This window comes from Anas platyrhynchos, chromosome 8, assembly GCF_047663525.1.
Source record: "Anas platyrhynchos isolate ZD024472 breed Pekin duck chromosome 8, IASCAAS_PekinDuck_T2T, whole genome shotgun sequence".
Taxonomy (NCBI): Eukaryota; Metazoa; Chordata; class Aves; order Anseriformes; family Anatidae; genus Anas; species Anas platyrhynchos.
This window is the reverse complement of record NC_092594.1, coordinates 24,186,367-24,247,314: the sequence shown is the minus strand read 5'-3', so window position 1 is coordinate 24,247,314 and position 60,948 is coordinate 24,186,367. Positions and strand designations below refer to the sequence as shown.

Genomic DNA, 60,948 nt, shown 5'->3' with positions numbered 1-60,948 from the left:
ACCCTCAGAAGAGGTTGAAATTTTGCAGATCCAGGTGATTTTGTCTTCTGCCCTTTGAGACCATTTCACATTCTCACTGATTGAACCAGGGAAGAAGGAGAGAGGTACATCACCAGGAGGAAAATAAATAAACAAATAAATAAATAAATAAACAAATAAATTATCTTTTCCATTGCATCAAGTTAAGAGACAGGGATAAAATAAGCTTAAGGTTTGTAATGGTTAAAATCAAATGGGCAAACAGAAAGAAAGAAACAAACGAAAACATCACCACCACCACCAAAAAAAAAAACAAAAACAAACAAAAAACAAAAACAAAAAAAAAACCACCCAAGCAGGAACAGAAAGCAAGGCATAAGGAAACCAGAATAACAGAAAGAAAGAATTCATAGAATCAAAGAATCATAGAATATCCTGAGTTGGAAGGGACCCCTAAGGATCATCAAGTCCAACTCCTGGCACCGCACAGGTCTTTTTGGCTTCATTTAGCCAGAAAATGGCTGGCTCCATTTACTATATTGCAATAGACTGTTTTGACAATGGAACAATGGCAGTAAATGTTAACTGCTTACTCCACGATGAAAGAAAATTCTAAAGCTGAAATGCTTTTTTTTTTTTTTTTTTCTCTCATGTCAGATATCAGTTCTATTCTTCTGCAGGTGATAGCAGAATAGAACTGCTAATGGAGTGGCAGGTCCAAGGTATGAAGGTAGTTGTAAGAAGCTACAGGATGGTATTTCTCCACCATGTCCTGCTTCTAAGCAAGTGCGTGGTTTCCTGTCGGAATCTTTCAGAAGATATTGCTTGATGATCAATAATCAAGACAATGCAAGACTACAGTCATGTCATCTTGCATTGATCTTTTTTGGTATTTGGCAGAATGTAGAGGAGTAAGCAAGTGAAAAAGCATTTGAAGATTCTGTCTTCCTTTGAGGACTGTTCCTGCAGTGCAATGATGACTGCTGTTCTGAATAAATGAAAGGAAACAACAGCAAAACTGTATTTCCCTGTAAGGGCTTCAGGAAGCTGTCTTTCTGCCCACTCATTTATGTCAGTGCTGCCAAATACTGTGCAGGCTATAAGAAGGCACATGACTGAACATACTGATTCAAAGATCGAAACCAAAATTCCTTTAAGTGGTATATTCTTTATTGCAGCGCTGGATGCACGGGGGATCTCTCCACCTATCGTGCATACCCAAAGCGGAAAGCAGTCTTGAATTTATGCAATCAATCTATCAATATTCTACAAGCACCTGTACATATTCATTACCTATCCCCGCCTTCCCTCGCTTCTCATGCTAATTAGCCTTTTGGCACCTTGCGCCTGCGTAGAGCCTCCCAAGAATTGTGGACAGGGGTCTTCAGGACGTCAGCAAAGGTCTTTGGGAGGAAGACCCCTGCTCTTCCTCACAGTGTACTTTTCACCTTTGGTCAGGAATCTGCTGAGTTGGCATGTTTCTTAATTGCAAGAGCTAGTTGTTGCTAATTCTTCCATTTGTTGTATCTTTATCATGAATTCCAATGTCCAGTTTCGAGATTTATAGACCTTATATTTGTTTCTCTGTCCGTCTGCCACTTCCTTATCATGAGTTCCAGTGTCTTGTTTCGAAATATACAGTCCTTGTCTGGGGATTGTGCTTGCCTTCCCAATGTCTCCTTAATCAATACCACGGCCATTTCCAACTGTGTGTTCAGCCTATACCTTTTCTACTATTTCTTTTTCTTACTTGCCTTGGACTCAATGAAAGAGCTGAAGGTGTTTACACCTGAATGTTACAGGAACCATTTTCTTCAGGAAGTAAACCAACTCAACTAGACAGTTAAGTTTAGGAAGCAATTTGGGGCAACCTGAAATTTCAAATCTCTAGAAATATCCTGAGTACAGTCAGTTAGACGGACCAGTAAAAAAAATATGGAAAGTTAGGAAGAGATGGGAAAATATGTTAGGGAGCAGGTAGAATAATTTGGCTGTTTTCCCAAGAGTCTGATCCAAGATTTCATAGGTACACCAAATCAGACTTCATCTTTGCAGTCTGGCAGTTAAAGGCTGGGGTGGGTGAAGGCCAGGGGGTAGCTGTGAGTCTGTTGGTGCATTTAGGATTTTGATAAAAGAAAGATGTAAAAAAGACAGCAATTAAGTAAATATATTTTAAAAAAATCATGAAAAATAATGAGAGTATAAAATGAAGTCTGCAAAAGAATGACTGCTGTATTATCCTACCTTACAAGGAAGTGTCATATCATTTCAGCCAAAAAAGAATTTACCTTTTGACTTCGCATTGCGTAATGATCCTGTTCCAAGGTGTGGCTTTTCATTTTTCTTCCTGTCCTCTAGCATGACAATACTCTTTCTATGTTTGTAGTAGGATGTTAAAGAAAAATTATACAATTTTTATCTCATCTGAACTAGAGAAATATAAATTTTCCATTGAAAAAATGACAGAAATCTTTCTTCAGAAAAGTTCAGATTAATACTGTTTGCTTTCTGCTGGACTAACTAAAATGGGCAACTGATCACAGGCCAATAGTGAAAGCTGGGTGGCTAATTAATTTATTCAGTAAAGTATGGCTCTCTTGAAGGTATAGAAAGTATTCTAGCTTGATTAGGCATAGCTGTAGACAACCACATCACTTCTCAAGTGGGAAATGAGACTTTTACATGATTAAGTTTATTTTGTTTAGACCTGCATGGATGATCATAGTAGAAGGAGCTCTGCTGAAGGCCAAATGGGCAGGTGTACCAGGAGACCTGGGTCTTGCCAAATCTTCCTCATCTCACCAGCACTTTGCTTTCAAGCTTCTCTGTGTTTTGCTATTGCTTTTAAACTTTTGCCATATCTACCAAAAGGAATTGTACCCATGTTTACAGATGTTGCAATAAACCAATGTCCGTATTTGCACATAACTAACAATATTTCCTTCTCAACCTTTTCTCTTCAAAACTGCTGGAATTTTTCAGCTCCCTCCCAGTTTACCAGGAAAATGGAAAACCTTTCTTATACCTTTTCAGCCAAAATATTTTTAAACTGAAAAAAAAAACAGCCCAGGCAGGAGAAAGGGATGAGGAGACTGAAACTGTGGAGTCTACTCCTCGGGTGCTCCTTCTTATACAAACACCTTCAACATCAGAGTAACTTTGTAATGCCATTGTACTGTCTTGTGTTTCATAGTAGACAATTCTATTGGCCTTTGGATCTGCACATTATCGAACTAAGCAGGTGTCCTGTAAAAGAGTTTTCATTTCCTCTGTTATTGCAGTAATATTAAAGGAAATGACTGGATTAAGAAAGAAAATATTGCAGCCCAGTATAGTAAATCCATGGATCAAACTGAACACAAAGATCACAGTAAATCTAAGACAAAAAGCTGTCAAAGACTGAGTCATGCACGATTTCCAGTTCTGACTGCATGACATGGCCAAACATACACACTTAAGCCCCTTGACATCTCAGCACATATTAACTGCTGACTTCCCTGTGTCATAACTCCTTAATACTGTAAAAGTCAGTAAGTTTTGCTTTTCTCCATTATTGTGGAGGGGGTGTGTAAAAAGGAGTTGGATGTTACTGTTCCTAAGGCTTCAGTGACCACTAAAAGCAAAGAGAATACAATTTTGGTTTTGCTTAAGTGCCTCCTCAGATCAGAGGTGAAGTGAAGGGTAGCAGTTAGAGAGTATGGCAGACTGAATAAGTGAATAGCAATCAATATAAGTTAGTAATTGGCAAAGTAGAAAGTTGATGAGCGATTAATTATCTAACACGGCTGGTGGCAAAAACAAAAATATCAGAAACAGCAACTAAAAGTTTATGCTAGAATAAGACAGTTAACATATACAATAAAAGCATTACTGGTTTAAAAACTATAAAGGAAATAAAATTTTAGCTAATTACTCTATCCAATGTTTGGGGAAAAAAGTGTTATGATGTCATTTCATACTGTGACAATCAGAAATTATTTGTTGATCCACTAGTAAAACAGATGGAAATAAATTTGCAGGCAGAAGTATTTTTAAATGCATGTGCCTAGATAATTTTTGCACAGTGATTTTAAAGAATTGTATAAGAACTTCAGCAGCAGTTGACTCTCCTGACTATTAAGGACTCTTACAATAACACCAAGAAGAAATAACATTCTTATAAAAGGCAGAGGGGAAGACCTGAAAAAATATTGGAAAACTTACCATCTGTTCCACAAAAATCATTGAAAGACTGATACAGAAATCATTCAGTAATGAATTAAAATATGAAAATATTATCAAACATGACCGCATTTATTCCATTTTTGTTATTTTTATACAGTTAAGACTGTAGGATAGATTAAAAATATAGCTGTATTGTGAAATGTCTGTGACACTGCCTGACAATGCAATTTAAAATATAGCAATGTGCTGGATTAACCAAGCAGCTCATTAACAATTAGGAACTACTTAGCAGATGACTCAAAAAGTACCTGGTAGAAAATCATCACCTCACAGACATTTCTCAAATCATTGCAAATCAGTTATACATGACAGTATTAAATATTTTACCAAGGAATTGGAGTATAATTTAAGGTCACTTCTGCAGAAGTTTCTTAGAATATGAAGTGGGAAATGTCAAGGAGTGTTAGAATAGCCCCATGGAGTAATCTGGCTTGCTTGATCAAATTTTCCTTCTCCAGAAAAACACATTTTAATCCAAATGTCATGATTATTCACCTAAAGAAAAAGAATGCCAGTCATTTAAAAGGGAAGATATTACATGATAAGTAGTATCTACAAAGTTTATCAGCACTTTTAATCTCTCAGTCATCTGATTTTTTTTCAGTTCCATATTACATAATTATTGCACTACTATAAATATTTTTTTTCATTAAATTCCAAAGAGCTTTGTTTGTACAATTATTTCTGCTTACTCAGAAAAGGACCCTGACTAATTTTGACATAAAGTAAATAAAATAACAGGCTATCTGAAAAGGCATAAGGAAGTAAAATTTATTTTTTAGGTGGCACTAAGATGGAAGCATTTCTTCCTGAAATTAACGTGTAACTGAAGCTTAACCAATCACTTCTCACTGTACTCATGTAGATCAAAGTCTTCCTGCAAAATGTTACGCCTCTCTTGACATCAAAGGGGATTGTATAAATAAGGCTGACAACCTGTTCCTTTTCTAATACTAAGTGTGGAGACAGGAGAAATAATGGGGGTGTTTAGGAGTTTAATATTTTTGTTGTCTTTTCACCTTCTGTATGTGGTAAATGGTTCCATGGTGTGGTTAAATCAGACTGGCTATGAGGATTTGGTTGTTGCAATTAATCCCAGTGTGCCAGAAGATGCCAACATCATCCTGAACACAAAGGTAAGAACATCTCAATTTCCATACATTGATTGATGTAGTTGAGAAATCTTGACTTTTTCTGCTTGTAAAGTAACATGAGTCCCATTCATACAAACAGGACTTTTTCTTTGGCTTTGAATTAATCATGGATGAATCCCATAGTTAGTAAATCAGTCATTTCTAATTTGTCTTGCCATCTATTGCTGTTATAAAGAGCAGTAATTATCTAAAACAGTGCTGTAATAGCCCTGTTTGGAGCCAGCATGAAATTCCTTTAAGTAGCTTTTTTAATAGCTTTTAAATTGTCTTTATCTAAAGAATGTTCTATGAATGAGTTGATTATTCCTTGATTATACTATTAGGTGTCATTAGCTGGCATGCCTCCTGATGTTCCTTCAAAAAAATGTAAAGGATAAAGGAAGGGAAAAAAAAAAAAAGAGAGAGAGAGAGAGAGAGAGAGAGAGAAAGCTTAGGTTTAGTAGCATTTCTGGGCTTAACTTTCATTACAATCCATTTAGATGCCTTAATAGGTCAATTCTGCTAGATTAAGATGTTGGCCAGGTTCATAGAACCACAGAATATCCTGAGTTGGAAGGAATTCTCAAGGATCATCAAGTCCAACACTTGGGTCTGCACACAACCACCCCAAAATCAGACCGTACATATGAGAGTGTTGTCCAAATGCATCTTGAATTCCATCAGGCTTGGTGACGTGACCACTTCCCTGGGGAGCCTGTTCCAGTGCCTAACCATCCTCTCAGTGAAGAACCCTTCCCTAATATCTAACTTGGGCCTCCCCTGTCCCAGGTCCACACCGTTCTCTTGAGTTCTGTCGCTGTCCCCAGAGAGCAGAGCTCAGCGCCTGCCCCTCTGCTCCCCTCGTGAGGGAGTTTCAGGCCACCATGAGGACTTCCCTCTGCCTGCTCTGATCTGGGATGAACAATAAAAGTGACTCTAGACCATTCACTGTCTTTGAAGTGATCCTTTGAACATTCTCTAATAGTTTTATGTCCTTTTTATATTATGGTGCCCCACACTGCACACAGTACTTGTCCTGAGGCCGCACCAGGCAGAGCAGAGCTGGACAGTCCCTTCCCTCAACCAGCTAGCAATGCCATGCTTGATGCACCCCAGGGCTCGGTGACCCTTCTGGCTGCCAGGGCACACTGGTGACTCATATCCAACTTGCTATTGACCAAAACCCCTAGATCCCTGTCTTCAGGGCTGCTCTCTGGTCTCTTTTCCCCAGTCTGAACATACAGCTATGGTTTCCCCCTCCCAGGTGCAGAATCCAGTACTTGCTCTTGTTAAACTTCATGCAGCACCGAGCCCTGGGGAACGCCACTAGTGACTGGCCTCCAACTGGACGACTTGACTCCATTAAGTCAATTTTATTGCTCCATTTTATTGCTATCTCTGATTAAGAGGAGGGTTACAGAACTGCTGAGAGATTCCAAGAACAACAACTTGGGTCTTGGCTTCTTCATTCCTTCTTTTCTTAGTGAAGACTGTAGTATTTTGTGATTTTTGTTATGTACTCAGTTCTGCTTTATTTTACTACTGTTTCTTGAGAAAGGTAAATTATTCATCACATGTACAAACTTTAAATACTAACATTGATATTAATATTTTATTTTCTTTCACTCTCTAGAGAATGGTTAAAGATGCTTCTAATTATTTGTTTGAAGCTACAAAACATCGATTTTTTTTCAAGTCTGTAAAAATTATAATTCCTAAAACATGGAAGAAAAATGGCAACTATTCAAGATTAAAGACAGAATCATATAACAAGGTATGATTTAGAGAACTATGTATGATTAGAACCACAAAGAAAAGCAAGACTGATAAGTCTACATTATGAATCATGGCAAAATGTAGAACAAATTCTTTAAGTGCTTACTCAAAAGAAGAGGTAGTGGGAGTGCTGGTAGGATAAAAATATTTGCTGGACTAAATTAATTGAGGAAGAATCATCTAACCCTTCTCTACACCCATGCTGTTGGTCTTACTGTTTTAGGCAGATGTCATCATAGCAGACCCTTTTCTGAAATATGGAGATGATCCCTATACCTTGCAGTATGGAGGATGTAAGGAGAAAGGACGGTACATCCATTTCACGCCTAACTTCCTGTTAAATGACAATTTGGTTAACGTTTATGGAGAAAGAGGTAATACTGCTATTTAATGTAACTGCCTGCTTTATTGTTAATATGAAATGGACAAGATTTTTCAAAGTGACTAGTGAACTTAGGTATTCCAGTTTGCTTGTCAAAACTAAAAAAACTTGGCGAATTCACCCCTTCTACTCTGCTCTTGTGAGATCCCACCTGGGGTGCTGTCTTCAGTTCTGGGGTCTGCAGCATAAGAAGAACATGGACCTGTTAGTGTGGGTCCAGTGGAAGGCCATGAAGATGATCAGAGGGCTGAAGTGCCTCTCCTGTGAAGACAGGCTTAAAGGAGTTGGGGTTGTTCAGCCTTGAGAAGAAAAGGCCCCAGAGAGACCTTACAGTGGTATTCCAGTACCTAAAGGGAGCCTACAAGAAAGATGGGGAGGGACTCTTCGTTAGGGAGTGTAGTGGTAGGACAAGAGGTAACAGTTTTAAACTAACAGAGAGTAGATTTAGATTAGATATTAGAGAGAAGTTCCATTCTATGAGTGTGATGAGGCACTGGAACAAGTTTCCCAGAGAAGCTCTGGATCCCTGTAAGTACTCAAGGCCAGGCTGGATGGGGCTTTGAGCAACCTGGTCTAGTGGGAAGTGTCCCTGCCCAAGGCAAGGGGGCAGAACTAGATGGTCTTTAAGGTCCCTTCTAACCTAAACCATTCTGTGATTCCATGATATTTACCTCTTGAAAAATTATTTTTCCTGTTGCTTAACTCTCACAGTTTTTATTTCTTTATTTATTTGTATTTCCTGAGATAAGAATTATCTGAGCTTGTTAAAAAGAGCAAGCAAAATGCTGGGTAAGTTTTAAACAGTTGTATTTTGAATGCGCACATATTACTGCTTTTCAACAGGTAGAGTTTTTGTCCATGAGTGGGCTCACCTTCGCTGGGGGGTGTTCGACGAATATAATAATGATGCACCTTTTTATGTGTCCACAAATTCTGAAAAAGCAAGTGTTGAAGCAACAAGGTATCATTTTTCATATTTCTGCTTTTACATTTCAATTATAAACATTTTGATAATGTTTTCAATATTCTTGTTGTCTGTGCTGAGCTTGTACTTTGTAATCTGTATTTTGTGATCTGTTCATAAGGTTAAAAGAAACTGACTCAGCATTGTCTATTGCCTACCTGACCCAGAAAGCAGCAGCTGCCTTCAGTGCTGTTTTGTAACAGGTTCTATGGGTCAGGTTGGATAATATTTTGCTTTGTGTACAACTGTAAACTTAGTCACCAGTTGTTATAAACATATTTAAGATAGTTTTGTTAATAGCAGTTATTAACAACATTGAAATTCCCTGCTGAAACGTCTGTGATTTTAAACAGCTTCTACAAAAGAGAACAATAACTGAATGGACATAGAGAGTTAGTTCAAGCTTTTCTTGGTCAGGCATACCAGTACAGTCTATTGCATTGCAGCTACTAGCAGAATGTCTTTCATTCATAGCCTATAAACATCACAAGAAATTTGTCAACTAATCAGCAAAAGACCACAAGTGTTTTCTGATTATAACCCTTTCTAGATTAGTTTGAGGACTCTTCCAGGCATAGAGACTATCTATGTGCTTGTGTGGTGTGTAGTACAGTGCTGTGTCAATGGCAATTTGTCTTACAGCAATCAAAAATCAAATAAATAACCTGTTGCAGATTATGTATGTGTTCTTAATCAGCCCTGCCTATTTTATCTTCCCATAGGTGTTCAGCTGGTGTCATAGGTAAACCTGTGTTCCAAAGCTGCAGTGGAAGCAAATGTGAGGAAAGAGACTGCAAATATGATGGTCAGCTATATGAAGCTGGATGTAAATTTGTAGCAGATAAAAATCAAAATCACACATCTTCTATTATGTATATGCAAAGCTTACCTTCTGTAAGTATTACTAGCCGTTTCTGGACTGAGAGTTTAGTAACATTTGGGGTCTAGTCAATTAATGATCAGTTAGGTTACTTTGATTAACTTCTATTTCAAAGAATGTGGTTCATGCTATAAGCTGTAATAAAATCTATTCAAAAGAGAAGACAAAGCAGTTAGAGAAAGTGATCTGACAGATGTTTCATGTCAGTAAGGGTGAGATGTACTGAAATCTCAGCAACCTTCTTGTTCCTTGTTTGGAAAATCTGGTCAACAGGCATAAAAATGAAGCATTCTTGCTACAAGCCTTGTCATAAGATAACTGTAAAAGAGCTAGTTAGCTCTATTGCACTCTTTTGAAGAACAATCTTATAGTTCTTCTTATCTTCTTTTAAGACCCTGTCTGTCCAGGCACCATGACACACAGGACGTTTGTTGGAGAAGAAGACCAATTTGCCCTGTCACCCACCACAAACTTCATATATTCTTTAATGAGATACTCTTTTATGCTCAAACTGTTGGGTTCAGAATTCTTATTAGTTTCAATCCATCCTTTTAGGTGGTTGCATTTTGTGATAATAACTCTCACAATGGTGAGGCTCCAAATATGCAGAATAAGATGTGCAACTACAAAAGCACATGGGAAGTAATAATGGAATCTGAGGATTTTATCAACTCATCTGTTGTAAATGGTTCTGCACCCCCTTTCGAGACTACCTTCAGTCTATTGCAGACCCAAGACAGAGCAGTCTCATTAGTACTGGATGTTTCTGGGAGCATGACATCGGTAAGAAAACAGATTTTATAAGCAAGTTTAATTAAAAATTGTAAGAAGCAGAAAAAGTTACCAAATTAAAAATATTTTCTATAGTCTAACCTATTTTCTATCATCTAACCTACTCCTAAGGAATTGTAGGTGTTTTCTTTTTTCATTACCACCATATCATCAAAGAAAAAAAAAGGGGGGGGACAAAAATCTTTTTTAGGAATCAAGTCATAACATTCGAAGATGGAGTTTGCCTGGTGACAACTTTCCTGGAGACTGTAGTTCGCTACACTTTCATGATACCAGATCATGGTACACATCTCCTGTGTTTCAGAACTGAACGTACATATTTACCCTGTGGCAGATAGCTTCAAAATTCTTATTAAAAACAACATAAAAATGTTCTATATTTTGTTCATAGTAAAAGCTTTTCAAAGGAGACTGCATTCTAAAAATGTTGTTTCTCTTCACATACAGTATAACCGCATCAAACATCTCTATAAAGCTGCAGAGGTATTTCTGCTCCAAATTATTGAAGTTGGTTCCTGGGTTGGAATTGTCACATTTAGTTCTTCTGCATCTATACAAAGTCCTTTGAAACAAATAACCAGTGATGCAGTACGTCAAAATCTTGTTAACAGATTGCCTACAACAGCTGGTGGAGGAACCAATATCTGTTCAGGTGTAAGGACAGGACTGCAGGTAAAGTACAATGTGGAAATATCTCCCGGAAGGTATGGAAAATGATGAAAAAACAAATAACATACTTAACAGCTTTCCCCTGAATCCACTGAATGTGGATTTCCTTGGTGATGGTAGAGCTAAAAAAGACATTATGATTATTGAATCTATCAGGAGAAAATTTGGTATATAAAGAATTTGGTTGTGATGCTCTTGTTTGAAAAAGGATATTGAAAAATAAGATCAGATTGCAAAGTGAAGTTCAAGAATAATCAAATTTCGGAAAACTGAATCTCTAGTTGGAAACATGCAAAGCTTATTCTATTTAGGTTATGCGAGAGTGAGTAAATTAAGAGATTACTTCTACTTGAGTGACTTGTAATGGAAGGAAATGACTGGAAGATGAGTGGTTAGAAAGCTGCCTGGCAGAGAAGGACCTGGGAGTATTGGTGGATAGTCAACTGAATATGAGCCAGCTGTGTGCTCAGGTGGCCAAGAAGGCCAACAGCATCCTGGCTTGTATAAGAAGCAGTGTGGCCAACAGGTCTAGGGAAGTGATCATTCTCCTGGACTTGGCTTTGGTGAGGCTGCAGCTTGAGTACTGTGGTCAGTTTTGGGCCCCTCGCTACAAGAATAACATCAAGGTGTTTGAGTATGTCCAGAGAAGGGTGACGAAGCTGCAAATATGACGGTCAACAAGTCCTATGAAGAGTGGCTGAGGGAGCTGGGGTTGTTCAGTCTGGAAAAGAGGAGGCTCAGGGGCGACCTTATTGCTCTCTACAGGTACCTTAAAGGAGGCTGTAGCAAGGTGGGGCTTGGTTTATTCTCCTACATGCCTGGTGGCAGAATGAGGGGGAGTGGGCTACAGTTGTTCAAGGGGTGTTTTAGGTTGTATATTAAGAAGAACTTCTTTGCTGAAGGGGTTGTTAAGTATTGGAATGGGCTGCCCAGGGAAGTGGTGGAGTCACCATCCCTGGAGGTCTTTAAAAGACGTTTAGATGTAGAGCTTAGCGATATGGTTTAGTGGAGGACTGGTTAGTGTTAGGTCAGAGGTTGGACTCGATGATCTTGGAGGTCTCTTCCGACATAGGTGATTCTGTGGAATATGGAGTACTGTAGTCAAAACTCTGAAATGCCTGGACAAACTCACGGGCAGGTTATGTTGCTGGGTATATATCCAAAGTCTGCAGACCAGCATGACAGTGGACATCCTCTATACCAGACAAGATTTTTTTTTTCTTCAAGTTTTTTTTTTCTTCAAAATAAGTCTTCAAGATTTTTTTTTCCTAGCAAAATGTGGACTGAGAAAACACAAGGGATCTGGCTAATGAATCATGATAAACATATGGAGTAAATAAGTGTTGATGTGGGAAGATATGCAGTAGTGATATTCTTAATTTCTAGGACTCACTAGTCATGAATCAAGCCCCTAAATTGTGAAACCACATACAAATCATGAGAATGGGAAACAGTAATGAATAGACACTATTATTTGTTTGCCTGTTTTACTTTCTTAGGCTGGCAATGTTTGAAATCCCAGATGCCATTAATTCAGATGCAAAACTGAAAACAAGTAGCAATGTATAGGAAACAGGAAGAAAGACAGAAATTATTCAGAGAACAATGAGACTGCTGAGATAGCTGAGAGCCCAGGGCAGAGAGGAGTGTTGGGACAGGGGTTCATGACACAGATGGGCAACCAAAATGGGATGTAACAACCAAGACAGAGGCCTCCTGGTGGGCAATCCCTACCACTTTCAGCCCACCTTCACTTAACACAGACATCCTCATAGGTTTGTACTTTTCCTTCTTCACTCTGAAATGTTGCTTGGAGAATAAAGATGAATAATTTCAGGCAGCAGACACAAATTTTTAAAAATCCATTCCATAAAACAACAAAGCATATGTAGGCAGAATGATTCTGACATATTCAGCCAGGGAAGTGTCTTCCTTGAATAGAATAGTTCAGTTTGAAGGGACTTCTCTTAAATATTTATTATTTATAATTTAACACTTGCTAATCTAAGCAAGTAGAGGTTGCAAATTCAATTGCAATAATATTAGAAGTTAACGTGGTACTTCTAAATGCATAGGTTATTTGTGCTCTGGGATATGCTGGTGTTTAAAAGTTATTCTGCAGTTTGTATCTCAAATTCTTGTCTCAATGCAGAATATTAAAAATAAAGTCCAAGTAACGTATGGTTCAGAAATTGTGCTACTGACAGATGGAGAGGATTCAGGTATGGCAGCTTGCCTGAATGAAGTGAAACAAAGTGGAGCAATAATTCATACCATTGCACTGGGTTCTTCAGCAGCCAAAGAATTAGAAGAATTTTCAAAGATAACAGGTAAATTTTCTAAATACACTGTTTCTTTGCCATTCATGTAGAAGTATGAAGATGCCAAAGCATGGCAATTCTTTGGTCTGGAAAAAATAAATACATTTGACTTGTAATAAATTTAAAACAAGTCTAATTTTCATAATGGGCTTTTTAATACAAACAAGCAAAACTCTTTTATATTCACAGTTTAGTGTTAATATCTATCTTGATTTAAAAAATACAATAACATGATAATACCATATTATTAAGGAGATGGAATTATGATATTCTCATATAGCGTGTAAGAAGTAGTGTTCTGCAATTACTATAATATTATTTCTGGCATAACATGCAATGACTAGTACACTCTGCATTCTTCAACTTTTAAGCTTTTGGTTTTTTGTTTGTTTGTTTTGCTATGTACATAACAAAAATTTTCTCCATTTGCTGCAGCTGAAGTGAACTAGTGTAAATGCTGTGACTGTGCTTGTCATTAGCCAGCAGAGCTGTCAGCTGAGCTGGAGCTACATAGTTAATTCTAAAACAACCACTTAAAACTATATATAGGGGTGTTGCTTCATGTTACAGTAGCTGAAAATGCCATGGAAGAGTCCTACTGTAGATCTAAAAAGCAATCTGACTCCAAACAAGTCTGGTGAATAAACACTCTTATTTGAGAGATGCACATATTCTGTGTTTTCAGGGCTCAGCACTGAAGTCACTTCCTGACACTGGGGGGAGGAGAGAGTTAAGATGTGGCTCCAAATCCAGAAGTACTAGGAAAATTCTAAAAATGCTGCATGTGATGTTTTGCTGCAGGGAGTGATATTTAGGCAAACTATGTTAATGAGAGATAAAAATGACTCAATCACTCAAACATGTAGATTTTTACACGAATTTACTATAATAGGTGTTTTGTCGCATTAATAAAAAGATGCATTTCATTTTTTCATTTATTAATAAATTGGTTATCTCACTAAAACATTTGGTACTAGTAGTCACATAAAAACTATCATTTTTAGAGCATAAATTAGTATTACTAAATCTTTCACTCTAATCTTTCAGGAGGTTTACAACTTTATGCTATAGATCAAGTCCTCCCCAGTAAACTAATTGAGGCGTTCAGTGCGATTACATCAGGAAGTGGAGATATTTCTCAACAGTCTATTCAGGTCTGAATTTCAAAACATCTTTTTCCTTCTATGCTTCTAGTTGATCAACAAATGAATGAATTTAGATGATAATGTTTCTAATTGATAATGGCTCAATTTGGGAATATGATCAAATACAATTTTCAGTGGTCCACTACAGTTACAGTGAAATAAATTATGTATTAGCCCATCAAATCAAGATTTTTTTCTCGTTTTTGTCCAGATCTGAGGGACTTCAATAGAAAAAAGCAAGCAGAGCTCAAGCAGAACTCTCTCAGGATGTTTAGTTCACTCTTATATGAAATGTTAACTTTTAGAGCATTTTAGCAGTCTAATCCAAATGATTAAGGTACAGCTAAAACAGGGCTTCTCTCCTACATCATATGTAACATTTTAATATATGCTCTTTTAGACCTTTCACCTGGGCCAAATGTTAATCAGAATTTAGCAATTCATTCTTCACCTTGTTAATATTCTAACATAATATTAAAAAATTTTATCTGAAATATGCCACTGCAAAGATAGCTAGATTATAAGCATCCATCAATGTTGATTTAAAAAGCAGGTGTTTTTTAATTGTTTTATTGCCTTGAATTGACTCTTCTGCCCCACCTAAGCAGCAGAAAACAAAATTAAGTTCATGACAAGCTATTTTCTTAATGTAGACTTTATCATTCTTAATATAAAAGTGAGGAAATTATGCATAATTATTATAATACAGGAAATCTTGTGTACTCTTCTATATGTTTTACTCTGTTCTACTTTAATTTCTGTCTTTCCTATTACCTGTAAGCTGTATAGTCATATGTGGAGGCACTTTTTTTCTCTCTTCTAAAAATGTGAAGGACAGACAAACTACAGTGGAAATACAACTTAATGGCACAATGCTTTGGATAGCTAGATAAAATTAAATACAGATATGAAGGACTTACTGCAACTTATTCTGTTTACCATAATTTTATACTTAAAATCAATGTTACTATGCAAGCAGTCATTTCAGAAAACTTCAGAAAGCATTCTTATTCATTCAATAGTTATGCCAAATTACTCTTAATTTTCCAGTTGCTTCCAACACTTCTTTACTGAATAGCAATGACATGTATTTTATTTCTCTAACAGCTTGAAAGCAAACAGATAGACATTAAATCTTCTGAATGGATTAATAGTACTGTGACCATTGACAAAACTGTGGGAAATGACACTTTCTTCATCATTGCATGGAGTGCCACGAAGCCATTTTTCTTTCTGAGGGACCCTAATGGAAAAGAGTATGGAAGCTCAGACTTTACATCAGATAATTTAAACTCAAAAGCAGCTAGACTCGGTATAAATGGCACTGCAGAGGTAAAGGCTGAATGTTTTCTTTTATTTTATGAATTAATATTTCCTATACACTAGCATACTACTTTTCTTTAATGGTCATTGTTTTGTTTGTTGTTTACTATCATTTTGTAAGGGAAACAATGACCCTGTTAGAGCATGAAGATTTTTTGCATTTTTTAAAACATATTTCTGTATTTTATTTGCAGGTTGGAGATTGGCATTACTATATTAAAAATGAGGGTACAACAGCTCAGAATGTATCAGTAACAGTTACCTCTCGAGCAGCATCTTCTGTTGTTCCTCCTGTGAACGTAGTAGCTTACATGAAGAAGGCAAACACCGCACCGAATCCAGTTGTTGTTTATGCAGAGGTTAGCCAAGGGTTCTTGCCTGTTCTTGGTGCAAATGTGATAGCTACCGTAGAGAAGGATGGTGCTGCACCAGTAAGCCTTGAACTTCTTGATAATGGTGCAGGTAAGCTTCCATATACACAGTAAAAACCTTTGCATTTATGCATTTTGGAATACAAATCTGTGTGTTCTCTTCAGACTTACCATTAAGGACTGAGTGATGTCTATGCCCTAAACCAGGGTGCATAAATAAGATTTCAATGGGTTATCCTGTGTTAAACACCATCTGTCTTCTGAACCTGTGAGGTTAATCTTGTACTGCTGCTAGGATTTAGAATAGCTTGGATGCCACCAGCAGACCATCTACTGCAGTCAGTCAGGTACAGCTGCACAAGTTCGCTTAGAGAAAGAACCTTGCCTTGATGAACTCATGGCCAAAGGTTATATTATGCTGTTTTTTTTGTTTTTCAATCTAATGGTGTTTTACCTATTAGATGGTCAGTAAGAATTAAGTTGGTGGTTACAGATAGTAGCAAGAGATTTACCTAATTAGGTAAAATTATCTAAAGGTGTCAATACCAAATGGTTCTTTTAAGCAAAATACATTATAAATTCAGTTTATTATAATGGGACAATGCCTGTTTTTAAAGATGTCCACATTATCAAAACATTGCCAGGTTTTCTGCATAGTAATGTTCAGGTTTTATAGTCATGTATGAATAGCAAAAATAACCTGTTTACCAGCAGGTATTTTGTTCTAGATATTAATTCTCAATAATTTTATACCAAGGTGCTGACACAGTCAAGAATGATGGAGTCTACTCAAGGTACTTTACTTCTTTAAAAGGCAGTGGAAGGTACAGTCTGAGAGTCAGTGCCCAAGGAAGAAATACGACTGTCAGACTTGGCCTTAGGCAAAATCGAGCCTTGTATGTACCAGGTTATATAGAAAATGGTAAGAACTCTTATGAAATAGACAATTATTTGTGTGATTCCAGGCGGGGAGGTGGGTTGTCTAAAAGTGAAGCAAATGTAATCATTTAGGTTCACAAAATATTTGATCTTAATTCTTCTCGAGATTTTTAAATGGGGCTTTGGGGTAAATATATTCAACATGCAACATTTGTATGCAAGTTAATGTTAGTAGGAAACAGCTCTTGTATTCTCTGGATTTTAAGTGCTTTACATCTTAATGCTGAAGATACGTTAGCTGTTGCAATTTAATATTCACATACACACACACAGTGAAATTAGAAGAATTGATATAAAAAAGTCTAAAAACCTCACTGTATGGCCTATAAAACAGGAATACCCCTAAAGCCTGAAATATGTAGGAAGAGATAGGAAAAAATGACCTTGTTACAGTGATTATTCACCGACATCTGCAACTTGCTTTTCTGATAGTCATTTTTTGTCTTTAGCTCACCCACTTTCTACTAAATTTGAATAGGCTAAAGAAAAATTATAGGATGAGAAGAGATAATAAGATCAGTAAAAATAAAAAGAAATGTAGTTTGTAGTTTTGTCACGGTGGAAGCTGAAAATTCTTTCAAACAGGTAAAATTCAGATGAATGCTCCAAGACCTGAAGTTGCTGATGAAGACATCCAAGCCAAGCTGGGAAGTTTCAGCAGAACTTCAACAACTTCTCTTGTACTGGATAACATTCCAACAGTAAAGTTACCACCCTGTAAAGTTACAGACCTTGATGCTCATATAGAAAATGAAACAGTAATCTTGTCTTGGACAGCTCCAGGAGATGACTTCGACATTGGAAAAGGTGAGTTAGACACTTTGTGTGATGTGATGGATCCTCCTGTCTGATAAGGCATGCCTTGAAGACCACCAAACAAACATATTTCCCACTTGAAAATGGAACAAACAGAAAGTTACCCTGTTGCATGATACTTTAGTTGTACTTAATTTTTCACATAAAAAAAAAAGAAAGAAATAATGTTATAAAATATTATATGAGAATTCTATAAAAGAATGTTTTGTGTATATATATATAAAAGCAAATTAAAATACAGCAAGATCCTGTATTGGTATGGAGCTGATAACACATTTCTCTAATATCTAAACAGGGAAAGAGATATTCATAGGAAGAAGAGATAGGGAGGAGGGGCAAGTCTTGAAAAGCTACAACCTTGACACAGAAACAGCAGAACCTCCAAAATTAGACTAACGCATGTATAGCAATGTAACTACGGGTTCTCTAATTACACAAATGGGAGATTCTTTCTGTGTCTTTCCCAGTTTTTGGTATCAAAGCCTCATGCTGTGATAGAGAATATAGACTAAGTGCAAGGCCCACCTCTTCTGTATACACATATTTTAATTGCTGTTTCACCTTGTGTTTGGACAGCAGAGCTTCTCATTCAACTACATTTTGCACAGTCCACACAGAGCTAAGAGTGTTGATGAAACTATTTTTAAGGCTATTGAAAAGAAAGAGTTCCCAGATTTGGGAACAACAGATACCAAATGCTGCAAAGTAAGGGTTAACAGCAATCCTAAATCAGCACCTCCTCCCACCACCCCATCCCCCCAGTGCTGCTGAGCAATACAGTCAGTAGTAAAACAGGAATTAGCAGCAGTTTTAAAAAACAAACAAACAACAACAACAATAAAAAACAACAGCTCTAGAAGTCCTATACCATCACCACAAGCAGATATATTAAAACGTGTATATTAATTTGTTGTTATGCATGTTCTTTTTTCCCTAGCTGTCCAATACATAATAAAAAGCAGTGAAAATCTTCTGGTCTTAAAAGATGAATTTGATAATGCTACTTCTGTCAATTCCTCTGATCTCACACCTCAGGAAGCTGGTAGCACAGAAACATTTAAATTTAAACCAGAAAACTTGACAATAGAAAATGGTACCATAATCTACATCGCCATGCGTGCTGTTGATAATGACAGCTTGACTTCAGACATATCTAACATAGCAAAGGCCACATGGTACATCCCTCCAAAAGCATCTGAGCCTTCAGATGGTGGAGGCAGCAGCGGTGGAGGCAGCAGCGGTGGAGGCAGCAGCGGTGGAGGCAGCAGCGGTGGAGGCAGCAGCGGTGGAGGCAGCAGCGGTGGAGGCAGCAGCGGTGGAGGCAGCAGCGGTGGAGGCAGCAGCGGTGGAGGCAGCAGCGGTGGAGGCAGCAGCGGTGGAGGCAGCAGCGGTGGAGGCAGCAGCGGTGGAGGCAGCAGCGGTGGAGGCAGCAGCGGTGGAGGCAGCAGCGGTGGAGGCAGCAGCGGTGGAGGCAGCAGCGGTGGCATTAACGTTACACTAATAGTGGCAATTGTAGCTGGATGTGTTGTAGTTGTCTGTATTATTGTAAGTTCATCTGTCTGTATTGTAGAAAAACAAAGGAGAACAAGGAATCCTGCAATCAGAATATGACAGTATCTGTAAAATAAAACAATAATAAAGGAATTTACTGTAATTTTTGCCATACATAAATTTTAAAGCAGGAAAAGGTATTTTTATATTCAAAAGTGCACTTATGTACCTCTCTTTTTGGTTGCATTATAGATGCAGATTTTCAAAAGTATGTCTTAAATTCAAGTACATGTACTTTGTTTCTATGTGATATAAATTCTTAACTCTTCTCTTGCAAGATCTTTACAATATAGTGTGTGGTGTTTTGTTTTGTGTCTTAAATAAATAAATAAAGTAAAGGAAAATAATGTGTTCCTTATTTTTATGTTCCACATAAGTCAAGACAAGTTGGGAAAAGAGGCCAGAAAGATCTTCAAGTAGTGCAGTAAGATTTCCTATGTATCGTCCACAAGTTTTTACTTAGGTTTAGTGAGCCAAGAACAAAAATATATATTTCCAGGCAGTTTATTTAAAAAATAAGGTTAAGTGTATATTTACAGGCCTCCCAGGAGAGTTAAGTATATAAATACTTCCAGAATGAGAGTAAATTCAAAGAAGCACATGGAAAATGTTCCTCTGAGACTAAACAGAGCTACAACTTAGGAGCAGCTAGGACATACCGTTGTATAACAAGAGGTAACTTAGAAGCTGTTAATGGAGAAGGTGTGAGAGGGAGACAGATCTCTACAACTCTCTCTCAGGTTGCTGAGTAGCAAATTAGTAATAACTGTCTCAAACGAGAATGCTTCAGGCTTCTTAATTGCCACGTGTTTTTTCACCTCTGCCTACTGGGAGAAATGTACTGATAATAATGAAAAACAAACAGTAAATCAACACTCACATTATAATTCACAGTCCAGCATTACCCAGTCAACACACCATGTCTTGCAAACATGAGTATTTTCATCTACAAGCATGATTCTATTATCTATCTAAATTGTATCTATTAACATAATTTACATTTTGAAAGCACAAACTTTGTAATATTTTAATAGATTTCTCTACCTTTCCTTTGCTACTTCTGTACTTTCCACAAGTTCTGCTTTTTCTTTACCTAGATGCCCCCCCCCCTTTTTTTTTTTTTTTTTTTTTTTTTTTTGTGGGTTTCTGCAACTCTATGTAGTATTTTCTCTTAATGAGTCTTATTACTGGACATATTTTCAGATCTAAAATTCTATTTCCTCAAGAAATAACAAATGTTGCAATTTCTTTTAATATCGAGACAGGAATAGCTGTCATATTTTAGAGAAGGGAGGCTCCTTTGGAGAAGAGAGTCAGAAACCAAAGGCCTATTTGAGGATATCTGTTCTCCCTAGTAGCTTTTATGTCACCGAATGTCCACTTTCAGATGTTTCTCCTTCTGGTTTTTTCTCAAGTGTCTTCTCATTCTCTGAAGTATTTCTGTGACAGCTGCGTATAAGTTTTTTGGTAGGAACTACATCGTACAATCAGAATAAATGGTTTGCAGCACTGTTCCTGGAACTGTTTTCTACCATTATGTAAAAATGTGACAGACCTAAGATATACACTCTCGGTGATCCAGGTCAACCCACGCGTTACTCCGAAGACACCCAACCCTACCTGCTTAGTGAGCAGAGCTGCATTACGTGTGGTGACACTGACATCTAGTGGGCTCCACCAACACTTCCAGTTTTCCCAAATGTTCCAAAAATGTTTAGATAAAGCATCTCTCTCCGGGATACTATGACCTTGATATAAAAGCGTATTTGAAAGTACAATCAAATATGATTAACCCAAGGTTGAATTTAGTACTTAAGCCTGGCTCCTGCTAGAAGAGCATGAAAAGCATTCATTTGAATTAGGGTCTTCCTTTTATAGGGAAATATCTGAAGATCTTTGTTTATGTATTTGAGGATTCCACACACTCCAGAACATCTCCGCAAAGGGCAGACAAATTTTTCTCTTTCATGTTTCCTGCCGAGCAAGTGCAAAATGACAGGGTAGGATTGTTTTTACTAATTTCAGTTATTAATTTACACCAACTGTGTGTATACACTAAAGCTACATGAGTTGGGGTACCAGTCCCTGATGCAACTGCCACACAAGTTTAGACTAGCTAGAAAAGATATTCTTGTTAAAGTCAAAACCATATCAGCTTTGTTCCTAAGTATGGTCTTCCCAATGCTTTTAAAATAATTTTGGCTTCCTATACAGAGCTTTTCTAGCAGTAGACTTCCAGAGAAGGTTTGTTGAATTATTCCTGTACCACATGTGGAAAAACTGTAGTACCAAGTGTTAAAGTGACTTTCCCACAGGCATCAGCAGGGAAAGGGTAGAGCTGCAAATATATATCCTGTCATAAGACTAATATTACACAGTAAAATGAAGAAACCCTAACATTTTCACTTTAATTTCTATTTCCATATGGGTCAGTTCTGACCTATATAATTCTCCATACAATCTTCTTCCAAGTATTTTTTTTTTCTAAAATAGACAACCGGGCAATGGGACCAAATTACTATCTTGCCTGAGTATCAAACTAACCCACTATGGCTCCAGGAAGTATGAAACTGTGAGGACAAAGATCACAAAAACAACACGTGATTGACACAGTCCAGAAACTTTAGGACCTTGGCCTACTGAATGTTTTGCCAGTTGCTGTATGCAGTTCTAGTACAATCCAGTCAACGTGCTCAGGAGAAGCACAGCAACAGCTGTCATGAGGATCAGTGGAAGAGGGCACTAATATGAAAAGGAGCATTAATTCTCATTCAGATAGCTGTAGTTTCTGGATGGAAGCATGGTGTTGAGAACAGCCGCTTACTGGTTCTGTCAAATCCAGTCCCTGGATTTTTCATGAAAGACTGATTGTACAGGGGCCAGGCAGCTGGCACTACTGATTTTATAATCTTTGCCCAGTTATTATCAAACTAATCTCACAGTTGTTAATATTGACACGGAAGCTGTAGACTCGTACACAAAATAATGCTTTTACCTATCTTAGTAAAATAAGCTTTGACTTTTAAACAGAGGGAAAACATCATCATGTTTCTTTAAAATGGCACAATCTACTCCTTTTATTTATTTATTTATTTTCATCTTTTAACTACATTACATCAATTAATGTTAAATTAAATTTACCTTCAGATTTTCATGCATGTATATTTTGCAAGTCTGGTGCAAGGATTGCTGCTATTCTTCAGAATATTAGTTGATGATTTTCAGAGGTGTGACTCGTAGCACACTGCCAGTACTCACTCTTAATTTCCAGCTGTTTAACTGTATTCAAAAAAGACAAAAATATGAATGTGCATAAATATTCATAAAATTGCTCTTTTATGCAAATTTATGCTGCAGTTGAATAGTCACGAGTAGGAAGGGAAATAGCATATACACACACATGACCCATGTAACTCAACATATTGTACAACTAAGAATATATGAATTCTAGCATGAGTTCTACATTATTGGGATTATAAATACTACCAAAATGTGTTTATTTTAAGGCATTTTCACTGTGATATAAACTGACTATGGATGCATTTTGGGGCCATTTTTGTTAAATGTTTGACTCCACAGCCTTAAGTTTAAACACTACCCTCCCATAAAGTCAGAACATAGGGTTTTTAAAAGTGACCGTCCCTGCTGTTTACCCTACACTTCTGAAGGGGGATACTGTTCCTCCAGCACAGGTGGAAGAAGTAAACATGCTGACTCCTCAGCTGTTTGCAGCTGATTTTAGCAGAACTAGCTAGTGTATCTCTACATGCCATACATTCTTTCAATATCCCTTTAGAGCTCTCTAGGTCAGTATCTAGTTCACAACAAAGTCTGCACACAAGGTATGGCTCTCCTCGCCTGAACTAGATATGTTAGTTTAAGCAGTTTTTGTCCTGAATGCTAGATCACAGGCTTATGGGGTATGGAGAAGGAGAACTTCAAGAAAGGGAATAACTCAGTAGTGTCTTTCAGGAGTACGAAAAACCTATGGAATTCAGGCAACATGGAGTTCCATGTTGTGATCCAATAACTGAATTTAGTCTTATACTATTGTAAGATAAAATGGGGAAAAATATCCAGATTAGGACTGACTTATATGAAATATATAAATATTCACTAAAACAGATCTTCCTCTTTGATAAGTGTAGTAACCATTAGCCAAAGAGTTATTTTCTCCCTCTCATTCACAGTCCAACTGCTTAAACATCCATGAAAAGAGGAAGGATGTTGAAAGGGGGAACTGAAAATAACGTTCAATGCCCCACATAAGCCAAACAGCCCATCTGCTAAAGGTGGAAGTATCCTCTATTTAAGTCACAGCCCTAAGAAGGCTGTTGTGTTTAGCACTCCCTAGGAAAGAAACAATTAAAAGTAGGTATTCCAAAGCCTACAAGAGTGCTCTAACCCTTGGGGGCTTAATAGATCAGAGTCTTCCTCCCCTTCCAAGGAAAAGAGAGGTATCTCCCCATTTTCTTAAGAAAAGAGGTGAGTGTCAAGGCTGTCAATATGCCATAGAGGGCAGCACTTTCCTCTCTGGTTGGTGAGGCCTGTACGCCATGGGCAGCAACAGGGTGCAAGTGCAAGAATCAGCAGTATTTTGTTCTGGCCAGAGCTAGACCACGTCGGCTTTTGTGAACTCCTGCCTGAACACACCACTTGTCCCAGGCATTTCTGGGATACCTCTCTCATGAGGTGATGCTTCTGCCTCAGGGTCAGGCACCCCTGCACTCAGTTGTTTGGCATCTCTGTCTTGTTGTGGGACATCACTGGGAGCTATTGGCAACACCAATGAAAGCTATGAAAATAAATAATTACATTGGTGTCTCCAAACGTAAAATCTTTGATGGTACTGTCTTTTCACACATTGCACGCTGATACCACAAGACATACTAACCAGTTCTTACACGACCACCTAGAGCACAGCACTGTCTCCAACAATAGAGACTCCTGAGACCTTATTATGCTTCTAGAACTTCTTTAAGCAATGGAAACAAACATGCCACATACTTTTTGTATATAAACAGTTACACACATAAGTGTCTATTATATAAGTGACACGATAAAAGCTGAAACTGGTAGAACATGCTCAGGTAAACGCATGCCTACAATAACTTTCAGGTCCTCTCCTTTGCAGCAGTGCTATGGGTACAATGGGAACTTGACACGGCTTGGCTTTTGTTTTGGCTTTAATTCCTGGAATCTGACCAGCCCTTCAGAAAGATTGTGTTGGTTCTTCCAGTTACTTCCTTGTTCTGGAATTCACTTCCTGCCTTCGTGCCCTAGGATTTCCTCCAACTTTATCAAACCTAGCCTGGGGTTACTTTACGCTGGGATTAGCCGGTGAATTACCTCACCAAATGACCAGGTTCACTTTCAAGCAGGGAATATTAATTCACAGCTAATGATAACACCTTGTAAACATTTCAAACTAGCTAGCCCATGCCAAAGGTCCTTTTCTTTTTCCTTCTTGAGCATTCAAAACTAACAACGAGGGATGTTAAAGCAGTGGAAAAAAATATTAAAACCAGAGGCTATTTTCTTCTAACTTGCTTTATTGGTGGCGTTAGGTTACACTATGATACTCGTAGTGTATATGTATCGTAGTGTATAGAGGCGTTTTCAAATCCTCCTGTGCCGTTCTGCCGCTACTTTCCAGCTGTGTCTCTGCACAAAACCAACAGTTTCTGGACGACCGCTCCCACGCTGTGCCCGGCTCACGCTCTCACAGAACGCCCTGAGGCGGGGGGTAACGGCGGGCGGCCCCCTCAGGCGGCGCGCAAGGCACGGCCCCGCACAGCCCCTCAGGGCCGCCCCCAGAGGCGGGAAGCACCGCCCGCCCGGTCCCGCCCGGTCCCGCCCTGCCCCGCCCCGCCCCGGCGCCGCGCTCGCCGTCGTCCCTTGCGCGGCCGATCCGGGCCCTGCGCCTGACGCCACGGCCGCGCCCAATCGGCGGCGGCGCCGGGCCCGGGCCCTCCCCCCGGCGGCTCCCCACAGGGCCGGGCCGGGCCGGGAGCGGCGGCGGCGCGGCGCTGACTCAGCTCCGGCGGCCGCCGCCGCAAGATGAACATCATGGACTTCAACGTGAAGAAGCTGGCGGCCGACGCGGGCACCTTCCTGAGCCGCGCCGTGCAGGTAGGGCCGCCCCGCGGGGTGGGGCGGAGGGGGCACCGCCGGGACTGGGCTCCGTGAGGCCGCCGCGAGGCGTTGGCCCGGGGGCAGCCCGGTGCTCCTGCGGCTCCGTCGGGGGAACCGGGGCTCCGACGGGACGCGCCGGGGCTGCTGGCTGCCGAGCTGGGCTGGTTCGGGGCTCGTTGGCAGCCTATTGTTTCTGAGTCGGTTTTCCCCTTTCCTCACGCTGAGGATACTGTAATTGGCTTTTGTTCCTTCGCCGCTGCCTTGAGCCGTAAGCCTCTTTCTTTACGTAATCAAACCTGAGCAGATTTCCTGTGGGGAGGTGGAGGTCCGAGCAGAGCGCAGTCATTAGCTGTGGTTTCTCGTGTTTTTTTCCGTGGGTCACGGTCAGGTTTGGCACGGGATTAAAGCGGTTATCGGGTGTGATCAGGCTGGTGTATTGGCTTAAATCTCCGTGTTCGAGCAGAACCGGCAATCAGCAGCACAGCAGAGCGCTGAAAATACAAACTCATCAGGAAACACTGCTGCTTAGATTGAAATTAATTTCAAGTAGTAGTTGTGGCTTTCCTTTGTGATGGAGCTCTTTCCATGCCCCCCCCCCTCCCCGGCTTCTGTCACGGCTTTCCAGCCTGTCTCCCTTTCCAGCCTCCGCCCCTTCAGCTTTTTTTGCTGGCCAAGGGAAAAAGGGACGTGAAGTTCACCCCTTGTTGCAAGAGCCTGCGATGGGACCTTGCGATTTTTGTCGCTTTCTCCTAAAATGAGATGCGTAATGAAGCCCCTGAGGGGGAGGAGCGAATCCTTCACACGTTATTCCAGTCTGAGTCGCTAATGCTGGGTGCGCTACTGCTGCTCCTCCCGGTGTGTGTGTGTGTGTGTTTGTGGGACTGGCTATGGGAGGCCTACGGATGAGATTGAGAGGCAGCCTGTTTGTGGATTCGTTTTTTTATGTTCAGGTATCATTGGATAACATGGTGTAATCTAACAGTAGTTGCTTTGATATTAGAAACAAACAAACGAATGAAACAGTTCAGCAGCATAAAAGGATATGTAAAAAAAACACTTGACTTCCATTTCAACTTACTTCAGCCATCTTAAAAGACAGTGAACACCTTGTTAGTGTTTCACAGGCTTTTCTGTTCAAAGGGGATCAGGACTAACGAGCACCTGATGCTTATGTTCCAGAAAACCTTTTTCTCTTTGAATACTCCATATTCAGGCTGCTATATTCATTTCTACATTCCTTATCTATGGCGAAGTTCCTTTCTTCCATCGAGTAGCAAATGCTTTGAATGACTTGTTCTCAGTGAATCTTGCAGCAGTTCCAATTTGTGGAGCAAAGCAGAAAATTAGTGTAGTATTTGAGGTAAAATAAATAATGATACAGAGTGTAGTAGGAGGAATGTGTTGTTCCTCTTGCCAGGCTCTGTAATTGACAAGCTGCATGTATAGCAGGTGGTAATGAGTTGGGCTTTTACTCTTTAGTAGTAGGAATGCTTTTATTGTCCGTGACTTCTACCTGAAGTTAGAGGCTCTCTTGATGTAACTTCTTCTAGGAATTTTGCAGTGCAACCCCAAAATGCCAGTGGGGCCACAGTAACCCAGTTGTTTGCAGAACAGTACACTTTCCTTCTCTGTAAGCTGGTCACATTCAGGCAACCTGTGTGTATATTTGGAATTCAATAGCGATAGCTTGATAGGTATCTTGCTGATGTGACTTGCTACAGAAGGCCGTTCTGGAATCCATACTGTCACACTTCTATTTTCCATATGGTCTGTATTGCTTTTTTTTTTTTTTTTTTCTTTAAATGGGTACAGGAAGTCTAACATGGAGTAAGCAGCCCTCACACTGCAAAGTAGAGTTCTGGAAATACTAAGTGTAAAAGGCCATTTTGTAAACAAATACAATTCTTTGTAGTTAATCAAATTCAAAGCCATTTATATTGTATTCTAATGAATCTGTAAAAACTTTGAGAACTGCTTACAGTGCCTGATGTTGCTTTAAGGAGCCTTTTAAACAGTAGTAATAGCAGGTCCATACCTAAATTCTATTCCCTCCCTATACTGCAGGTGAACTTTCTTACTAAGGCAGCTTACTTTTATGTACAACCTGAAATGTTGCAGCATGCCTCTTGACTTCAGATGTGCATACTATCAAAGCTGGTTTTGTTCTAAGTGAAATGGAAATTAAAACGAACTCGGACAATGCGGTTTTATTTGTATTATGTTCTTGTGTTTTACTGGAAGTTTATTCCACCTAAGAGCTTGCTAAGAATCAGGTTTGACAGTTGGAGTGCTTCTAGTATTGCTTTCTTAACTGGAAAGACTGTTAAGGATTTAATTCTAAACCAGGTTCTTCTGAAAATGCCTGCCTTTGAACAGGCTGTCAAGTGATGAGATCATCATCATGCGGAACCACCGATCGGAGGAAAGTCAGGCCAAGCCCTTAGTTCCGGTTTTGTTTTGTTCCCTGACATGAAACATGTCTTCCTTCTCTCCCAGAGAACTGGGATCGAGGTACAAACTGGTTGTGAAGTAATAAGACTCTACATGAATTTAATCTCAACTGAAATGAATCGTCTGCTGTATTTATTTAGCTAAATGAAGTTGCGTTGGATTTCATTGAAAATGCAGCTTGGAAGAGAGCTCAGGAGGTCAATGTACTGTTTCTGTAAAGCTTAACAGGATGAGTTTTATCTAAACAGTTCCTAAAGCATTTGTCTGACCTATTCTAAAATGTGTTGTGTGTTTCCCACCTCTCCCCCCCAGTGTATATTCCGCAACTTCCCAGGACAGTCTTATTTTAAAGTTCAGTCCTTGCCTTGAAAGCTTTCTCTGATGGCTGATTTAAATCATCATACTGAATTTTGAACCCACTGCTTCTTGCCCTGTTTGCTGTAGATAGGATAGCACTCCTTAAATACAGTGAAGGTATCTGCAGTGAGAATCTGTCACGTCTTCAGCTTTCCCCATGGGAGAAGGGACAGCCTTAATTACAAAGCTCACAAGGCTGAAGTAATCTCGTAGTTGCCTCAGTTACCTCTGGACTCTCTTGGCTCTTATTTTCATGAGCACTGTGCAAAGTTGGACAAAATGCTTCAAGTGAGAACTCTTGGTAGCAAGAAGAAGAGGTTGAGCAGATCTCTTCATAATGTTGTAAATTACCCTCCTCATCTCAGTGTGAGTAAAAAGCCCCTTTTTTTTTGCTGATAGTAATGGTGGATTGTTGAACTTAACTTTCAAATCTATCCTTAGATTTTCAGTGATGTCTGAATAACGTGATGTGCAAGTTATGAGAATGAATAGTTACTGTCTTAAACTTGCACTGGGAAACTATTTCTATGAATTAACTGTTTTCAACCTGTTTAACTAACCATAGTTCACAGAAGAAAAGCTTGGTCAAGCAGAGAAGACTGAACTGGATGCTCACCTGGAGAACCTCCTCAGCAAAGCAGAATGCACTAAGCTGTGGACAGAGAAAATAATGAAACAAACAGAAGTGTTATTGCAGCCAAATCCAAGTAAGGAGTCCTTTTTTTTTTTTTTTGTTTGCAACTTTTGAATTCATAGCCTTGCCAGTGTAAATGTTTACTGGCATAGGTATTGCCTAAATTATGACTAACTTCAGCAGTTTTAAAGGCTGCAGTTACAGAGGGGCACATCTTGAAGAGCCACTGGGAATCGGAGGTGCTGTACCAATTGCTTTCTTCCTGTTCTTCTATAAGAACTGTAAGAACTCTAAAGTCTGTAAGAACTCTAAAGTTTTTCATGCAGATGCAGCGGCTCAAGGAATTTCATTGCTCTATTTCATTATATTAAACTTCCTGCATAATACAAATCATCTTGAAGCAGGCAAGATGAACTGAAATGTCTGTCTCTAACAATTCCTTTACTAAATACCTATGTTCTCTAGATGCTGGGTCTTTAACACTTCCCCAGCTTTGTGGTTTTCTGTGTGTGGTACTTCTTTTGGTTTGTATTTAAGGAGAAGTGTTTAAGGTAGAGTGAAGATTTCTGGCCAAATTTTTAAAACCCCATTACAGGAGGGAAACAAAAAGTATAACTTTTCACTTTCATGGAAGACAAAGAAACCCTTGGAGCAAGCGTGATAAATGTGGAATATAGATAGTCTCCAAGAACACTATATTCAACTTCACATTGTTTGCTTAATGTTGAGTTTGAATGTCTGGGTTTAGAAATTCTGCATTCTTTTTCCTTTTCATTTGTTTTCTTTTCTGCTTGTAAGTTGTGTTTTGAGTGACAGAATTTTAAGAACTCTTTCTTTTTTTAGATGCCAGGATAGAAGAATTTGTGTATGAGAAACTGGACCGGAAAGCACCAAGTCGTATGAATAATCCAGAGTTACTAGGCCAGTATATGATCGATGCTGGTAATGAATTTGGCCCAGGAACAGCCTATGGTAAGTGAAAGCAGCAAATGAAGGGGAGAGGGGGGAAAATGCACAGATCTCTTCTTTTCTAAACAATGTAAAATTATATTTCTCATCTTCCTCTAGGAAGTTACCTTTTTGTTACAAAAGTGTTGTCAGAGAACTCAGTCTTGAGGCTCTGTTGAAACATACTAATGAGAACTGTATTCCTAATGTACTAACTTGAGCTTCCTTACTTAACTTACAGCAAAACTTCCAAGTATTGTTCAGTTAATGTACAAAAGCTACGTGCATGAAGTTGGAGTTAATCATGGGAGTGAGAAGAGAAGCAGTTTCTAGTAGCTAAGAAGGTGTTTTCCTTGATATCAAGTACTCTTGTCTAATTACTGTGGTACAAGGGAAGGAAGTTGTTAGATTAATATAGAGATTACAATATCCAGTCCTAACATAGGTGTGCACAATGGCATTTCCATATCTAATGCAGCTTCTACAATGCTGTATCTATTTGTATTGAAATCTGGCCTTCTCCTGTGATTGATATTAATATAAACCAAGAAGAATTAGCATTATTAGGTGGTTCTAATGTATTTTGAAAGTATGTACTATGGTGTTGGATTGTCTTTCAAACTGTTGGCTTTGATTCTTGTTCCCATAGTAACTTGTTTTGATAACCACCTGCCTGAATTGCTATGAAACTATCACATTTTCTCATTTACAGGAAATGCACTCATTAAATGTGGAGAGACACAAAAGCGAATCGGAACAGCAGACAGAGAACTAATTCAGACTTCTGCTATAAACTTTCTTACTCCCCTAAAAAACTTCATTGAAGGAGACTACAAAACTATTACTGTAAGTTGAAGCGTGTGTTCTTCAGCGTTTCAAAATGACTGGAAGTGTAAATCTCTGAAGTGGTAGATAACTGTGCACTATTGGTTTCCTCAAGCTAATTTAGAAAAGGTCAGATAAAATTGTGGCCTTGTATTTTCCTTCCTTTTGACCCATCAAAATTCTGAAGTCTTGCTTTTTATAACTATTGTATTTTAAAGGTACATACCTTGAGTATAAACTGTGTGAGAATAGTTAGGAGCTAATTCTGCTTCTTTGTTCAGCTGGAGAATGCTTTTTGTATGTGATACTGGGGTGGGGAGAAGGGATTCAAATAGACAGGATTTTGCTTTTGGATACGTACTTTATCTCATGAACTAACCTAACTTGCTTTCAGAAAGAACGTAAACTATTACAAAATAAAAGACTGGATTTGGATGCAGCAAAAACCAGATTGAAGAAGGCAAAAGTTGCAGAAGCTCGAGCCGCAGTAAGTAGTATTTTAAACGTGTCCGTAACTTTCACACTCGTTATAAATAAGTCTGACTTCTTGGTTAGGTTTCCAGTACTAGCTTCTTGCCATCCCTTTTTTTTTTCTAGATGAGATAATTTACTAGAAATGTGTCACAAGGAAATGGAAGTCAATTGCTGATCAAGATATTAGTCTTTTATTTTTAGGTTTCCATTCAGTTGAATTTAGTTGATCCAAGTAAATATTCTACCTTTGTTCACTACTAGATGAGCCTGTAGTGCCAAAAATAACTTGCTACAATCTGCCAGACATTTGAAAGTATAAATCACATAGCGTCTTTAGGAAATCTTTGATGAAACACCTTTGTCATGTAATAAAACTAAAATAAATACCAGGATTTAGATTCTATTTATTTGAATCTTTGCAAGCGTTGAAGCATACATACAATCCCAATTTACATACTCATCTAGACTTAACGTCACTGTATCAAAATTTTGTAGTTTCTTGCTTCACATAACAGGACTCTTAAACTTGCATCTCTTAACCATTCTCACTGCCTTAACTAAAAAGCTGAGATATCTATAAATTCAGTATTTTAAGTAATGCGGACTAGATAATCTAATGTATGCAATTTCAGCAGCATGTGCTTGAAGTATTTTCACAACTATCTATTGACTGAAATTGCAACTGTTAGTTAAAGAAACGATGGATACTGACGTGATTTCCACCACCCCACAACCCTCTGCCTTAGGGGTTAGGGCATTTAGTGTGGTAGGTTTTACGCACTTAGATTCTGAAGAAATAACGATAGTTTAAATGCCCAGGAAGAATGCGTGTGGTGTGTAGCATGAAGAGGCAGAAGTGGGACTCTCAGACTTTGCTGGTGAATAGATCACTGTCCTAAAGACCTCAGCATTATTGGTGTGACTGAGCTGCACAGATAAAGCACCTCACATCTTTGGGGTGGTGATCACTTCTTTTAAAACAAAAACAAAAAAACAAACAAAAAAACAAACAAACAAAAAAAAAAAACAAAAAAAAGAACAAATACATCTGCCTTACAGTTCTGCCTCTGTCAATCCTCCATGTCATGCATGCTATCCCTATGTATTTAAACTGTTGATAGGTTTTTAGATCCATGTACACATTTTCCCCTGTGTTATGTTAATTTTATGCAAAAAGTTAATTTTCTGCTTGTCAAGCTTTCTGTAATTAGTAAGATTACCAATGGAGTGCAGAGCAGGTTATTAGTCATCTTGCAGTGAATAGAGAAGCAATGGGTAATAAACTATTCCTTTACTTGGATTTTTTCGAAGTTCCCTGTTCCCCAAAACCTCCCTCAAGAAAAAAAAGTTTTGCGTATTATCATGGTAGCAGGTATATTCTGTACTTCTTAAATAGAAATACTGTGAGGAAATTGTTCCTGCTTTGTTTACTATTAAAAGGAAGGTTCTATATTGAGTTTATTAGTTCCATCACCAGTGTAATCATCCAGATCTGCATGCTTGGACAAAACTATTGACGGTTGCTGCTGCTGCTACTTAGCCAGTCTTAAATATTCTTATAGCAAGTAATTCGGTTTTACTCACAAGTAATTTTGTGGTGGTAGAGCATGAAACTTGAGGCTTCTTACATAACTACCTTGCCTATACTTCAACTTTAATTACATTTTAACAGCAGTATGCCTGTCTGAGAAGTATTGGATTTCAGAGTTCCCAGAGAAGTGAAAAAATTGCATCTATATTTTTATCCACTGCAATATAGAAAGGGAGGCTAACAGGGGTATACGTGCGATGAAATGATTTGCCTTTTGCTGGTTCGCTTCTTTTTGAAGGAAGACGTCTGACAAACACTGCTGAACCTGATAGGCTAGCAATATGTATTGAATGAAATGTTTGTTTCACTACTTTGTCAGGATGGAATCAAGTGTTAAATTAGGATCTACTTTTAAACATTTTTTCCTGTTGTAGATGTATTTGAAGTTACTTTACCATGCTTATTGTACAGCTGAAGTAGCTTAGATCAGTATTTAGAAGAGCTAAATAAAACTGTTTGGATTTCAGTATTCAGTTCATAATCTTGCTTAGCTTATATTTGCAGTGTTTGGTGCCAATAATCTGTTCACCTGCTATATTCACTGTTGTAACTTGCTTTTGTCTTTTATCTATGTACTTAAGCAACTAAACACCTCTCAGCCTGAAGAGAATAACATTATGGTAAATGTCTCTTACGTGCTCAACTTGCTGCATGTAAAATGGCTGAAGGTTTGTTGGCCTCCTGTGTTCATTCATTTTCTGTCAAATGGTTCCTCTTGCTATCCTGCTAATTTGGCTTTGTTTCAGATGTTTTCCATTCCAAACAGGGTCTGTAGTTAACTTTATATGTAAGGATACTAAATACGCTTCTGGTGTATAGCATTAGATGTTTTCATCAGAAATACTTCTGATGATCTGAAAGTATGCAATACTGTGTTCGCATTCATATGCGTTTATTAGTGTAAATTTAAGCTGCAAAGGAATTGATTTTTTTTTTATCCCTTGTGAAATTAGTTTTACCCATTGAAGGGAAAGGAATTATTTTATTTTCATGTTGTTTTCATAGGGGTAGGAATAAGTGATGTGAAACAGCCAGGAATACACAGAAATTATTCATTTTCTTCAAGCTGTGTTTTATGAATAGCTGGAACTGAGTAATGTCACGTATGTGGAGGACTTAGATTCACAATTACGGTGCGAAAACTGTACTTAAAGTGGGGGAGGAAGGCATTAGTAATGTACGACAGTTTGTCCTGACATAGTTTGGATCAGGGATCTGCACAGCATAGTGGGTCTCATTGCAGTAAGTGTTACAGATTTCTCAGTTGTGATCAGGTAAAGGAGCACAGAAGTTTGTTTGTTTCAACTTGCTTCTGCAGCTTTTATGGACATTTCTTCCTACCAAAGTCCTGATTGTGTCATCTTCTTAGAACTGCAGAAATAGTGAGGTTAAAGGACAGCTGCACTGCAAGAGGGGTTTGGGATAGCAAGCTGAAGTAATTAAGTTCTAGAGTAAATTCCTTGCAGTTCTATGACTACTGTGCTATATGCTCCTATTGAATTCTCTGTGAATTCTCAATTTGAGAGTATTTTAATAATCTTAGTTTCAATGAAATTCTTGTGAAATAAGAAACTGGTAATGGTATTAGCAAGAGAAATCATTAATTTGTCTGTTTCGGTCTTTATCTAATGTGGTGTTAAACAGAGAATAGCTTTCCATAATTTGCAGTATTCTAACATACCAAGATAACCTAACTTCATCCATATAGTATCTTAGTTTTATTCATATCACTTCCTAATCCTAAATCTTAAACTGTAATAATGTTACAAGTATATATTTAAAGCAATCAAGTTCTACATGTCATGTATTTTTCAGTGTATAAACTTATTTATGAATTTAATGCAGAGACTAAGTGATATCTGTACTTAATTTAGCTTCATTGTATATGAAGGGCTTGAAGGGCACTTATTCATAGAGCCTCTCAAATCCCTGTGAAGTTCTGAGGACAGGAAAATAATTAAGACGGCATAGAGTTGCATCCTCTAATAAAGTGCCACCAATCTCTAAGTTTGTTTTTTTATTTTTTCCCCACACTTTTAATGCTGACTAGATATGGGCTGAGGAAGTGACAAAAGTAAGTAAACAATTTAGAAATGGCAGAATTCTGAAACAGTAACTTGTGCTAGTATAATGTAATAAAGGATATTGCATGTTGTTGATTTTGGTCTAATGCTGTTGCATTGCATCAGAATACTCTGGTTCCCTCTAGGGACTTCCAAATTCCAATGGCAATACAAAGTCTGTAGCGTGTCTTATACTAAGCAATAGTTAGCGAGAAACAGCTTACTACCATATGACTGTCATGTGACAAGACAGACTAGAAAAAGAACTACAAGACCTGTCTCTTAAAAGTTACTGACAAGGTGTCCTGTTAACAATGAACCCTTAAGCTTTTTTTGAAAATTTTCAGAAAGGTAAGGGTATAGTAATCTAACCTGTCCTGAAAAATGCTGACCATCAGCTTTTACTCAGAACATAAAGCAGTACACAAAATGCTGGAACATGTGCCAGAAATGTCAATAAACCCGTGTGATGTTGTTGTTTTTTGTTACAGCCCTTCTCCATGTTGTCACAAGAGAATGCAGTGCTTAGCTTAAGCAATTGAAATTAGGAAGTAGGCACATCTGAAAAATAACTGGGCTGAGGGGTGGTTCTTCAGCTTCTCTATAACATAAGGGAGACTGAAAGCTTTAAATCATGTCATGAATTATGTACATTTTTTTTAACCATATAGAAAGCAGATACTATTCAGAACAAACTATACCCCACACATTACACTGAAGAAACCTGGACAGGTTCCTAAAGGCAGCTGGTCAGTTACTCTCATGGATGTTTCGTCCTCTTACAGCTTCCTGTTCTCGTGTGTTTACTTACCTGGCAGGAAGAAAGAAAATGTTAGTAACTTTTTTAGGAGAACTGAAAGGCTAGCCTTTTTATCTCCAGATAGTTTACGTATTACTTTGTTGTTTTTGTAGAGGAAATTAAGATACTGGTTATACAAAAGGGAATGCTTTTCTTCCCCTCTTGGCAATCAGAATTGCTGTTCTCCACTGCTTGTTCTTTAATTTCTCTCGGGGACTTCCAGATGGATTTCACTGATATCAATACAAAGATTTAATAGGAAAATTCCAAGCAAAGTTTCTTGCCTCAAAAACCTTGGAAAATGTAATTAGTTTGTAACTTGATACACATGATCTCTCAGTTTTAAGTAGGAAACACACAGTACCCTATAGCTGCTTTCTCACTGTGCTTGATTAATGTGTAAGCCTTCACAGCTGCGGTGACTTAGATGAAAAATGTTTTCTTGAGTAACTGTTACTCTTCTGTGCTTATTTCTGAGATTAAGATCCTTCCACATGGCTTTCCATTTTGATTAGCATTAATGCCATGCAAGAGCAAAATGTTTGCAACCACATAAAAACTTAAGGAAACTGGAAAAAAATAGCTTCATGAAAATATATTTCCCTACTTCATTGTGTTAAGAAGAATAACTGCTCTATCTTGGATTTAATGCAGATTTCCCCCTTGGGTTTCTTTCTGGAGAATAACAGAAGGAACTAAATGCATATAAGCATTGAGGCAGGGTAATAAAGGTTCCAGGACTGAGGACATTCTGTCTTGGAATAGTAAGTCTTAAATATTACAACACAGATTTCTCTGTATTTGTGTCTTTTGAGTACTGTCCTTTTTTTTCCAAAATACTGTGAAGTAATTTGGTTCATGCTAGATTAAGTCCTTTAAAACTGCTATCATAGAATCATAGAATATCCTGAGTTGGAAGGGACCCTTAAGGATCATCAAGTCCAACTCTTGACACCGCACAGGTCTACCCAAAAGTTCAGACCATGTGACTAAGTGCACAGTCCAATCTCTTCTTAAATTCAGTCAGGCTCGGTGCAGTGACCACTTCCCTGGGGAGCCTGTTCCAGTGTGCAACCACCCTCTCTGTGAAGAACCCCCTCCTGATGTCAAGCCTAAATTTCCCCTGCCTCAGCTTAACCCCGTTCCCGCGGGTCCTGTCGCTGGTGTTAATGGAGAAAAGGTCTCCTGCCTCTCGACACCCCCTTACGAGGAAGTTGTAGACTGCGATGAGGTCTCCCCTCAGCCTCCTCTTCTCCAGGCTGAACAGGCCCAGTGACCTCAGCCGTTCCTCATACGTCTTCCCCTCCAGGCCTTTCACCATCTTCGTAGCCCTATGATGCTGTTTGATCCAGTTAAAGATCCTTGATAGGTAACGAGGAAAAAAAAATTGGAATTCTTTAAGTATCAAAATTGAATCCAATCATCTTAATAGAAATTCTACTCTATTTAGGATTAGAACATTTGATATAGTCCAGATACATTTTTTTTTTTTTAAGACGCCTCAATTCCAAACTCCAGAAATAGTTTTAGTAGATTGGTGGTTAGTATGCAACATTAATATATGAAATATCCTGTTAATCCTGACACAGAATTACGTCTGGCTGATTGTTGTGTGGTTGTCTGGCAAAATAATGTCAGGTTTACCCTAAATATCTGAGTAGAGCCATGTTAACTTGAAATATGGAAAAAAATCACGCTCTCCTTGACTGCCACTGCTGTGCTAGCAGAACCTGTGGTTTAGACACTGTTGTGCTGATGAATACTTGGTTTGTTATTGGGAGAGGTGGGGTAATACTGCTGGCAGAAAAATGCCCTCCTTTTGCATATGTTGGATCTATGTGGTAGGTATCGGATGTTAAAGGTGTTTGTCACATAGCTAGTGTCTTGATGGTTCTGAACCTAGAAAGCAATTATTTATTTTTGTGTAGTGAAGATCTGCAAAGAAAAAGCACAGGATTCAAACACCTAAACATGTGATTAAATGCATTTGTATGAGCAGCTCTGAATAAAATTGGACTGTTGTGGTTGGAAAGTGTAATAGAGTGCATTGTGCAAGTACCTAATATGCATACTTGCTTTTAGTCTGAACAGGAAGTACGAATTACTCAGAGCGAATTTGACCGTCAAGCAGAGATTACCAGACTTCTGCTGGAAGGAATCAGCAGCACACATGTGAGTACACAAAAGGGGGGAAATACAGTTAAAATCCAGGCACTTCCTTTTACTGTAGGTTTTTGTTGTTTTAAACTACTTGGGAACAGTGGGCTACTAGGTTTCACTTTACTGCCTTAAAAAGTATCCCACAGCCACTTTTTTTTGTATTATACCTTAGTATCCACTGAATTTATTCTTAACTTTCTGTTTACCTTGAACTCAGGTGTTTTCATTTTTATCCTTTCAATTTAGCTTTCCATTTATCAAATCAGATAAAAAAAAAAAAGCTAAAATATTGTTGTGGAAACAATATTAGGTAAATGGGGTGATTGTTGGACAGAACCTATTTTTTTGTGCTTGATTAAGCTGATTTGTGATGTTTTATTGTAGTTACCTGCTAAATAGGCACCTGCACAGTGCCTATGTGGAGTAAATCCTTTGTCCCAATGTTGACCTTACCAACGTGATGAGTAGGCTAGTCTTTCTGATGCAGTCTGAAGTTCTTGCAGGCTAAGAACTTGAATTCCTTGCTGTGTTATAGGCACATCATCTTCGCTGTCTGAATGATTTTGTTGAAGCTCAGATGACCTACTATGCACAATGTTACCAATATATGTTGGATCTCCAGAAACAACTTGGAAGGTAGTAATGCTGTAAAAACTTCAGAAAACTTTTTATACAGTTTCTCCATTCAAATTCTTCTTTACCAGACAGTCTGTTTTAGGGCTATTCCAAACCATATTATTTAGGTGAGCATATACACTGAAGGGTTGTCTGTACTTAAAAGTTTGCTGTAGTGGCTGTTTTAAAGAACTGTCTATAAAGTATCTTTTGCTTTTGTTTTTCATGGAGAGGAAGTAAAAACAAAAGTGTTTTTAATTCTTGTCCTTTTCCTGACTTGCTACTTCCTGTGGCATTTGATGTCCTTTCCTCAGTTTGTTTAAATAGATAGTTTAAAGACTTTTCCAAAAAATCTTTAATCTGTTTTTTAAAGAAGCTACATCTTTAAAGCTACATTGCACTGAAAGAAGTATGCAATCTTAAAATTTGGTAGCACAGGAATGCGAGTTTTAGAACTGAAGCTTGAGAATAAACATTCACTGAAATAAGGACAAGTGCCTCTTATATTAAAGAGTAGGTGAAGTATATTTACACAAATATTTTGAGAAGTTGTTTTTAAAATTTGTACTCTTATCCTAGTTTACTTGCCAAACAGAAAGCTTTAAGCATGATAGGTTTAACCTAAGGAACATATTTGTCATTAAAATCTCTTGCTTTTTAGGATGTATAGCATATTTAGAACAGCTGTCTTTGTTTAAAATGTATGTAAACTGCTACGAAGTATAAAAATAGTATATTTGAAGAAAATACTGCCTCTAGGAAAACAGAAGGATATATCTTTATGTTGCTATGATCTTATTAGTATTTTAAATAAAATTATGACTGCTAGAAGACCAAAAGCTTGGAAGCTTTTAAAAATCCCAGGTTCCTCAGTCAGACCACTTAAGTTTATCTGCTTATGTGGATTAAAACAGACATGTTCTCAAGTTGCACTCCTTGCTTTGGAAGAGTTTCTCATTTTGTAAGTACATGGTGGGTAGTATTTGTGGTAGCTATTGGATTAAGTAGGTGAACAGGGTATGTGAGATGTTCTTCTCATGTTACACACAGGCAGATATAGCCACCAAATAAATAGCCTAGGCAGCTCAGTTAGGTTTTGGTTGTATTTGCAAGCACTCTCTCAGTTAAAAAGGGATGTGAAGTTCTGGGTTACGTGTGCTCTTTTCACACATCTCAGAACAACACTGTGCCATATCCTCACATGAAACCCAAGAGCTGTGAGGGGCTATTTGTTTTGAGATCTTTAGTGAACCAAAGGTGTGCCAGCTCTAAGTGGGATAGTTACTTGAAACAAAAACTTGGTTCCCAGAGTAGATGCATATTAAATGTTTTATCTGGCACAGAATCTAGGGCATAAACCCTAACCCAGTTCACATTAAGACTATTCAAGTTCCAAGGCTGACCACTGATTTTGCAGATGTACTCTCCAGAGTCAGTTGTGGGCAGGGTGAGAAGAAAACTTTCACTCAGTTCTCTTTATGTAAGTAGACATAGTTTTACGGATGTTTCTCTTCAATGCAGTGCCAGCTACTTATCCCTCTACTGCATTTTTCTCCTGAGTGGTTGCTTAAGAATCAAATCTCCCAGGTTAAAATCAGTATTTTTTTTTTTTTGTTTATTCCCTGTATTTAACTAAACAAATATATTTCAAATATCCTAGTACTCTGGCTTTTTTTTCTTTCTGACAACTGCTTTTGCTCTGAATTTTCTCAGCTTCCCTGACAGTCAAGCCTAAGTTTTGGCAGCATTTAGTTTACTATTCCACACGCTGTGAAACTCCTACTAAAGTGCTTTAAAAAAAAATAAATCTCAGACAATTTCTATACGGCTGAAGAATTACAGTAATGTACCTACATAGAGCTTTGCAAAAAGTGAGACTTAATGCTTTACTGATTGACCAGGTGGTTAGAAAGTCTTTAGTTTTCTTCTCTACTAGCTGTACAAACCAGTGACCTTTCAAACTGAGCAGAATGATCCACAAGTAATTACTATGTTAACAGAGAACAGGTTTAACAGTATATTAAACAGTTATTTAGTGATATTCAAAAGCAGCTGATTATCCCTTTAAATTTTGAATGCAAACTATGTTAATAATAAATACGTCACGAGGCACATCTGAGTTATCCCTATGAAAATGCTGTGGTGTTGATCTTTCTCCTTCTGTTTTGCTGATTTGATTTGCTTATTAAAAAAAAAAGTGTGGGGGGGTAACGTGTCCATATATTGGATTGTAAAGAAAAAGCATCTATGCAGAAGGACTGATGAGGAAGGTTGTGTGGAATTGATTGACTAGTTGATGCATAGACTGGTCAGAAGAAGCGTGGAAGGAAATAGAGCTACAGGCCCACATCATCCTGACTTGGACTAATTCTCCTTGCTGACCCTCACCTTTTTCTGTGTGTCAGCTCTGCCATTTTTCAAAACCGTCACTGGCCTGCTCTTAGGGTATAATCAGATGAGTGTTGGAACAAAGTCAGGCAGTGAGGAATGACTGCATCAACTACTAAATGAGTTTTGTCTGCCATGGAACCGTATCGCAGGATGCAGGGCAAAGTGACATAAGATGGTAACACAGTCTCACAGTTCATCATTCACAACCATGCAATTCTATCCCCTTTATCCCCCACCCCAAAATATGTTGCTCTCTTGCTCTTCTTTCTGCTCCTTCCACTTTTTAGACAAGTTGTTCTGTCCTTTCTGTTGTATCACCTCTGTGTTGCAACAATTTTTTGCCATCACTTCACATATATGTATATGTATTTACTGGCTTAGCTTTCAGTCAGGTTAATGAGTGGAATTGACTATGGAAGTGTCTGGCAAGCACTACAGCTGGCAAAGAACAAGCAGTAATCTGATCTAGAAAGGAGGGCCCTGAGTTGATTTAAGTTCATCTTTAGTGTTAAAAATATTTTTGCTTTATATCACGCAGCTAGCTGGATCAACAAACTGATTTAGATTACAAAAAAAGCTGTCTTTTTTTTTTTTATTATTCTTTCAGAGAAGGGCTGTGTTTTTAACCTATATTATTTCCCTGATCTGGTTCACTAACACAAACCTTTGTGTAGCCATATAACTAAGGAATTAGCAGGAGGGGGTGAAGGTTACTCTTACTGGCAGAGCTGCCAAAATAAATGTTGATTAAAATGAAGTGTGAATTAAGTCTGACCAATAGTACTTGCCTATTTTTTTTTAAGTGGCAATGTTTATTTTAAAGTATATTGGTTTGGTTTATACTATGCATTAGTAACAAATCTTTATTTAGGTTTGTACAAATATCAGTGCTATCCAATTGCTGCTGTCTGCTGCTGTCTAATCCATAACTGATGAAGGCAAGAATACTGATTTAGGTGTGAAGGCATGTAGAACAGATTCACCCAGAAGTCTTTTTGTTTTGTTTTTCCCTACAGCTTTCCATCTACTTTTCTCTCTAACAATAATCAGTCTTCCTCGACTCCTGTGCAAAGCATTTCTACTCCCTCAGTTTTGGCCTCAGCTTCTGCTTCATTGCCTTCAGTAAGCAACTCAATAGTTACTTCAGGCATCAGTGAACTGAAGTCATCAAGTGGCAGCAGGAAAGCTAGAGTTCTCTATGATTATGATGCTGCAAACAGCAGTGAGTTATCACTACTTGCAGATGAGGTAAGTTTTCTAAGTATCTCGGTCACTTAAGAATAAACTCAGAATGCTTGTGACTATCTAGTGAAGATGTGCTACGTGAAGAAATCTGTGTAGTTGATTTTCTTTTTAATTAAACTTCAATAGCATTCTGAGAAGCTAGTGTCCTGTACCTGTATACCCTGATGTTCTATAGTGAGAGTTAACATCTGTTATGCCTGCTCAGCTTGCAAGAAGAATTTTCTAGACAATCAAGGTTCAACTGTTCAGTCTTCCTTTTAACATACCTCTAACACTGTTATCAATATAATTAGTCTTTCAAACATAAAATGTTGCATTTTGAGAAGAATATGGAAGTAAAATCACTTCTGGTTTTGGTGGTGGTGGTAGTGCTGTGCTTAATCCTCTTCTAATTGAATTCTTAATACTTGAAAGTCAGAAACCCTACAGAAAGCAGGCAAAGATATAAAATAAAGTCACCTACTTACGTGACTGTAGCTGAGTGAAGAATAACATTCACAAAAAGTGTTATAACTTTTTCATGTGTGCATTACTTACATATTTTTATTTGACTTTTGTCTTACGTAGACAGTGACTTAGATGGAAGCTGTGGCCTCAGATTTTCTGTTAAGGTGTAGCCCATCAGCATCACCTGTCTTTTCTTGAAGATCCAGGGAACTTGCTTTTAGGTTGCCTGTTGGTGAAAATATACAAGATCCATAGATTAAAAAAAAATAATAATAAAAAAATAGAGTAACAGTAATTAATAAAAACTTCAGAAAAGAGGTGAAATATTTTAAATATGCTACAATATTTACTTCTTTTCCATGGACCAATGAAATAATTTTTATGAGCACTAGATTTTGTTCTGTAGATACTCAGATGGTTAGTCTACCTTGGTTAATCCTGTTTCTAAGACCTTGTAAAGACTAAAGACTTTTTTTCCTAGGCAATTATTAGATTATAATGATGTGTTTCTGTTTTTTAGGTGATAACAGTGTATAGTATCCCGGGCATGGATTCAGACTGGCTGATGGGTGAAAGGGGAAATCAGAAAGGCAAAGTGCCTATTACTTATTTAGAACTGCTAAACTAAATGGCTGGCCTGAGTAAAGACTGTCAATTATGGTGACACCATATTTATATACAATTAATGTTATGTAAGCAGGTTTAAGTGTCTTCCATGTTTCTTTCTTGAGGGACAAATACCAGCCATTACAAACTGGCTTTTCTGCCAGCATGGTTGCATGGTAAATACTCTATTCAAACTTAATGTGTTTAAAGCTTTTACTTCATGTGCCAAGAACATGTTTCCTACAGATTTGTTTCTACTGAAGTTTTCACTAATACCAGCTTCTACTTTTGAGTAACCTAGATTGAAAGCAGGAGGTACTGTTTTCTACTGAATTTTTTCATTAATGGCAAAGCTTTTCTTCACATAAAATAAACTTATTGTGAACTGATGCAGGTGTAATGCACGTTATTTGAATAATCAAAAACAAACATGAAACGTAAACCTTAAATAAATCCATATGGGTTTGTTCCCAACACGTGTGGAGTACAAATGTATGGCTATCCACTGAGTAACTTGTGCATTTAATCACCGCTGAAAAATGAAAACAGATGTCCTCTCTGTTGAAAATGTAAGGCAAAATGCTAGTATGTTGAGGTTTTAAACTGCACATAGGTGGATTGACACAAGTTAATGACACACATTCTGACACTTTAATCTTGCTTTGTATTCATATCCTTTAATTGCTTTCCAGAAAAGAGGCTAATTCACTCTGAGTAACTATCAAGATTCTTTCAAGTGCAAATCTGCCTTTATGTTAAATCAAGCACAACATTTTTGCTAACCAAGTATCTACTCATTTAATCTCTCATGAGCATACATTTATATTTTTATTAAAAACTATAATCTGAGTAAAAATCATCTATATTCACACTTCCTATGCCACAGCTTATTGTCATGTCCTGATTGGGTTGAAGTAATATTATGCTTCTGCTTTGCAAGAGGACCTCCTTTAAGTATGCAGGAAATAAAAATGCCCCTTACTCTTTCATAAATAGATTTTCAGGCTGTAAAATGTGAAAAGGATAGATGGCTCTCAATCTTTTTTTCTGAAGTAGCAGTAGATTTAATTCATTGAATTGGACTGGTTGCATGAGGAGAATAACTTACTTTCCAGTGGAAGGAAATTCCTTCTGTTGCAGGAAGATGTAACGTTTGTGGAAGTCAACTTTAACTCTCAGCAGACACTGGTACTAGGTGCTTAGCTGAATGCTTCTGATCAGCAACTTTAAAATTCAGTGCAAGCAAGTATTGATGAAACTTTCAACAAAACAAATTACTTCAAGTGGGATGAAATTTGTTTGTTTTTTTAGGTCATGTGTTGGTTTAATTAAAAGGTGTTTTCTATTTTGAATTATACTTCCAGTAGTCTCCTTCAGTTTTAAAGTGCAGAGGTTGCATTAAAGCACAAAGCAGGGCAAGAACCAAAAAATCTGAGGTTTATTTGGTCTGTTAAATGTGAAGATTAGAGGAGTCAACAGTAATAATTCCTGATAAGTTATAATTCACCATCAATAATTCATGATTCATTAAATAAGATGAATCAGATGCTGTAGTTCTAGAGTTTACAAGGAAAAAACAAAAAAATCCAAAAATTGACTGTGACGAACCATTCTCTAGTCTTCTATAGTTCTATGCTAACTGCCATCAAATGTGTTTAAATTCAAATCAGTATTAATTTCACTTAATTTATAGAATATTCAAGAATACATGTTACCTACTTCAGAAATATAATGAATTGACTCTGCTAAGTTGAACCATCCTAACTTTTAACTTTAAATGCAGTAACATGTTATAGAGCAGTGTTTTGTAGTTATCATCATGTTTTAGGGAGATACAAGTAATGAAGCCACATGAAGGCAACATTTGGCAGTAAAACTACTTACTGTTATGTATCAGTAGCTTGATCTATGTTTGAAAAAAAAAAGTGCAAGAGACCCTTTAGTTTATGTAAACTGCAACTTATCCTTAATTCCCCTGCTTCTCTTTAAACCAAAAGTACTTTTCTTCTAAGTAAAGAAAGGTGCTATTGTTGTCTTATCTCATCATGAGGTTCTCTGTTGTACCATTGAGAAAGGAAGCTGGCAGAAGTCCACATATGCAACTTAAATGCATCTGTAAGGAATATGGCTTTTCCTGTATTATATCTGGCTCATCCAGTCTCCTCTTAAATGCTTTCTACTAAGCAGCTTCATTTAAAGTTCATTCTGTGAATTTGACAAATGTTTTCTGTCCTTTCTAAATAATTGTACTGATGAGAGCGAAGCATCTACAGAAGCACTTTTAACACCAATTGTCATTTTAGCATCCCACTACAATGCTCTTTACTCCTGTCTCAGTCATGACATAGAATAAGCACCAGAAGTATGATGTATCTGGCTGCTTTTGCCAGAAAAGCATGGTCATGATTGCTTGGTTCCAGCAACTAGTTTCTGCCATCAGCAGTCTGTCCATCTGGCTCTTAGACTTGGCAACAGTGCAGACATTTGAGAGTATATGCTGACTTCAACAGATACTACTGATTACACAACACTTTTAAATACAAAGTACCATGCGAGGTACCCTGGCTAAATCCCGTGGGGATATGAGTTGCTTCATAATGTTTCTGCTCTTTTTTCAAAGGTCATTATATTTTTAAATATTAAGATGTCCCTATTAAAGCCTAAGATTTAATATGACAAGAAGTCTCATTTGTATAGAAATTTTGCAACATAATACCAGTAATCACTTCAAGAAAGGTGTAAAGACAATAAATACATTGAACAGAACCAAATTAGTGGTATTTTAGATTAGTGGTACCCAAGTCTGGGTTTCTAGAAATCTGTCAGATTGCAGTATATGGTTTGTCATAGAATTATTTTCCTGTTTGTTTTTGTTTTTTATGTTTGGTGGTACTAAATATGGAAATGCCTTGAATTTAAAATATTTTGTCTTCCTTTCTTAGTTTACTCCCAGCTCTGATTCTCGGTATGAAAGTGACCAACAAGGCTTTCAGAAAACTCCCCCCAAAAGATACTCAAATTTGTGGAAGTAAATAAGCAGCTCAAGTATTTAGGGGTCATTTTGCTGTACTTTAAAGGACTTGTGTCAGCTTTGGTGTAGACTGAACTGGTCTAGTAGCAGACTTGTAGTCTAACTGTGGTAGGCCTGAACTGTGCTCATGCAGGTAGCATCGTAGGGATTTATACATGATGACATAAACGCTAATTGGGTATGACTGGTCTTGCCTCTATTTTGTACAGTAAAGATGGGGGGGCCTTCAAATTTACAAGGAGCTGGCATAGGCTTTCTGAATGGGTAGAACATACCGAGAATATATTACAATTCAGAAAATAAAAAAACAAATGCAATACTTGTTAGGACTCATGCTGGCTGTATCTTTACTGTGGAAGCACATTGTGTGGGTTTTCAAAATCAGAACTATTATTCGCTGTGAAACCTTTTAGTATTGCTGTCTGCATAATAGCATCAGACAATTAGAAAAGCAGAACTCAATTCATCCTATATTGAAAGCTAGGAGGGCTTAAAAACTGGCCCTGGGAAATAGATCTTGGGCTGGGGTTTAAGCCAGGTACTGCAATACCATGGGCTTGTTTGGGAACAGCAACAAACAGTTTTGTCCTTTGTTTTTCACTTTAAAAAACCCAAGAATTTGCCATTTCAGTGTTGTACACAGAAAAGCACTCATGACTGCCCACAAATATGAGAGGCTTATGAAACAAATGTTCTGTTCCATTTAAAAAACATCATATTATTTCTCTGAGTGAAATTTCTGTCAGGAGTCCCATTAGTAACTTTTGTTACTTCCAGGTGGAAGCACAAAATACTCGATCATAAAGTGAAACAGAGTTTCAGTTCCCCCAAAAATGGAGACTGAAACTGTCAGTGGAAGGTGCTGAAACCTTGTGAAACTCTGCAGTACAAACTGGTACGTTTTAATCCATCTTTCAGATTTACTGTAATGTTTCTACCTAGCCATGCAACTTCAACTTAGAACAAAAGGCTTTAATGCCTCATCAGTAATTGATGATACTACGTTTTATGGCTTCTCTTATCCCAGCTCAACCAAATGTGTTACATGGTCAGGTGGTCATCTGGTCTCAAAGAAATACTTCTGGGAAAAGGCTCAATCCTGGAATCTTGTGCAACAAGAACTCCCATGGGAGCTAGTAGATGACGTTCCTCCCTGTATGAGGCGATGGAAAGTTAGTCATTGTCGTTCTGGTTCTATGGTTACAAGCGGTGTCTAAACAAGTACTGCAGAATTAGGCTTCCTTATTTTCCATGGACTACCAAGTGTATTTATTTATTTAGTGTCAAGTTTTCCTGAGTCTTGGGAGACTGGAGTTGAACCCCCATATCCCAGACCTACTTGAAACCTTTTTATTTTCTTGCTCCATTTCATTCACCTAGAGAATTTATGAGGTGCAGAAAATGCTTGCTAAACTTGGCTTACAGCCCAATCCTGACCTATTTCCTTTCTAAGTAGAATTCCTTATTGGGTATGTTCCAGTATAATGGGCTGCAACCCATTTAATTAGACAACTATTAATGGAAGTACAAGGCAGTACATTGCAAGCTTGTTAGTTTCACTTAGCTATGCGGATTTGTGTTTGGTGAAAATGCAAAGACATCCGTCAAGTTGACGGACGCGACCTCAGTCATCCTCTATGCTAGTGCCCTTGCCATTGTTCAGTGACATGAAGCATTCAGGGCGGCATCTGGCAGTAAGAAACCCCTCCAAACAAATTGGGTAGCTTGATGAATTCTGGATCTTAGCTGAGCGAATGGAAAGAAAATGTACCGTGAATGCAAACACTAAATTGCTGTGTGAATGTAATGCCTCTTATAAATAGCTTCCTGCCACAAGTGAATGATAGCAAACATATTAGCATGGGGTGTTTGCATCCAGTTAATAATCTCGATGCTAAGAAATTTCCTCCTCATGACAACACGGAATTGTTTTATAAATTTTTAAAAAATGTGAAATAGGTGTTTGACGTGAACGATTAAGGCAAGCTATTTAGAATTGCAAAATGAATTAAAGCTTTAAAACGTCTCTACACATTTATAGGCAGAAGCAGAAGTACTAGAATTGGAATAATGAGCTAGGAAATTGCTTATATGAAAGGAGAAACATTTGACAACGGCCTTTCCAGAAGAAAAAAAAAAAAGTCTTCCAGTTTTATTTCTTTGACATAAATTGACTTTAAGTCTTGATACTCAATGCTGGCATACATCAGAAATCCCACAAATAGGGCTTTTTATCCAAGTTTTTGAAGTGTTGAAATCTTTTTGGAGATTTTAGGGAGTTATATTTTATTCACCTTTGGAAAAGGAAAACCCCAGTGCCACTGACACTTTATTTCACATTTGCCACATTATCTTTTACACGTTCTCCAGTGGAAATATCATTGGTATCTGCACTAAGAATGCTGAGCATCCAGGAGAGTTTCTAGATTTCTAACCCAGTTCCTTTTGCAGAGAAACTCTTCATGATTTTCAGTCTAATGCCTCCATACCATTGGTCATAAACTTCCTTTACAAAGGTGAGTGACATTGCATTTGTTTACCTGAGAGGAACTGCAGCACGGAAACATATGTGGGGAGTGATTCATCCAGATTGTCTTAATGGTGTGGTCATTGAGCCTACTGTTTCTTAATACCTTGTGCCTTTTTCCTATAAAAGTTGGCTCAGAGATGAGATTTCAAGGGCTGTGCTCATGTTTAGTATGAATAGATAAAGGGGAAAAAAATACTTCAGGTTGAGGAAGTGCACAAGTAACACCACCGTCTCCTTTAAAGACAATAAGTGCAAATGAACTTAAACTTTCCTTTTGCTCTGTTGCTTTGGTTCTTGGACAGCCTGTTAAAATAAACCTGTTCAGGACCAGCTGTGAGGAGGTCTGGCAGCCGCTTGAGGAACACAGTAGTAGACAAGGTCCAAGATGGGTCACAGCAGGCATATTTGCCCTGTGCTGAACTGCTGGTGTCAACTTAAGGCTTGGTGTGGTGTGTGTGTGTGTTTTTCCCTAATTAATTTAATCATACAAAATTTTCTAACCTTTTTAGATCTGCAAATATTAAGATGCTTCTAGAGACAGGAGTATTGCTCTTAAAAGCTGCATTCAGTAACTTTAGTGCACCAGGTGAAGACCTACAAGTTACCATGGCTACCCTAAGGCGTTTCCAAGTTGCACTGGCTGAGCTCACACAGCTGGTAGCACTTGCTGTGATCAACAGGAACCAAAGGGCGGGTTCTGCTTCCACCAGACTTGTTTTGCCTCTGCTGGAGCCTGAAGTTTCTCCGCTCTGTTTGCCACAGGAAGTGGCTTCTTAGAAGTGTGGATTCTTCCTCCTTTTATGTTACCAGACAGGCTCAAACACTGAAAGAAGGTAAGAAGTTCGAGGGCTATGCCTTACGAGAAATGAATGATTGAAAAACCAAAGCCCAAGCCACACGTGATAGCGTCCAGCAGAAATGCTGTGGTTCCAGTCCTCATTCCAGCCTGAGTTGTTAGGTAGCAAATGTTTGCTGATATGTTGGAGAGGCTTGAAGGGAAGACAGTTCGTCTGTTTAATAACTGTGTTATCCTATCAAAACGTCTATGGAAAGCATATTTTTCTTTAAATTACTATTTATTTAAGATGTGCTGAAAGATAAATAGGGCTGAGTTAAATTTGGCTTGAAATGTCTTAGGGAATAAATAGGGAAATTGGTTAAACTTTGAATTGAGGGGAGTCTGGCCCACTGTGACCTCCTGGATATGGTGTGATGGTATATACTGGTAGCTTAATGTTTTTTAAGCATTGTGAAGTTTGACCAGAAAAGTATTTAACCTTTGGTGCCAGCTGAATGTTGAGCAGATGGACAAGTAGTTTCATGTAATTTTCCCAGAGAACTTGATCGCTATGTACATGAGACTCATAGATGGAAGCTCTTCTGAGCTGGACATTTCCAGATGCTCTTTCTGTTCCAACAGCCCCTCTGGGCTACTATTTCCCTGGCTGTAGAGGACCAGAGCCAGCTTCTCTGCTCCACTGAACTGCTGTCAGCTTATGAAAAATTCTGCATATTTTAAATCGAACCATTATTTGCTCTAGTTTTCAAAAAATGCTGATATTTCTGTTCTTTGCGCTTGCAAGGTATAGCATACTTATGAATCTGAGCCCACGAAAGCTCTTAAATATGGTTATATGAGTGGGCTTGTTTGTACATTTAGATTATGTGTATTTGTAAGGTCTGTGCTGGATGGAATCAGATGCTAGCAGCTTTCCTGTATAACCACTTGATAAAAAAAGTGAACTGTTTATTATATTAGACCACTCTGTGGCACTGCTGCCAAATGCTGATTCCGTCTCAATGACGATTACTGTAGTTGTTTGCATCATAATAATTCTACAGTAAAAATCAGTGTGACAAATGTGCTAACTGTAACTTCAAAATCCACAAAGGTTTATAAACACTGGTGACGGGGGAGGGTTCACCCTTAAGTGCTTTATCTCTGGGGTTTGATCACTGTTCTTTGCCAAATGACTGTGCTCATAAGAAGAGCGGATTTGGGCTGTACAGATCCTCTCTGTCCTGTGCTGATACAGACAGAGGTGGTGAGTGGCACCAAAGAGCAGTGAAAACTCTTCAGAAAGTCTGATAACTCTGAGCTTGGCTGAAGGCTTTTACCCGAGTTTTCAAATTATTCTTGAAATGATAGTGCTTTAAGTAAGACAACTTTTGCACGTCTCACAGGTATTGGAATTTAACACATGGGCAAACAGCCTCCGCTTTCCTCAGAGACAGGCAATTACCATAACTAACACATTTTAAAAACCACTTAAAATGCCAGCATCTTCATTCTGTATTCCTGTAATAGCAGACCTGTTGGAGATGATGCTGACAGTCTCTGCTCTTTGGAGGGCTCTCCCTCCTTAGGGGTGAGGTTTTTGGGTGTTGTTCAGTGCCTGACCAAGTGGAGGTTGGTAGGAGGTGATTTGTCTCTCAGATGCTTTACTACGGGGCCACCTCTACGTGCACATTTCTATGTATAGAATACATCCAGCAGCTCTGCAGTGGCTCCTGGGCTGGGTGTTCATCAGGCTTAAAATTTTACAGAAAAATTCCTCTTACAGAAGACAATACACCTTGAGTGGTCAAACACAGCTAATGTTGATGTGCTTTGTGCTAATGACAGAAATTCTTACCTGGCTGGTGAACTTTAGGTCACGTGATGATTCACGTGAATACCCTGCCATAGTATCTGGAGAGTTTTTCAGTGTCTGTTTTTGTAGATTGCTTCAATACAGAGTTTGTACACTAAGCCTGTCATTATGACAAGTAAGCTATTAAAGAGTAAGGCAGCTCCAGTGCAGACATGGTATCTGCCATGCATGTGTGACTTTCATGGCCCAAAAGGCCCTTTTCTCCATCCCTGGCTAACACTGTCAGTGCTCCCAGCTTGAGGTGAATTAAGGATGAAATGACACTGTCAGTCTGATTTTATAAGATATAAAATGAAACTGAGGTGAAATTTCTCATTGAATACTGATTCACAGTGTGTGAAGAGATTTTCCTTTTGAGTACACTTGAAAGGAATAATTACCTGCTAAAAAGGAGGAATATGATTACCTGTATCTTAATTTAAAACCAAACAAACCCAGGCTCACAAAATCTGTGAGAAGGGCACTGCCAGAGTCACGGTACTGCCTGTGTGTGACAGGCCGTGGGTGGCAGAGCCAGTCCTGGTCACCGTGCTGCCATCCTGAGCAGGACCCTGTGGTTACCCAGTCTCAGAAAAGGCAAGAAATGGGGGAACAAATGCTTCTAATATTATTAAACTTTGTGGTTATCCAGTGCTTGTACACACACAGATGCTGAACAACAGCAATGCCTATGTTAGGTTATAGGGTGAGTTCTGCTTTCACAGAAATAATTTATGGCAATCCCCAGCTGTTATAATGGTAAATTATGATGAATAAAATAATTAAGTGGTGAGGAATCTGTCAGTAAACTCGTAAAAGGTTGGGCACAGGGAGGCTGTAGATGGCTGCAGTCATACAGAGCTCTGAAGCTTAGGGCAAGCAAACAGAACATCACTTTAGGCTTGCTTTGTTGCTGTGTTTTTTTTTTTTTAATATGAAAAGGCATGGAAAGCCAAGTCTTACACCCATTTCCTCACACAATCTTGCCTCTCAGGTTACTGAAGGAAAATGCCTTAGCTCCAGCTTGGCGTTATTCGCTCTGTGTGGTGCCTTGGAGACTGGTGGTGATGGTGGTCAGTCATACCGGCAGCCACCCCCTGGTGGCTCCAGAGAAGGCCCTTGGAAGGGTGTGGAGACACCTGTGGGCTGAAGTTGATCTGTTTGTGTGTACACTCACCTGGGTTTTGTGACTGTCAGATGTCCTCTGCTGCTTGTTTCACAGCAATACCTGCTTGGCCTGATGGCAGGGTCTGCCTTTTATTTTGGTGATGCAAAAATAAGCTGTGAGTTTTATTTCTTGGCACAGGCTGATCTGTTCCAGGGATGTACTTTCCTTTGGGAAATCCCAAATCTTTGCACTCAGGACTGAGAATTAACCCCCCTGCTTTGGTTTGTGCTTTCTGTATGTAGGGACTTGCTGCTCAGACAGGCCCTGGCCCCATGTGTAGCTGGCGCAGGTACAAGCATGGGCCTGCTGGAAAGGGCTGCTGCAGGTCTCACAGCCAGGGGCACTCATCTGCCTGTCCTGCTCCACACTGAAATTCAGACTGTGGGTCTTTGTTACATCCCCCTCAGTGGCCTTTGGCACAGACCTGGGTGGTGCTGGCTGTGCCCAGGCCCTTGTGGCGGGCAGGGACTCTCCTCAGGGGCAGAGCACGGCCGGGCTCCAGAGTAAGTGTGTGGTGTGGGGAGCAGCAGGGTTCAGAAGTGAGAAGTCATAAACCTGGATACTTAGACTGGTGCGGATAATCCGGTGAAAGCATTGGCTAGGCAAGGCTCTGCTCTGGCGATGTGGCTGCTTATGCTGGGACGTGTATGACTGAGTCATGGTGGAGTAGGTGAGTGTGACAGATTCCTTGCTGCTGGCATTGTAGGGTTTGTCACAGTGTGTTACAGCTGTGCTCTGCCAGCCCGAGGAGGGGGAAAGCAAGCTGGCAGCATTACAAGTCAGTCTGCAGAGGGGGTCCTAACAGCACTGAAGAGCTGCTGGTTAAAGATGTCTGTTCTCAAGGCCTCTCCTCGATGAAGATCAGTGCTTTCTAGAAACTGGGTTGGGTACGCTAACATGTGAGTACTGGAGAAACCAAGTCATTGCATGCTGAGAAAGGCAGAGTAAAAAGTTATCTTAACTGTCTTGTTCTGCCTTGATCCTTCTGCCCCAAAAATGTGCATTTGTCCATGGGATTTATAGCCTAGTCAAGGACTGCAGCCTAGCAACAGCTATGATAAATGCTTGGCCTTGAAATTACATAAATTCTACGACAGCAAAACGTGGAAATTTTTCTCTGCCCATATTTCAGGGCTGAATGCTTTAGTCAGTGGTTTGGGCCATCATTCCACTGAAATTACATGAAGTTGATACTGGGTTTAAAAAAAAAAAAAAAAGGCTATACCAAAACACAGATTGTCCTCCTAACCATAGCCTGGCCCCAAGTGTGGAAAAACATCATGATCTCTTAACCACCTGGCTGCACCCTGGTCTCAAATACTAAATGATATGCTGTGCTGAAAGTCTCACTTTAAATTCAGTGTGGGAGCCAGGCTTCTACCTAACCAAATTAAATCCAACCTTAAAAGGTTGTTATCAAGAGAATATCTTCCAGGGTCTTTTCAGGGTTGAAAGCTTGCAAATAATAGTATTAAACTTTATTAAACTTACTGAGGGATGCATCTAGAAGTACAGTTAAGGAAAAACTTGAAGCTGTTCTAGTGAATTATTTTGGAAATGTTAAGGCTTCTGCACTGGAAATTCATTATCTAGTTATTCCTATATATCAAATGCTAGCACAGCCTCTCCTGAGGGTTTCCATTATACAGAAACTAGCAAATATATTCTTAGATGAATTTGTGGCTTTACTGTAAGATTGATTTACTCCTTCCCATTCCATCCAGCATGATTTATATTGGGTTTTCACTAGAAAACCCAATATATTTCACATTCTTGGGAAGAATACTGAGAACTAAAACTCTCAGAGTATACTAAGAATCTCTCAGAGTGTACTCTGCTGACTCGCTAGAGTTATTACTTCCCTGCTGCTGCTGAGTAAACCAGGCACTTAAAATGACGACAAAGCAGAAGTACTTAGTCTCTGTGGTTTGATTATATTAGCTTGATTTTAGCCCCCTTTTCTTTAGGGTAACTAAAGAAATAGAAATCCTGAGTTGTTTATGAGAAAAGACAATGAAATTTCATAAGCAGTATCCATTGATTTTTATTTAAAAGCTTCATTCTTGTTCAAATTCTTGCACAGTTATTACTGTCACACTGCCTCAGTTAACGTCCTTGTTTCTCCTAAATATGAAACAGTGACTATTAAATGTTGCTATGAAATTATTTATCCCTCCTCCCCATTTCTAATATAAAATGTTCTTGTCTTTTTTGTCACTTTTGGGAGATGTTCAGAGCAAACAGTGTCTTTGCATTCCAAAAATGGATAAGGACATAATTTTGTCTAGTCAAGTGACCTGATTATAATCTCAGTCTCAAGCAGTGAGCAGGTGACACTCAGAGAGGCAAAAATGCAGCTCTGAAAGCACAACTGCAGTGCACTATAGCAAAGATGTGGTTTACACCTGCATCGTACGGGCCTGGCACCTCCCATGTTATTTAAGATTCCTTTGTAGTATTTATGGTTTGTAATGATGCTGAAACCAGCAGATCTTCCCTTGCTTCATTTGTTTAGAGTGAGTCAGATTAAAACATCCTGAAGCACAATTACATGTGCCTTAACCTATCTTTCACGTGCTGTAAAGACCTTTTCAAACTTGACACTTTCACCGAAGTGCTCATCCCAGCAGCTCTGTGAACTCCTATGCACCAGGCTTAATTCCCTTTCTACAGAACAATTAAACTACATTAGGAATATACAACCTCTGAAGACTGTCAGGATAAGATACTATTACTGGAAACCTCAAAAGAAGCACAATTAATATGTCATTAATACCACTTTGGACTGGTAGATGTGGTGCATGGTATGTATTTTCAAGGAAAATAGGTGGAAATTTACGGGAAAATGACGGGTAGGAATACACGAGGGCATGTTGCTACTGCCTTCTTGGAACTTATGCATTAGGCTGTCTAGGTCATCTGGGACCAGTGTGCATTGCTGCATGTGCTCTGAAAGAAAAGGGTTTGAAAGCATAGCATGATAGCAGGTAAAATGAACTATGACTTATTAGAAGTGCCTGGTTGATGCATTGGGAAATCAGTCAACTCTTGATCTTGGTTGCCTTAGTAGTGGGAAATGTGTATTCCATTTCTCAGTGTTTAGAAGTCTTGTTTAATCTGTTAGTGGACACAGGTGCTGCTTTAGTTAAGGCTTTCAGTGTACAAAGGTGCAACTAAACATGTAGCTGAATACCTTGCTTCTTGAACAGCAACAAAGCTGATAGGTCTCTTTCAGCATCAGGAATCCATTCAAAACATAACTGAGGTACCCAGGAACTCCTTGACCCAGTCTGTGTTCGCCTAGTGCCAAGGTTGCCGTTTAAATCAACAAATGCAAAAGGCTCTGCTCCTGTAGTTTGTCTCCTGCCTAAGCTCACTAGGTGAGTAATTTCATCACTTATTTCCTTCTGTACATCCTTCACGACAAGTGATAAGGGAAAAAAAAATACTGTGAATATTCTCCAGCTATCAACTGTGTTGACTTTTTATAAGTGCACTTGGGAGGGAAGCTGCTATTGAGAACCACAGCTGTTCAATACCGTACTGTACCAGTGGGGCTGTCTGTTCTTTGTCTCCTTGACTATCTTGTCCTGTAGGCTGTTCTTAGAAATGACAGCAAATTTAGTTCAAGATAATTGAGATGTATCTTAACGGTTAACAGCTCAAGGAAAAACACAAATTCAGAAAACAGTGTTGTCTTTAGCAGCTTTTGATATAACTATCTTCTAAGAAGTGTTCTGTATCTTAGCATGTGATGGACCCTTCTCAGGCATATTTGACAAATTTTTAAGTCTACTTCTTTTGTCAAGTGTTCAAAGCACCACTATCAAATGAAAATTTTGTAATGTGTCTAAACTCCCTTATACTTACTGTAAGAACAAGTGAATGTAACTTGTTGCTTTCTATACAGTCTTGAAACTCTTTGAAGCTAGACTAGAGCCTGTTAGCCTTAACAGGTAGAGAGTAGATTAATCTCCAAAACAGGCAGAGGTAGATTCATCTCTAAAATTCCAACTTCCATGCTAGTGAAGCATAGAGACAGGCAAAATTTTGTTGTAGTTTTGGTCTAATCTCCCTTGTTGAAGGAAATAGAACGTGTACTTTGCTTCTGAAAGCTCAGGTTCAGGAAAAAGTGATATTCTCAAGGGGGGGGGTAGTTTAAGCAAACATGTTTTTGTGCGCTCTTCATCAGGTTGGCTATGCATTCTTTTTCTATCTGTATGATGAAACAGTAAAACAGAACGAGTTGAATACTTACTTGCTTTCCATGGTTTTAATACATGTTGGAATGTTTCCCTTAGAACTGAAACCAATTTTGGTCTGCTGTTCATGTTCACATTGCAGCAACCTATGACAAAGCTACAAGAAACAGATACCCAGGAAATCCCTTCAAGAACCTTGTATGCTAAGCTTCACATTCATGTACGTTACCGTATCTCTGCACAAAATGGATTGTACACTTTTTCTAAGCAATGCTATCTCCTGCAAGATCAGTTGTCTTGCTTCCTTCTAAAGATAGGAGGGGTAGATGGACACTTTGTTTCATCTTAGTCATACATACTTGCTGCTTTTATTCTTCCTTTCATTAATTCTCTCAAGATTTGGCACAATAAGAGCGTTATATAAGACTAAATTGTTCTTACATAAATCTGAGTAAACGTCTTTTATGAAGTACCGGGTGCTTATAAGTAAAAATGAATCACTTCCTTTTTAAATGGGAGATTTAAACCTTGTATTTTATGTAGTTAATTGCCACAAGCCAAAATAACCTTTTGAGCTTCTTGAATTTTAACAGCTGCTGACTGGATAAAACAACCCACACTGATAAATAGAAACTTGAGAATTTCCAAAATAAATGATTCCCCATTCCAACTTCCTCTTTTGACACAAAGTCTGGCTCATTTTGCCACAATATTAGATGTTCTTAGCACTGATTTGTAGAGCCAGGGTACCGGTGTTAACATCTAAAGGATAGAAGGAGAAAGGATAACACAAGGACAGCATGAACATGAAGATGACCCTTCAAAAACATGCGGAACAGTCAGCAGGTCGGTCAAGAAGCTCTGGTGATTAAGCTCTTGCTAGAGGCTGGCAGATTTAATAGGTTCAGGGTTCAACAGCTCAACAGTAAGAGAATAGTGTTCAACAGTAAGAGAATAATGGAAAACCTCTACATGTGTTCCCAATATACAGGGAAACAGGGTTATTCTTTGTGCATGCATTTAAGTTAAGACAATAAATATCTGAATTATGAGGTAAGATTAGTATGTGGAATAAGACTCAGCAAGTAGAGAATGTAGGAAGAAAAATTGAAGAAAAATTCATTTCTGGTCCCTTGATAAAAGTGAGAAGTGGTGCAGGAGAACACAAGAGGCTACAGAAACAGTAGGAAGGCAGCTGGGGCTGCAGGCCCTGAGACGTAGTTATGCTGGAGGAGAATTTCTTTAGTCTGTCATTCTCTTCTACTACAGGCTAGTAATTGCCTGCTATAGGAGTGAGTTCCTTGCTCCACTGGATGACAAGCAAGTGCAGGAATGAAAGATTGGTGCTGGAAGAGGAAGTTTGTTTAGGAATATATTGGGCTAGCAGCAGGAAGATATCAAAAGAAGAGGTAGGTTAAAACTCAGAAACTCCTGGGCAGTCACAGTGAGATAGGAATTATGGAGAGAAGCTGAGAGAAATACTTGGTAAATATCAAACCAAGTGAACAATCCCTCTGGTGAGTGGTAAAGAAGCTCTGAGGTTGGCAAGGACATAGTTAAAATACTCTGCTAAAATAGCGTGGTAATTCATCATTGCAGAAACCAGAATTCCTTGTTGGCAAATGTTGGAATAAGCGTGGGATATAGTCAATATATTAAAAGACCAGTGGATGGCAGCATATTTTTACTACCAAAATAGGGGGTTGTCATGCCATATGCTTTGGCTGCAGCCCATATGCTGACAAGAACACCACATGTCCCAAGAATTAATCCATGTTATGACTGATAAGCTAGTACCAGCTGCAAAGATTTGTGCTTTTTGTGTCATTGTTTTTTGCTGAGACAGCAGTGACCACTGCTGTAGCTGTCCCACACTGAGTCATGTGGGAGATGAGCAGCGTGTTTTATAAGGATAGGAGTGAAAGGCAGAGATAAAAAATGAAAGATAAAAATGTGTATAGCATCATGATCAAGCTGTATGCACCTTCTGAAAGTTTATAAGAATATTTCATGGAACAAAAACTCAGAAGGTGAGGTCTAAAGAATCCCTCTTAGAAGTAGAAGCTCTGATGTTTAGTGTGTTCTTAGTCTTGAAGTAATTGTTCTGGTTCTGCTATGAAGCTGATGATTTCTTCTCAAGTTAGGAATAAAAGTGGTAGACTGTAAATAAAATAAATCTCTTGAGATAGAAAATTCGAAAGTGAAAAACTGAGTACCCATTCAAGGTATAGCATAACACCCATCCAGCCAAAAACTGGTGAGCCTGAAGTAGTTAAAGGAAATACTTGTTTGATAATTAAACTTCAGAAAAACCACATTCTTGCTTGCCATGTTTATTCACTGTAAGTGAGAAAAAAACTTGACAAGTCATAATAGATTTGACTTACTAACATACATACTATCTATATTCCTTGCTTACATATATTTCAAATGAGAAAAATCTTTTAAAAGAACAGTTTATAAATTCATTTGATAGAATAAACTTGTGAAAGCTGCAAGCCTGGAAAAAGCTTTCCTTCTTTCTCATGTTTTCTGAAGCAAAACACTTAATGTAAAGCACACCTGACATCTGACTTGCATACACCTCAGGGGTTTTCTATGTAGTCTTCACTAAAGTGTGCTTACTAAATGTTTCACTGTACCAGAGCATGAGTTCCTCCATCAGCTTCAAAACCTGTGAACTAGATAGTCATTGTAAACGCTTCTATAAAAAGGGCATTTCAAATACAAAAAGAAGAGGGCAGTAGCAGTCAAGTTTCTTTGGGAGACATTACACTGCATTTGGTTCTGACATGTTTACAAAGAGCAGCACACAAAAAGCATGGTAACCATTTCAATTATTTGAAGCTCTTTAGTTTTTTAGAGCATTTGTAAAAACAGGTCTAATTATATCAGTGATATTTGCATAATTAAGTTTGAAACAAAGCCTTTCGTTGGTGATAAATGCACTAAGAACTGAAATATATTAAGACAAGCTCTTCTGTTTGTCAACTTGTCAGATGTGTGCTGAAGCTTCCCCTTCTAATTACGAGTACAGCACAATAGATATTTTAAAATTAACATAGAAGCTGGAATGTTTTTTCAGTTGTAGCTCACTTCATCTGAGATGATTACCATGAGAAGACATGAAAAGAGAACAGGAACAAAAGCAGTGATTTATAGACGTTCTAATTTTTCACTTAGAAACTCTTCCACGCTATCTGTATTCCACTTGAGGATGCTCAGTTCTTCTGCAATGTTCCCACTGTCGTCCAGCAGCTTTAGTACAGGGTCAGAACCACGCACGTACTGAAGAAAGAAAGAAATAAGCCAGTTACTCTGGGTTGGGAAATGTATTCTCCATTTTAAATCCCTCCCCAATTTATTTAAATCAGTTTAAGACATCAAATCAAGAATAGAAAAAAAGTCTGAATGAGTGACATCATTAGTTTAAGAGCAGTAAATGCTTCCTTTAAGATCTGGAGTAGAGTTACTTGCCCTAAATAAAATGGGTAAAAAGCAGCTTTTTAACATTTAATGTTAAAGAGAGGACGGTGGAAAAGCAAGTCAAAAGGAGATGTGTGTTTCTGTCAGAAACATCTACTTGTTCTCCTTGGCCCACCACACAAACTAACACACGTGCAGTGAGATAATGCCATACACCTTGTGTTGAACGAAGGTATCATACTTCAACTGTTTTAAGTTACTAAATCTTGATTTTTGAATCAAGCAGCTAAATGATTCTTTAATCAATAGATTATTTTTTTTTATCCACTTAAGAATTTTCTGGCCAATTTAACAGTGCAGAGTCTGCCTATAGGCTTAGCTAGTAACATAATACTTGTGAAAACTGAGCCCCTAAATACGTAATGCAAATAAAAGCCTTTAAGAGCACTGGAAGGATCTAGCCATTTAAGTTTATAGAAAACAGGAGTTCACTAGGAGTATTTTACTCTACCCTTTTACTGACCTAACATTAGTTGGTTTCACTTAATGAAGCTAGCAGCACCTCTAATTGTTTTTCTGAATTTCTTGTAAAATAAATACCAGACCCACTTGCACATTTTTTCCTGGTAGTGCTCCATACCAATTGTAGGCTAGGCTGCTTTGATGTTCAATACGGCTACAGTTTAAAATAAAAATGAAACATTCATACATGCAGAAGGAGAGAATGAATGCTTTTGAAAGAAACTGGAGGGCATACAGACATGAATACATGAGACAGACAGAGAAAATCTGTTTTAGATGTAATCTGCTGCTGAAAAGACAAATCACTTATTGCAGCCATGCATAAGTATGAAGCGACTCCAGATGGTGCCATTTGGTGAAGAGAGATGGGAGCACAAGGATGTGAGAATCGAGATGTGTATCTGTGAAGCATGCTGGAAGTTCATCTAGG

General features: G+C 38.4%; 3 protein-coding genes and 1 long non-coding RNA gene across 7 annotated transcripts in view; 2 read left to right on the top strand and 2 right to left on the bottom strand.

The window, feature by feature from the left end:
• Positions 1–5,147: 5,147 nt before the first annotated feature.
• LOC101795685 (calcium-activated chloride channel regulator 1) lies at positions 5,148–19,612 on the top strand. The gene is made up of 14 exons (XM_027463125.3): positions 5,148–5,339; positions 6,970–7,110; positions 7,336–7,486; positions 8,338–8,455; positions 9,181–9,352; positions 9,894–10,121; positions 10,578–10,802; positions 12,952–13,129; positions 14,168–14,274; positions 15,373–15,597; positions 15,783–16,050; positions 16,717–16,881; positions 17,484–17,705; positions 18,652–19,612. The coding sequence occupies exons 1-14, from the start codon at positions 5,181–5,183 to the stop codon at positions 19,323–19,325; spliced, it is 3,033 nt and encodes a 1,010-aa protein (XP_027318926.2). The 5' UTR covers positions 5,148–5,180; the 3' UTR covers positions 19,326–19,612.
• Positions 19,613–19,823: 211 nt separating this feature from the next.
• On the bottom strand, positions 19,824–25,011 carry LOC140003141 (uncharacterized). Its single transcript, XR_011811175.1, has 3 exons — positions 24,812–25,011; positions 22,407–22,544; positions 19,824–20,106 (listed from the first exon to the last, which is right to left on the bottom strand). It is a non-coding gene; the product is annotated as an uncharacterized lncRNA (long non-coding RNA).
• Positions 25,012–25,183: 172 nt separating this feature from the next.
• On the top strand, positions 25,184–43,395 carry SH3GLB1 (SH3 domain containing GRB2 like, endophilin B1). 4 transcript variants are annotated; one of them, XM_027462636.3, is made up of 11 exons: positions 25,184–25,397; positions 28,774–28,915; positions 29,686–29,814; positions 30,503–30,636; positions 31,010–31,102; positions 33,262–33,300; positions 34,731–34,754; positions 37,625–37,714; positions 38,238–38,338; positions 41,725–41,956; positions 42,921–43,395. In XM_027462636.3, exons 1-11 carry the CDS (start codon positions 25,326–25,328, stop codon positions 43,026–43,028), a joined length of 1,164 nt encoding a protein of 387 aa, XP_027318437.1. In that variant the 5' UTR covers positions 25,184–25,325; the 3' UTR covers positions 43,029–43,395. The 4 variants fall into 4 exon arrangements, with proteins under 4 accessions (XP_027318437.1, XP_027318436.1, XP_027318438.1 ...); XM_027462635.3 differs by having other exon boundaries at positions 33,262–33,348; XM_027462638.3 differs by lacking the exon at positions 25,184–25,397 and adding an exon at positions 25,516–25,668 and having other exon boundaries at positions 33,262–33,348.
• Positions 43,396–58,887: 15,492 nt separating this feature from the next.
• Positions 58,888–60,948, bottom strand: part of SELENOF (selenoprotein F) — a 22,074-nt gene continuing 20,013 nt past the window's right edge. The window contains exon 5 of the mRNA XM_027462641.3: positions 58,888–59,858. Coding sequence (XP_027318442.1) covers positions 59,727–59,858 — 132 coding nt within the window. The 3' untranslated portion in view covers positions 58,888–59,726. The remainder of the gene's footprint in view (positions 59,859–60,948) is intronic.

Excerpts from the sequence above, each read along its gene's own strand:
- LOC101795685 (XM_027463125.3), top strand. The coding sequence starts at position 5,181 with ATGGGGGTGTTTAGGAGTTTAATATTTTTGTTGTCTTTTCACCTTCTG. Across the intron at positions 7,111-7,335 it reads AGACAGAATCATATAACAAG|GCAGATGTCATCATAGCAGA; the intron begins GTATGATTTAGA and ends TTACTGTTTTAG. Across the intron at positions 14,275-15,372 it reads TTTCTCAACAGTCTATTCAG|CTTGAAAGCAAACAGATAGA; the intron begins GTCTGAATTTCA and ends TTTCTCTAACAG.
- SH3GLB1 (XM_027462635.3), top strand. The coding sequence starts at position 25,326 with ATGAACATCATGGACTTCAACGTGAAGAAGCTGGCGGCCGACGCGGGC. Across the intron at positions 29,815-30,502 it reads TGGCCCAGGAACAGCCTATG|GAAATGCACTCATTAAATGT; the intron begins GTAAGTGAAAGC and ends TCTCATTTACAG. Across the intron at positions 31,103-33,261 it reads TTGCAGAAGCTCGAGCCGCA|CAACTAAACACCTCTCAGCC; the intron begins GTAAGTAGTATT and ends TATGTACTTAAG.